This window comes from Pinus tabuliformis, chromosome X (assembly GCF_031772625.1).
Source record: "Pinus tabuliformis cultivar Carrire ecotype Pingquan chromosome X, CPIR1, whole genome shotgun sequence".
In the NCBI taxonomy this organism is placed as follows: domain Eukaryota; kingdom Viridiplantae; phylum Streptophyta; class Pinopsida; order Pinales; family Pinaceae; genus Pinus; species Pinus tabuliformis.
In genome coordinates this window covers 994,422,088-994,494,176 of record NC_142308.1, presented here as the reverse complement: position 1 = coordinate 994,494,176, position 72,089 = coordinate 994,422,088, and the positions used below count along the sequence as shown (strand labels likewise).

Genomic DNA, 72,089 nt, shown 5'->3' with positions numbered 1-72,089 from the left:
TGGGCATGCAGGTATATAGGTTAAGGATTGTTATATGCATTAGGGTTATATACATTAGGTTTATTTACATTTCTATTGATGTTATGGTTACATACATGATAGATGCTAGTTGATTAGTATAGTCATATTCACATGTGTTGGATAGTCATGAATGATAATAACCTGTGGTTGTATGCATTGCTATTGTTGTTTTAGGTTAGATAATTTGATGATTATGTTATATGTTGTTGATGAGTATGTTATAGGTTAACTTGTTATGATTATGTTATATGTTATATGTTATATGTTGTTGATGAGTATGTTACAGGTTAACTTGTTATGATTATGTTATATGTTATATGTTATAGATTAACTTCTTGTTGTTTTTATATGGTAGTTGGCTTGATTATTAGGTTATATGTTGTTGTTGTTATATGCTAGTAACTTGATGATTAGGGTTGTTACATTAAGATCTTGATGTTATACGTATCATACTAATTTGGATTGATCTATGCAAGTGGTTAGGGTTATGACATTCAGGTATGAGTTAGTATGTTGTGATATTATGTCATACTAATATAGACTGATCATACATACCTTATTGTTATGCATGAACGCCGAATGTTTACGAGCTTATGATGTGAACATGTTAGTTAGTTATTGTTATGGATATCATGACATTATTTATTTTTGAGTTGATATGTTGTTGTAACAACCCTCGTGAAAAGTTCATGTAATAAAAGTTCATAAAGGCAAAATAAGACCATGGATAGGGGACACATATTCCAAGCTGAATGTTGGGCAAAGATATCCTAGTGGGAATCACTGGATATGTGTTTTGCCAAAGGCTAAGGCAAAGGCATTAAAAGGAAAAAGGCATTTTTGGCACATTTATTTCTGAAAATAAAGGAAATTAGGAGAAAAGTAAGGTGAAAGGTCACAGTGAGGAGGAAATTGAATGAAAATAATGGAAAATGAAGAAAACAAAGGCCTCATTAATGAAAAGGCTTTTGAGGATTAGTTGGTAACCTTTTGTCATTTCAAGTTTGGAGCTCTCTCATTATTCTCTCTCTCTTTCTCACTCTTGGTCACTTAGAGTTTTCTTGGAGCACTCTAGCTTTGGATCAAGGAAGGAAAAGAAAGCAAAGGGAAAGGAAGGAAAGCAAGGATCAAGGAAAAGAAAGCAGGATCAAGCAGCTTCAACAAGAATACTTGCAGGTAACCTTTTGCATGTGTGATTTCCTAGCTAGTTTGGACATGCATGGATTTTCATGTTGATGTATGGTTCTCTTGTTGTCAGTGACATGGTTTTTCTGGGTTATGATAGTGTTTTTAAGCCTAACATTGCATTTTTTCGAATGCCATGGTGTTGGCATGTTTATTTTGGTTTTTGAGCTTTGGTTTGTCAGATGGATTTCAGAATCCGGGGCGAAGGTGGTCTCAAGTTTCATTCCCAAAGGCTTAGTAATCCCTTGACCAGTTATGGCGGGATACACGGTAAATCCTGAGGGAGGAATCTCGGTTTAGGGCCTAGTGATCCAGGTTTGGATTATAGTAAAGCCTAAGAGATTGGTCTCGATTTAGGGCCTAGTGATCTAGGTTTGGATTGCGGTAAAGCTTGAGAGACAAGGAGATGGAAAAATTCCTCAAGGATAATGATTGATTTCAGATGGCATTCTAAGTTCAGTTCGATTGTGATCAGAGTACCGGATTCGGTGTGATCACGATTTGATGAGGGTGGAGGTGGTTTAACCTCTAGATTCTCTTGGTTGTTCATGGATTGTTTTTTTATGAGATCCCACATTCATGCTTGGAATATGGCACGGGGGTGACTGGCTAAAAGAGAGATTTGGTTCGGCCATGCCTATAGTCGGGTGGTAGGTGGAAGTCCTAAACCTGGTCAGATTTGCCTGTGATTAATGAAAGCTAAGTTCTCTTACTTTTTCACTGGTTTATATTTAGATTTAATGGCTATCATATCCATGATATTTATAGCCAATGCATCCGCAACACCATTTTGAATCTGGGGCACACATGTCAAAGCATGTTCTGAAAACCGCTTTAAGATATCTAGGACAACATTCCGATATGCTCGCATATGAGGATGTTTGGCCTGAAATTCACCTTTCACTTGCTTGATAACCAACTCGAAGTCGCCATATACCGCTATCTTCTTTGCCTTCAACTTCCGAAGGATTTTCAGACCGGCAATAAGAGCTTCGTATTCCGCCTCATTATTTGAACAATCAAATGCCAATTTATAAGAACATACCCGTGCCTTGCTTGGAACTTGGTTTTGGACTGAAAATGGGCTTCGAATCCACACACCTATACCAGCACCATCGTTGCCCACTGCGCCATCAAAATACATGGTCCAAAGACCATCCTCATCATCTTCTAAATGCTGAAAATCCGATGTTGTTGCATGCTCTGTTTGCTGCCCACTTATTTCAGCAATTGGCCTTATGACAACAGACCTTTCTTCACTTTCCTTTGTCAAAGATTCTCTGAAATTTTCTGAAATGCCTGGTATATCTTCTACTTGCACTAACTGACTATCTACCTCATTGAAATTATCCGCAAACAAAACAAAAGATTCTAAATCTGTCTGTACATAATTTACAGGATGATTGACGGGATTTTCCTTACTAGTGATCATGTATTTCATATTTTGTTCCCGATATAACTTCCTCATTTGACCGAAAACTGGAATTGTAGCATAAGAAAAATCAAGCTGAAGTGTACCTTTGAGCTTGGCTCCCCATGATCTCGACAGCAACATGCCAAACCGCGGAGGAATATCCGCCACCACCACATCCATCAAAACATTCTTCGCTGGAATTTGATCTAGACTCACCACCAAGTCTTTAATCAAACCAATACATCTTACCCGGCTGGAATCAAACGAATACAAATCATGATACTTCCTTGTTATGTCAAGTCCCAGCTTCTCCATGATCGTTTTCGGCATCAAATTATGCGAAGCTCCCGAGTCAAACATGGCATTGTGCAACACAAACTCATGCAATCGCAAACTGATATAAAATGGAGGAACATCACTTTCAGGAGACTCACCATTTAAAGCTGGCCCAAAAATCAACTCTGGCTGATCATCTTGTACATTCACCGTGTCTAGCATTGGATCAAAATTCAACATCTTGGAGAGCTGGCCTCGGTATGTGCTATTCTTCATAATTTCTGTCAAAGGAATGGGCACTTTCAACTTTGCAATCTCATTCTCCAAACTGAAAACTGAAACCTTCTCACCTTCTTTAGCCGGATTATCTCTCTTATCAGCTTTATCTTTTGGTGCATTTGATGGCTGATCCATCTTAGCAGCTGGTGATGATTGACTTGTTGAAGGACCGACTATATCTTTTCCTTTTGCGTGTGAGGAAGCTGAATCATTCTTTGCTGATGTATCTTTCCTTTTCTGAATGGGATTTATGGGAATAGCTCGGTTTCTCAATTGCCTTTGTTGGCCTTGTTGGGCTGATAACGCATGCAAATACCCTCTTTGATACTCTTCGGATTCTTCTTCAAGTATTGCATCGTTTGACAACATATAATGCTCATCTTGGGGAATGACGGAATTACTCACCAACTCATCTTCTTCTATAATATAAGTGGGCATGTCATCAAGGGTGAAGAAGTGGTTTTCCTCTCCAACATTATCACCTTCATCATCAGATTCTTGACTAACAAAATTCTGCTGAAAAGGAGGTTTCATTTGTTGCTGAACTGCTGCCTCTTGTGCCTTTGTTTCACGCTGCTTGATCCTATATTGTTGCTGCTGCTGACCTCTGAAATTTGGATTACGAATCTGAGGCTCCGGCTTGTCAATAGTAACCTTTTCAAATGCCCTTTTAAGTTGTTCAATTTCACGGAGAACCTGATTTGATGTGGATGCTTCCTCCTTGATTGTGACTCGCTTTTCAGCCTTCATTCTTGCTCTTTTGTCATTCAAGTTTGCCTCAACGCTGACAGCAATCTTTTGCATATCCTCCAAGGTAGGTGGATCTCTGTCTCTCAATGAGTAGGCCATCTCCGGATCAAAACCATCCAGGAACTTAAGAAGTGTTGATTTTCTTGACGGTCTCAAGTCATCGGGAATAGCATTGTAAACTGTATTGAATCTGATTATATAATCTTGAACTGACTCACCCGGATTGCGTTTGAGGTTGTTGTATTCAGCATTAATCTGAAGTGGATCCTTTCTGATTTACCATCGATCTAAGAATTGATTCTGAAGTGCTTCCAAAGTGGCAATGCTATTAGCTGTCAACCCTCTGAACCATTTTCTAACTTCTCCAGCAAATGTTTGCACAAACAACCGCATGGTAACATCTTCTTCATCTAACTCATATAGATCAAAGAAAGTGGTAATTTTGTCGATATGTTGCTGAGCAGTAATACTTTGCGGAGTACCATCAAACATGGGAATTTTGCTTTGATAATCAGCTGGCATATCATGAAGATTTGCAGGCAAAGCAAGTGGGGCAAACCGAGCAGCCATTGTTCTAGGAAGGGGAGTAGGACGAGTATGAAGAGGAGGAGCTGTGATAGCAGGGACTATAATAATAGGAGGTTGTGGAGTCGGGGTAGTCGGAGGGGTAGGAGAAGTAGGAGGAGTATGGGATGTAGAAGGAGAACCGACTGTGGATTCGGGATAGGTGATTATAGGCGAAACTGATACATAAGGAGGATAAGATTCTTCGTGAGCCGTGATAGTGGATCCAATATGATCAGAGATATTCTCAACAAAATCAGCAAGGGTAGTAGCTTGAATATGTGTCTGGAGATGTCTCAAGATGAAATTTTCGACCAATTTGTTATGTTTCTCAAATTCAATAGCAGCTGCAAAATCAGGGTCAAGGACTAGAGAATCGAGCGTACTTTCAGACTTGGATTTAAACAGTGACAACTCAAAGCTTTCGTCAAAATCTAAATCTTCAAGATAATCAAAAATAGCTGGGCATCAATGAGATCTGAAAATGGGTCTAGGATCTGTAGCCAGCTTGTTTTTCTCAAAAGACTAGGAAAGAAAAACCATTCAGCCTGTGAAAACTCTCAACCTATCATCCACGGCTCAGAGTCAACAATTATACTGGGGTAAAGTGTCAATGAAGCGCTACGTTCACAAGCTCACGGAGATTGACTGAAGCAGCGTTTATCTACTAACACTGATGTAAAACAAGAGTGTTTTCGAAGGCTACCTGGCGTAACTTCAGGCTCCCTCTAAGACTTATGAAATAACACGTCAATGAGCAAACGATTAGTGTGTTCTTCCCCAGTATGGTCGCCAGTATGTTAGCGCTTGAAATTTCACCTCAGGCTGAGAAAGGTAAACCTCAAGGCAACATCAAACCATTTAGCCTCGTAGCTAGCCCTACGGGGCAGGACAAGGCTCTCTCCGGTCTATCTCGTAAAATCTTCAATAGATGAGATGACCAATAAGGTAACACTGATATTAGGCTAGTAAACTTATCAAAGAGTTTGATTTGGGGTTTTTTGGGTTTTTGGTGGCAAATTGAGGAGAGGGCAATTTTGGGTGCGGGGATTGGACAGAGTTTCTGCAGGGGGTTCTTTGGGGCGAGGTAGGAGACAGTATTGATGCTTTTGATTGAGGTGGATGGTCAGGAATGAAAGGTGAGGAGCTAAAGAGAGAAAACAATCACTTTGAATTCTCTTTAGACAGTAGAAAACATTGAAATTAAACAAACTTAAAAGCAGAGCATGGCAGGCATGAATTCTTACTTTAACACTTCATTTGTTTAATGTGCATAAGTAAAAGAAAGGAAATGAATCACATAACAAGCTTACAAGTACATTGAGAAACACACCATCAACACATGACTCCACAAGAATCCCAAAGAGGACTGCAAAACCCTGGTCTTCCTTAACCAAAAAATTGCAGAGATACAGTGAATAATACAATGATAGCTTCTCCCTCAAGAGTCCAACCATGAAAATGAGCAAAAAAATACATAATATAGATGATCTAACCTCTTTCCCTGCCTCCATGGGTCGAGCTCACTATCCTAGGAGCTGTTTCAACCACTTCTAAACTAAGCACTACAAATTAGGCAGTCAAAACAACTTGCCTCTATAAGCTAGGAAACCAATTCATTCATTTAATATTTACCCTTTTCATGAATGAATCTTCTAGAAATGTTACATAAGAGTAAAAGTGTCTCAAAAGTACAATAATTACATCAAAGATAATCATAATTCACCCCAAAAAGTCAAACAGGGTCAAACTGCGTTTTTCTGAGCTGTACAGTGCATTTTGGAAAAGTTTGCCTGACGGGTCACACGCCCCTGCCTGACGGGTCGCACGCCTTTGGAGCCACTTTTGGGGCACTTTCAGGTGTCCAAATTGGGCAAGAGTAGGCTTGTTGGAAAGGTCTGTGAGTCTACTTTCCAACCCAACTGGAATTTTTGAATTTGGAGTTAATTTTCCCTGTCAAAAATCAAATCTTCCAAGACTGCTTTCTGCAGTTCAAAAAAGTGGTAGAAAGTCATTTTTTGCTTGTTTTTTGACTTTCTGGAAGCCCAAAACTTCACCAAATCTCAATTCCATCCATGAGCATATGTAACTTTGCATGAAAAATCTGGAAATGCTGAGTTTTGGTCAAAAGGAGTTGCCCTGATGAAGGGTCGCGCGGGGGGTGAGACCCGTTAATGGGAAAAACCTGCAAATTGCCAAAAAATGCCAAAATTCACCCAAAATTCTCAAAATTTCTTGGGATTTGTGCTGTGGCTAGGCTATTTAGTGCCTTGATCCTTGAGTGAAGCCTCAGCCAAGATACGGAGGGGATTTGGCCTCTTTCTCCGTTTTAGAGCCTCGGTCAACCGCCTTTGAAACATCTTCATTTTTGCCTTGCACACATGCATCCTTGCCCAGTAGTGGTTCTTCATGTTCCTCAGCAATTTCTTCTCTTGGTTGGCCTTAGCCAACAGCCTCTCCAAGTGTGCATTTACCTGGATGAGCATGGACTCTCGGTCAGCGGGCAATGGGTCACCGGGTCTTCTTCGGTTCAAGATTCGGTCACTACGAATCCTCCATAACTCATCAAGTGCCTTCTCCTCCTCCAACTGTTTGTTGCGCTGCTCCAGGTATGTAATGGTCCATTGTGCACCCTCTAATCTCCTCTCTAAGGCATCATTTTCAGCTTTGAGATGCTGAATGACCTCCTTTGCCTCTTTGCTCGGAGAAATGGCCTCAAGATCAACAAGCTCAATATCTGGAACTCCTGATGGCCCCTCATCAATCTTGGGCTGCTCGCCCCTCTGGGCTGCCTGTGTTGCTAAAGAGAGCGAGGCCCCTTCCACCTGATGTGGAGATAACACTCACTGAGCTGATGATGAAGGCGAGACCCCTTCCACCTGCTGTGGAGATAACACTCGCCTAGCTGCTACAAATAAGGCCCTCGGGTCTTTCTGATAGGTGACCAGAGGTGAGGAGCTGACATGTCTAGTGACAGGGATGTCATGCTGCTGTGATGGTCCTCCCTCCTCATGAATAATCTCAGGATGTGGCGAGGGCGGTGCTGTGAAAAACTCACGAGAGATGAACTCCTCCCATGAGATGCCCTGCTGAGTCAACTGATGCAATACTACTAGCTGAATAAAACCATAATGATAAAGGCTCCTGTACTGTTGTGCCGGGCTCTTCCTCTGTAACATGGGCACCATCCTCTGAATGTTCTGATAGAAGAAAACAGGGATGCTCATCATCCTCACTCGGGTGAAGTGCATCAAGAGGCGAATATGATATGAATATACCTGTGAAAATCTGCCCTCACAAGTAAAATAATGCATGATGAGCCTCATCATGGGAGCATACTCGCTCTTGAGAAACCTGAATGGAAACACACCTGCCAAATGTCTCATGAATGGTGGCCAGACAAAAGGCTCAAAGTGAACATTATGCAGCACCTTGCGTTTATTCCACACCTCCCCAACATCAGGTATCCCAGTGGCATGTGAGATCACCTCGGGTGTCAATGTAAAATCCACCCCTGCAAGGTTGACATGTCCGTCATGCAAGTGTAAAACAAAAAGGCGAGCCAACTCTCTATGGTGTTGAATCCGAGAGATCCTCTCACAAAACTCATAGCAAGACATATATTGAAAACATGTGACTGCCATAGGACAGGCCTGTAACTCTGCTAAAGAGGTGGGCTCCTCTCGCTTACGATGTCCACCCTTTCCACCTTTATGAGGCCTCCTCTGTACCTCAATCTCTGAAGTTGATGACTGGTCATCACTTTGCTCATAAGTTTCGGTTTCTGACATTGTTTAAGGAGCAAAGTGGACAAAATGTATTGCTGCTTCTGCTTTATAAAATGTTGATTTGTATGCTATTTCAAGGGGACAAGGAACATGAGGGAAATGTTAGGGGAGGGGTATTTTTACAAGGAAAATGGGAAAACAATGTATACAGCAGGGAATTTAGGGAAATACACTGTAAACATCATTGCATATACATCATCAAATTTCATATGTTTACATGGGCATAAGGAGAAGTAGGGTTAGGATTTCATTTTTATTTTTAAAGGGAAAAGGGGATAGGATTCATTTGCTTTACAAATTTAAAAGGGAAATGGACATAGAAATATAGGGAAAATGAAATGGGAGTGAGGAAAATAATTACAAGGGAAAAACCATGAAACAGCACTAAACCCTAGCATTCTTTTGCAATGTAACATACAGCCATATGGAGGTCTTGCTCTTGAACATTTTGGTCATTAAAAACACATTCATAATATCCATCAACCATAACCAGCAATCATTCCAAGCTTAGAGAACCTACCTCAAGCGATTTGATGGCTTGGAGGGCGTTTGAGCAAATTTGAAATAGGTTTGAAGGGAGACAGTTTGACGGGTCGTGCACCTCGCCCAATGGGTCGCGCGGGCCTGACGGGTCGCGCCCGTTGAAAATTTACACTGCAGGGAACCCTCTGACGAGTCGCGCGCCTGTCACTTGCCCGAACTTGCTCTGCTTTCGCTCCTTTCACTCTATCACTCACTCAAACTTCTCTTGCAAGTATTTTGGATGCACAATGAGAGTGAAAGGAGGTAGATTGAGCTTTTATAAGTTTCATTTGAAAAAAATTCATGCTCAAACCCACTTTCTAATGTTTTCTCTTTGACACTTTATAAAATTGTCTTTTTGGTTTCCTTTGTCCTGAAATTGACTCATTTAGTGTTTTGACTTGATTCTTTTTGCAGGTAGATCATCTGAGGGATCTTGGCAAGGGGACCAGGGTTGCATACTGTCCACTGAAGTCTTTTGAAATTTCATCACTTTTTACAAACATTTGAAAAATGACTTTGGCTTTAAAAACAGAGTTTTTAAATCCAAGGTGAAAATTAATTGTACAAGACTAAAAATATCGAATAAACATCTTTACAATCATCTCTCTGGTTTGCTGAGCACTTATTGACCTTCAAAACATGACCTTGTAGACATTTTTGACCAAAACCCTAGACCTAGGAAATTGACCTCAAGACAAGACAAGACAAGCTTAAAAGAGCTTAATGACTGAAATGACCTGAGCCAGCAATGCCAAGAGGGGTATAAACACACCAGCTCCTCCATCAGGTTTTTGGCATGCCTAATGGGATGCAAAAAATTGACACTGATGAGACACCTAAATATGCAAATGCAAAGAGTTTTGATCGCTGATGGAGGGCTCAAGACCGACTCTAACATTGGCTCCAATTGGGATGGTAGCTCCTTGGAGGTGCCAAAAACCTTAGACCTCTGGGAGAGCAGAGTAGTGCCTTATTTAACATTGGGCAATGGAGTCAACTCTTACACATGTGACCAAATTTGAACAACTTTATTTGACTTGGACAATTGACTGAAATCCTAGACTAAATTTGACACTAACTAACTCACTTTATGCAGAAAATAAACTGACTGAAACAACTTCAGAAACTCACACCAACTAATCACCATTTTCAGAATTATAGCCTTCACCGCGGGCCCCAAACTGAAGATGGGAGATCAGTTCACACTTGCTGCAGAATGAAAGTAAAATGGTAATTACAATGAGAGTGATTAGAGCAGAAAATGCTCAAGCATGATACCTTTTGAGCAACCGGCCATTCACCGACCCATCAAGACATTCATCACCGTTCATTTCTTTGAGAAGAAAAGCATTTTGACCACGATATGCTGCAATTTTTTAGGGACCTTTCCACAAGTTGTCAAATTTTCCATGTTTCCCTTTGTCTTCATTTCGGGCATCCCATCTCAACACAACATCATCGATCTGAAAATCCTCTAATTTAGCCTTTTTGTCATAGATTTTCTTTATGCGCTCCTGCAACTTAAGGGAATTTTGATGAACCTCCTCTCGCGTCTGCTGTAAATGAATCATTTGACTGATCCATCGTTGCATAGGATCCTCCTCGCCACCAGCTTCTTGAAACAACTTGGCTACTGGAACACTAAGCGAAGTAGGAAACACTACATCAACTCCATAAACCAGCTCAAAAGGTGACATACCAATTGACTTCTTTTGACTTACCTGATCAGCCCATAATGCATTTACTAACTTTTTGTGCCAGCTCTTCTTATTTATTTCCAGAAATTTCTTTATGATGTTCACTAGAGATTTGTTCGAAGATTCAGCCAGCCCATTACCTTGCGGATGGTAGGCGGTCGAATGCTCCAAGCTGATGTTATATTTATAGCAAAAATCAACATTTTCTTTGATTTGAATGCTGCAGCATTATCTGTAATCAACTTATGTGGACAGCCGAAACGTGACAATATATTATTTTCAAGAAAAGAGATAATTACCGAATCCGTGGCCTGCCGGGTGGGAATGGCTTCAATCCACTTCGTGAAGTAATCTGTGGCGGTCAAGATCCATCGATGCTGCCCGGAAGATGCTGGGTGAATTTCGCCAATAAAATCCAATCCCCATTGCTGAAATGGTGCGCTGATTTCAATGGGCTTGAGAGGCAACGACTGTAACTTTTGCTTTCCTTGAAAAATTTGACATTCATGACAGCTCTTTACCGCTTTATACACATCAGAAAATAAAGAAGGCCAATAGAAACCAGCTCTCAAGATCTTATTAGCCGTGGTCTTCCAAACCAAGTGACCCCCACAGTCACCTTTATGAAAATCTTCTACTGTTGTCTTAGCTTCTTCTTCGACCAAATAGTTCAGCAATATGCCACCGGGATCTTTCCAATAAAGTGTTGATTTGATAATGCAAAATTTGGCAGCCTTTAGCTTCAATGTTCTAGCTTTGTTTCTAGGCATCCCAGGAGGTGAAGACAAATTTTGAAGCACATAAACTATATCAGCATACCAAGGAGAAGACACAAAGATATCGGATACCTGTAGAACTGAATTTTCTTCATCTTCATCGAACAAGGCAGCAATCAAATTAATATCAAGGACGTGAAGATTTGTTTCAGCCATCAACTTAGCAAGACCTTGACCTTTAATCAACTTGGTAGGCTTAATTTCTACATCATACTCTAATAGTGCAGCGATCCACTTACCCCTTCTTCCTTCCGGTTCCGTTTGTACTAAAACATCGTTAACAACTGCATTGGGAACATATGCTAAAATATGAGAATTCAATATGTATACCCGGAAATCTTTCAAGGCCTTGATCAGCGCCAATGCTTGCTTCTCAATAATATTATAATTCAGCGCTCCATCCCTGATGATACGGCTGAAAAAAGCGATGGGCCTCTCAACCCCATCTCTCTTTTGCATCAATACGGCTGCCAACGTATGCTCAGAAGCAAATGAAAATAAAATAAAATCCTGTGTATAATCTGGGCTGATCAAAGTTGGGGCTGAAGATAAAATTACCTTTATCAAATTAAAAGACTTTACCGCCTCTTCGGTCCATTTGAGCTCGTTGTCCTTCTTGAGCATGTTGGTTATCTCTCTAAGATGTTCGGCAAGATTGGGGATGAAGCGACGCAGAAAATTCAATTTACCATTGAAGGACTGAATTTCTTTCTTGCTACGGGGCTGCTCTAATTGCTGAATTGCTTCCACCCGTGCAGGATCTATATGAATGCCATCTTTAGAAATGATATGGCCCAGCAGCTTGCCTTCGCTCATAGCAAAAAGACTCTTCTTCGGATTCAATGAGATGCCATACTTTCTGCACTTTTAAAACACCTTAGTCAAATGAAACAAATGCTCTTCATCTGATTTAGAAAACACGGTCAGATCATAAAGATAAACAACTAAAAAGACATCCTTCTCATTTGCAAAGGCCATGTCCATTGCCCGCTGAAATGTGGCACCCGCGTTCTTCAATCCAAATGGCATCTTGGCATAATGAAATGTACCCCATGGAGTAGTAAATGCTGTCTTATCACGGTCATCTTCATGTACCAAAATCTGATTATACCCGAAATAACCTTCAAGCAATGACATCCTTGATTCCCCCACTACCCGCTGCAATATATGGTCCATTTTGGGCAGCGGATAATTGTCCTTTAATGACACCTTGTTCAGATTTCTGAAGTCTATGCACAATCGAATCTCGTCGGTCTTCTTTCTCACGGGCACCAAGTTGGAAATCCAATCAGAAAACCAGTTGGGCACTATGATTCCAGACTTATACAACCTGTTGACTTCCTTCTCAATCAATGGCAGCAATTTAGGATTAATCCTTCTCAGCTTTTGTCGAAAAGGCTTTTGATTTGGCTTTATGGGAATGGTATGCTGAATGATACTTGTGTCATAAGTTTTCAAGTCTGAATAGTCCCATGCAAAAACATTAGAGAAAGAAGACAATAATCTGATATACTCTTTCTTTACCTTTGGCGGCAATGCTTTTGAGAGCTTCACCATCTTTGGATTTTCGACTGTCCCAAGATTGACATCTTCAACACCTTCGTCCGTTGGCCTCAAAGTTGGCTTGCGGGCCACATCATCTTGATTGAACAATTCTTCCAAAGGAATTAATCCTTTAGGAATGTAATTGTCCTTGAGCTGCAATATATCCATCTGATTTACTCCTTCAGCTTCCGTGTCTATTGAAATGTCTTCGAATTTACCCTCAATTTGCAGAAAATCTTTGATTTCTTCGTCATCTTGAAAAACTTGCCAACACCTTTGATTATCTGGAACTGTAGGACGATGCTTCACATATATCTCAAACTTATTGTTGGAATTCATGGGTATTTTCAAATTACTTGCTGCCTTTGCCAATGCATCCGCAACACCATTTTGAATCTGGGGCACACATGTCAAAGTATGTTCTGAAAACCGCTTTAAGATATCTAGGACAGCGTTCCGATATGCTCGCATACGAGGATGTTTGGCCTGAAATTCACCTTTCACTTGCTTGATAACCAACTCGAAGTCGCCATATACCGCTATCTTCTTTGCCTTCAACTTCCGAAGGATTTTCAGACCAGCAATAAGAGCTTCGTATTCCGCCTCATTATTTGAACAATCAAATGCCAATTTATAAGAACATACCCGTACCTTGATTGGAACTTGGTTTTGGACTGAAAATGGGCTTCGAATCCACACACTTATACCAGCACCATCGCTGCCCACTACGCCATCAAAATCCATGATCCAAAGACCATCCTCATCATCTTCTAAATGCTGAAAATCTGATGTTGTTGCATGCTCTATTCGCTGCCCACTTGTTTCAGCAATTGGCCTTATGACAGCAGACCTTTCTTCACTTTCCTTTGTCAAAGCTTCTCTGAAATTTTCTGAAATGCCTGGTATATCTTCTACTTGCACTAACTGAATATCTACCTCATTGAAATTATCTGCAAACAAAACAAAAGATTCTAAATCTGTCTGTACATAATTTACAGGATGATTGACGGGCTTTTCCTTACTAGTGATCATGTATTTCATCTTTTGTTCCCGATATAACTTCCTCATTTGACCGAAAACTGGAATTGTAGCATAAGAAAAATCAAGCTGAAGTGTACCTTTGAGCTTGGCTCCCCATGATCTCGATAGCAACATGCCAAACCGCGGAGGAATATCCGCCACCACCACATCCATCAAAACTTTCTTCGCTGGAATTTGATCTAGACTCACCACCAAGTCTTTAATCAAACCAATACATCTTACCCGGCTGGAATCAAACGAATACAAATCATGATACTTCCTTGTTATGTCAAGTCCCAGCTTCTCCATGATCGTTTTCGGCATCAAATTATGCGAAGCTCCCGAGTCAAACATGGCATTGTGCAACACAAGCTCATGCAATCGCAAATTGATATAAAATGGAGGAACATCACTTTCAGGAGACTCACCATTTAAAGCTGGCCCTAAAATCAACTCTGGCTGATCATCTTGTACATTCACCGTGTCTAGCATTGGATCAAAATTCAACATCTTGGAGAGTTGGCCTCGGTATGTGCTATTCTTCATAATTTCTGTCAAAGGAATGGGCACTTTCAACTTTGCAATCTCATTCTCCAAACTGAAAACTGAAACCTTCTCACCTTCTTTAACCGGATTATCTCTCTTATCAGCTTTATCTTTTGGTGCATTTGATGGCTGATCCATCTTAGCAGCTGGTGATGATTGACTTGTTGAAGGACCGACTATATCTTTTCCTTTTGCGTGTGAGGAAGCTGAATCATTCTTTGTTGATGTATCTTTCCTTTTTTGAATGGGATTTATGGGAATAGCTCGGTTTCTTAATTGCCTTTGCTGGCCTTGCTGGGCTGATAACGCATGCAAATACCCTCTTTGATACTCTTCGGATTCTTCTTCAAGTATTGCATCGTTTGACAAAATATAATGCTCATCTTGGGGAATGACGGAATTACTCACCAACTCATCTTCTTCTGTAATATAAGTGGGCATGTCATCAGGAGTGAAGAAGTGGTTTTCCTCTCCAACTTTATCACCTTCATCATCAGATTCTTGACTAAAAAAATTCTGCTGAAAAGGAGGTTTCATTTGCTGCTGAACTGCTGCCTCTTGTGCCTTTGTTTCACGCTGCTTGATCCTATATTGTTGCTGCTGCTGACCTCTGAAATTTGGATTACGAATCTGAGGCTCCGGCTTGTCAATAGTAACCTTTTCAAATGCCCTTTTAAGCTGTTCAATTTCACGGAGAACCTGATTTGATGTGGATGCTTCCTCCTTGATTGTGACTCGCTTTTCAGCCTTCATTCTTGCTCTTTTGTCATTCAAGTTTGCCTCAACGCTGACAGCAATCTTCTACATATCCTCCAAGGTAGGTGGATCTTTGTCTCTCAATGAGTAGGCCATCTCCGGATCAAAACCATCCGGGAACTTAAGAAGTGCTAATTTTCTTGACGGTCTCAAGTCATCGGGAATAGCATTGTAAACTATATTGAATCTGATTATGTAATCTTGAACTGACTCACCCGGATTGCGTTTGAGGTTGTTGTATTCGGCATTAATCTGAAGCGGATCCTTTCTGATTTCCCATCGATCTAAGAATTGATTCTGAAGTGCTTCCAAAGTGGCAATGCTATTAGCTGTCAACCCTCTAAACCATTTTCTAACTTCTCTGGCAAATGTTTGCACAAACAACCGCATGGTAACATCTTCTTCATCTAACTCATATAGATCAAAGAAAATGGTAATTTTGTCGATATGTTGCTGAGCAGTAATACTTTGCGGAGTACCATCAAACATGGGAATTTTGCTTTGATAATCAGCTGGCATATCATGAAGATTTGCAGGCAAAGCAAGTGGGGCAAACCGAGCAGCCATTGTTCTAGGAAGGGGAGTAGGATGAGTATGAAGAGGAGGAGCCGTGATAGCAGGGACTATAATAAGAGGAGGTTGTGGAGTCGGGGGAGTCGGAGGGGTAGGAGAAGTAGGAGGAGTATGGGATGTAGAAGGAGAACCGACTGTGGATTCGGGATAGGTGATTATAGGCGAAACTGATACATAAGGAGGATAAGATTCTTCGTGAGCCGTGATAGTGGATCCAATATGATTAGAGATATTCTCAACAAAATCAGCAAGGGTAGTAGCTTGAATATGTGTCTGGAGATGTCTCAAGATGAAATTTTCGACCAATTTGTTATGTTTCTCAAATTCAATAGCAGCTGCAAAATCAGGGTCAAGGACTAGAGAATCGAGCGTACTTTCAGACTTGGCTTTAAACAGTGACAACTCAAAGCTTTCGTCAAAATATAAATCTTCAAGATAATCAAAAGTAGTTGGGCATGAATGAGATCTGAAAATGGGTCTAGGATCTGTAGCCAGCTTGTTTTTCTCAAAAGACTAGGAAAGAAAAACCATTCAGCTTGTGAAAACTCTCAACCTATCATCCACGGCTCAGAGTCAACAATTATACTGGGGTAAAGTGTCAATGAAGCGCTACGTTCACAAGCTCACGGAGATTGACTGAAGCAGCGTTTATCTACTAACGCTGATGTAAAACAAGAGTGTTTTCGAAGGCTACCTGGCGTAACTTCAGGCTCCGTCTAAGACTTATGAAATAACACGTCAATGAGCAAACGATTAGTGTGTTCTTCCCCAGTATGGTCGCCAGTATGTTAGCGCTTGAAATTTCACCTCAGGCTGAGAAAGGTAAACCTCAAGGCAACATCAAACCATTTAGCCTCGTAGCTAGCCCTACAGGGCAGGAGAAGGCTCTCTCCGGTCTACCTCGTAAAATCTTCAATAGATGAGATGACCAATAAGGTAACACTGATATTAGGCTAGTAAACTGATCAAAGAGTTTGATTTGGGGTTTTTTGGGTTTTTGGTGGCAAATTGAGGAGAGGGCAATTTTGGGTGCGGGGATTGGACACAGTTTCTGCAGGGGGTTCTTTGGGGCGAGGTAGGAGACAGTATTGATGCTTTTGATTGAGGTGGATGGTCAGGAATGAAAGGTGAGGAGCTAAAGAGAGCAAACAATCACTTTGAATTCTCTTTAGACAATAGAAAACATTGAAATTAAACAAACTTAAAAGCAGAGCATGGCAGGCATGAATTCTTACTTTAACACTTCATTTGTTTAATGTGCAGAAGTAAAAGAAAGGAAATGAATCACATAAAAAGCTTACAAGTACATTGAGAAACACACCATCAACACATGAGTCCACAAGAATCCCAAAAAGGACTGCAAAACCCTGGTCTTCCTTAGCCAAAAAATTGCAGAGATACAGTGAATAATACAATGATAGCTTCTCCCTCAAGAGTCCAACCATGAAAATGAGCAAAAAAGTACATAATATAGATGATCTAACCTCTTTCCCTGCCTCCATGGGTCGAGCTCACTAACCTAGGAGCTATTTCAACCACTTCTAAACTAAGCACTACAAATTAGGCAGTCAAAACAACTTGCCTCTATAAGCTAGGAAACCAATTCATTCATTTAATATTTACCCTTTTCATGAATGAATCTTCTAGAAATGTTACATAAGAGTAAAAGTGTCTAAAAATTACAATAATTACATCAAAGATAATCATAATTCACCCCAAAAAGTCAAACTGGGTCAAACTGCGTTTTTCTGAGCTGTACAGTGCATTTTGGAAAAGTTTGCCTGACGGGTCGCGCGCCTTTGGAGCCACTTTTGGGGCACTTTCAGGTGTCCAAATTGGGCAAGATTAGGGTTGTTGGAAGGTCTGTGAGTCTACTTTCCAACCCAACTGGAATTTTTGAATTTGGAGTTCATTTTCCCTGTCAAAAATCAAATCTCCCAAGACTGCTTTCTGTAGTTCAAAAAAGTGGCAGAAAGTCATTTTTTGCTTGTTTTTTTGACTTTCTGGAGGCCCAAAACTTCACCAAATCTCAAGTCCATCCATGAGCATATGTAACTTTGCACGACAAATCTGGAAATGCTGAGTTTTGGTCAAAAGGAGTTGCCCTGATGAAGGGTCGCGCGGGGGGTGAGACCCGTTAATGGGAAAAACCTCCAAATTGCCAAAAAATGCCAAAATTCTCAAAATTTCTTGGGATTTGTGTTGTGGCTAGGCTATTTAGTGCCTTGATCCTTGGGTGAAGCCTCAGCTAAGATACGGATGGGATTTGGCCTCTTTCTCCGTTTTAGAGCCTCGGTCAACCGCCTTTGAAACATCTTCATTTTTGCCTTGCACACATGCATCCTTGCCCAGTAGTGGTTCTTCATGTTCCTCAGCAATTTCTTCTCTTGGTTGGCCTTAGCCAACAGCCTCTCCAAGTGTGCATTTACCTGGATGAGCATGGACTCTCGGTCAGCGGGCAATGGGTCACCGGGTCTTCTGCTGTTCAAGATTCGGTCACTACGAATCCTCCATAACTCATCAAGCGCCTTCTCCTCCTCCAACTGTTTGTTGCGCTGCTCCAAGTATGTAATGGTCCATTGTGCACCCTCTAATCTCCTCTGTAAGGCATCATTTTCAGCTTTGAGATGCTGAATGACCTCCTTTTCCTCTTGCCTCGGAGAAATGGCCTCAAGATCAACAAGCTCAATATCTGGAACTCCTGATAGCCCCTCATCAATCTTGGGCTGCTCGCCCCTCTAGGCTGCCTGTGCTGCTAAAGAGAGCGAGGCCCCTTCCACCTGATGTGGAGATAACACTCGTTGAGCTGATGATGAAGGCGAGACCCCTTCCACCTGCTGTGGAGATAACACTCGCCTAGCTGCTGCAAATAAGGCCCTCGGGCCTTTCTGATAGGTGACCAGAGGTGAGGAGCTGACATGTCTAGTGACAGGGATGTCATGCTGCTGTGATGGTCCTCCCTCCTCATGAATAATCTCAGGATGTGGCGAGGGTGGTGCTGTGAAAAACTCACGAGAGATGAACTCCTCCCATGAGATGCCCTGCTGAGTCAACTGATGCAATACTACTAGCTGAATCAAACCATAATGATAAAGGCTCTTGTACTGCTGTGCCGGGCTCTTCCTCTGTAACATGGGCACCATCCTCTGAATGTTCTGATAGAAGAAAACAGGGATGTTCATCATCCTCACTCGGGTGAAGTGCATCAAGAGGCGAATATGATATGAATATACCTGTGAAAATCTGCCCTCACAAGTAAAATAATGCATGATGAGCCTCATCATGGGAGCATACTCGCTCCTGAGAAACCTGAATGGAAACACACCTGCCAAATGTCTCATGAATGGTGGCCGGACAAAAGGCTCAAAGTGAACATTATCCAGCACCTTGCGTTTATTCCACACCTCCCCAACATTAGGTATCCCAGTGGCATGTGAGATCACCTCGGGTGTCAATGTAAAATCCACCCCTGCAAGGTTGACATGTCCGTCATGCAAGTGTAAAACAAAAAGGCGAGCCAACTCTCTGTGGTGCTGAATCCGAGAGATCCTCTCACAAAACTCATAGCAAGACATATACTGAAAACATGTGACTGCCATAGGACAGGCCTGTAACTCTGCTAAAGAGGTGGGCTCCTCTCGCTTATGATGTCCACCCTTTCCACCTTTATGAGGCCTCCTCTGTACCTCAATCTCTGAAGCTGATGACTGGTCATCACTTTGCTCATAAGTTTCGGTTTCTGACATTGTTTAAGGAGCAAAGTGGACAAAATGTACTGCTGCTTCTGCTTTATAAAATGTTGATTTGTATGTTGTTTCAAGGGGACAAGGAACATGAGGGAAATGTTAGGGGAGGGGTATTTTTACAAGGAAAATGGGAAAACAATGTATACAGCACGGAATTTAGGGAAATACACTGTAAACATCATTGCATATACATCATCAAATTTCATATGTTTACATGGGCATAAGGAGAAGTAGGGTTAGGATTTCATTTTTATTTTTAAAGGGAAAAGGGGATAGGATTCATTTGCTTTACAAATTTAAAAGGGAAATGGACATAGAAATATAGGGAAAATGAAATGGGAATGAGGAAAATAATTACAAGGGAAAAACCATGAAACAGCACTAAACCCTAGCATTCTTTTGCAATGTAACATACAGCCATATGGAGGTCTTGCTCTTGAACATTTTGGTCATTAAAAACACATTCATAATATCCATCAACCATAACCAGCAATCATTCCAAGCTTAGAGAACCTACCTCAAGCGATTTGATGGCTTGGAGGGCGTTTGAGCAAATTTGAAATAGGTTTGAAGGGAGACAGCTTGACGGGTCGCGCACCTCGCCCAACGGGTCGCGCGGGCCTGACGGGTCGCACGCCTGTCACTTGCCCGAACTTGCTCTGCTTTCGCTCCTTTCACTCTATCACTCACTCAAACTTCTCTTGCAAGTATTTTGGATGCACAATGAGAGTGAAAGGAGGGAGATTGAGCTTTTATAAGTTTCATTTGAAAAAATTTCATGCTCAAACCCACTTTCTAATGTTTTCTCTTTGACACTTTATAAAATTGTCTTTTTGGTTTCCTTTGTCCTGAAATTGACTCATTTAGTGTTTTGACTTGATTCTTTTTGCAGGTAGATCATCTGAGGGATCTTGGCAAGGGGACCAGGGTTGCATACTGTCCACTGAAGTCTTTTGAAATTTCATCACTTTTTACAAACATTTGAAAAATGACTTTGGCTTTAAAAACAGAGTTTTTAAATCCAAGGTGAAAATTAACTGTACAAGACTAAAAATCTCGAATAAACATCTTTACAATCATCCCTCTGGTTTGCTGAGCACTTATTGACCTTCAAAACATGACCTTGTAGACATTTTTGACCAAAACCCTAGACCTAGGAAATTGACCTCAAGACAAGACAAGACAAGCTTAAAAGAGCTTAATGATTGAAATGACCTGAGCCAGCAATGCCAAGAGGGGTATAAACACACCAACTCCTCCATCAGGTTTTTGGCATGCCTAATGGGATGCAAAAAATTGACACTGATGAGACACCTACATATGAAAATGAAAAGAGTTTTGATCGCTGATGGAGGGCTCAAGACCGACTCTAACACTACAGACAAGGTATCATCCTCGAATTATGCTAAGGTACGTTGGTTTATTGTGATTTGGTTTAGCTGACATAGTAAGCCTTGCAGGAAAGATATCATATGGCTAGCAAGGTGGTAGACTAAAAATAATCTCCCTATGTATCAAATGGGTAGCATGGTGAAGGGCACTCTTCTAACTTGGTAGACACATTGAGAAGCCTGAAGGAAGAAATAAGGAGTTGCAAAGAAGACAATGACAAAATCATGCAGGCACAAGAGAAGCAAGTAGAGGTGAATGTGATACTACTTCAGAGTTTGTCAGATTTGCAGCAACATGGACCACTTTGGATCAGCCATAGACATGAGGACATAACTAATGGGGCATATGGAAATAGGTCTCCTAGTAGACATAGGTCGGATAGATCTGACACGATCAGAGATGGCAGGTTGTTGGACACTCCGGATAAGAGAGGTGATAGACACAGGTACTATTCCAGCTCTGGTTCTGACAGGCATCATTATTATCATCATCATCATCCTTATAGGAGGAGTGATAGGGGATACTTGCCGGATGAGTTTAAGAAGGAAAAGACACCTACCTTTGATGGAAAGATGAAGACATCACAGGATGCAGAAGCATGGTTTCTTGGTATGAAGAAATTCTTCTATTTGTATGATTATTCAAAAAACATGAAAGCAAAGATAGCCACTTTCAGTCTCAAAGGTAAAGCGAATATTTGGTGGGAAGATATGAAGAATTTCAAAGGTATACATGAGGAGGATTTGACTTGGCATGCATATGAAAGGCTCTTCAAGAAGTACTTGTCTGAGAAGTATTATGATGACAAAGCTAAGGAGTTTTATGAGTTGTGGATGGGTTTTATGACAAATGATGAGTATACTAGCAGGTTTTTGGAGTTGTTGAGATATGTTCCTTACCTCAGGGAGGAGAAGGGAAAGGTTCATAGATTCATCAGTGGACTGCCATTTGCATACAGAGACCACATTGAGTTCGATGAGCCTAGAACGTTGGAGGAGGCCATACGAAAGTTGAAGCATTGTTATGAGTAGTCAAAGTGCAAAGTTGAGCCTAAGCATGACTTAAAAAGAAATGAGAAAGCTAAAGCAAAAAGGACACCAAAGAAAGGAAGACCTCAAGATGCAAGCGAGAAAGAAAATGTAGTTCCTTACAAGCGGTTCAATACAATTGAGAAAGGACGTGGAGAGCAGCAAGCTAGAGGCGATGGTAGGGAACCATTGCAGTGTTGGATATGCAATAAGGATCATCGTAAGAGGGATTGTCCGCAGTATCAGAGTGGTGGTAGACCCCATATCTACAGTGCCCAGGAGGCACATACAGTTGGTGATGTTGGTCATAACATTCCTCGGATCTATGTAGTTGTGGACAATAGGCACGCAGACCATCAAGCATCGATCATCGAGATGGATGGTAATATTTGTGATCAAGTTGTTTTTGTTTTGATTGATCTTGGATCTAGCTATGGCTATATTAATCCTAACCTAGTGGGTAAGTGTGGTTTGAGAAAAGAAGTGCAAATAGAATCTTGGTTGGTACGGTTGGCCACAGGTATGAAGAAGAGAGTTCACCATTGGGTAAGAGCTTGTGCATTTGAGTTAAATGGTATGCATACATCAACACATTTGAATGTATTGCCATTGGGATCATATAATATGCTTTTGGGTATGGATTGGCTATACCTTCACAAAACCAAAGTGGATTGCTTTGACAAGGCCATTGAGTGTGTGGATGATAGTGGGGAAAAGAGGACTTTGCAAGGAAAGAAGAAGCCTACATCAGTGAGGATGGTTACCGCTATGTAGGCTAAGCATAGTTGCAGAAAAGGTTGTGTGATGTTTGTAGTACACATTTCTACTGACAAGGGTAAGGAGGTTGAGGATGTTAATGTGTTAAGCAGGTATCTAGTTTTGCAGTAGTTTCAGGATGCATTTCTTGAGGACATTATAGAGTTGCCACCTCACAAGAAGGTAGACTTTTCTATTGAGTTGGTGACAGGGGCAGCCCCAACATCAAAAGCACCTTACATGATGAGCACACCTGAGTTGGTTGAGTTAAAGTTGCAGCTGAAGGAAATGTTGGACAAGGGATACATTAGGCCAAGTGTATCGCCTTGGGGCGCACCAGTGTTGTTCGTGAAGAAGAAAGATGGTACTCTCAAATTGTGCATTGACTACATGCAACTGAACAAGGTAACAATCAAGAACAGGTACCCTTTGCTGAGGATTGATGATTTATTTGATCAGTTGAAGGGAGTAACAATGTTCTCTAAGATCAACTTGATATCGGATACCATCAGGTACATATTAAGGAAGAGGATATCTTCAAGATTGCGTTTAGGACTAGGTATGGGCATTATGAGTTTGTTGTTGTTCCATTTGGTTTGACCAATGCTCCAACTACTTTCATGTGTTTGATGAATAGTGTGTTGCATCCTTATCTGGACAAGTTTTTTATTATATTCATTGATGACATACTGGTATATTCTAAGAATGAGGAAGAACATGCCAAGCATTTAGCAACAATGTTGAGATTGTTAATAGAGAATCAGTTGTATCTTAAACTTAGCAAGTGCAACTTCTTTAGGATTGAGGTACATTATTTGGGGCACGTTGCCTCCAAGGATGGCATAGCAGTAGATCCAAAAAGATAAGGACCATCATGGAGTGGGAAACTCCTAAGAATATGGATGAGGTGAGAGCATTCATGGGATTGGTAGGCTACTATAGGAGGTTCATTAGGAACTTCTCACACATTGCATATCCTATCACATCATTGCAGTGGAAAGGTAAGAATTTCAAATGGACAAAATAATGTGAGGATACTTTTGAGCAACTTATGCAGTTGTTGACACATGCACCAGTGTTAAAGATTGTTGATCCGGACAAGGAGTTTATAGCGTGTATAGTTGCTTGCAAGAGAGGACTTGGTGAGTTCTCATGTAAGAAGGACAAGTAGTGTGATATGAGTCATGGAAACTGAATGAGCATGAGAAAAATTATCTGACTCATGATCTTCAACTAGCAGCAATTATACATGCATTAAAGATGTGGAGACACTATCTTCTGGGAAGGAGGTTTACATTGATGAGCAATCACAGTGGGTTGAGGTATTTGTTTGATTATCCGAATCTAAATTCCAGGTAAGCTAGATGGTTGGGTACCCTTAGTGAGTTTGACTTTGAGATCAGATACATCGAAGGGAAGGAGAACCAAGTTGTAGATGCTCTTAGTAGGAAGATAAAGGTAATCATATAGCAATTATGAGCTCTTATGGGACAGAGTTAAATGATAGGATCTTGCAGGAAGGACAATGAGATGACAAATACATGGAGATAATGCACGGCTTACAACAGAGCACAGGTATAGGTACATGTGTAGGTACAAGTGAAGGTACAGGCACAGGTGATCGGGATGCAGACTATCGTCTCACGGCAGATGGTTTGGTGAGGTTTAGAGATAGGATCTATGTGTCGAATTGCAGTGAGCTCAAGAAGCTTATCTTGAGGGAGTTTCACACCAAGCCATACTCGGATCATCCAGGATATCATAAGACATTGACGACGGTGAAGAAGTTCTATTATTGGTTGAATTTGAAGAAGGAAGTGGCAGAGTTCGTGGCTAGATGTTTAGATTGTCAGTCGATCAAGGCAGAATGTAAGCATCCAAGTGGTTTACTACAGCCTATAGCAATTGTAGAATGGAAATGAGAGGTCATTTCCATGGATTTCATTATAGTTCTTCCAAGGACAGTAAAGCAACATGATTCTATTATGGTCGTGGTTGATAGGTTGAGCAAGGTAACTCACTTCATTCCAGTAAAGACTACATATTCAGCCAGTGAGGTAGCACAGGTGTTCATCAGAGAGATAGTGAGATTGCATGGTGTTCCAAAGAAGATTGTGTCGGACATGGATGCAAAGTTCATTTCCAAGTTCTGGAAGGAGCTATTTGTAGCCTTGGGTACAGAGTTGGCCTTTAGTACAGCTTATCATCCATAGACAGATGAATAGACAGAGAGGGTCAACAGGATCTTGGAGGATATGTTGAGGATGTAGGTCATGCACCAACAGAGGAAATGGGAGTATCTTCCATTGGTTGAGTTCACATACAACAATGGTTATCAAGAGTCATTGAGGATGAGTCCTTTTGAGGCATTATATGGGCGAAGTTTTAACACTTCCATCAGTTGGAGTGATCCAGTGAACACGGTACTTATTGGACCGAACATGTTGGCAAACATGGAGTATGAAATGCAGGTTATAAAGAAGAATATAAAGGTAGCACATGATAGACAAAAGAGTTATGCGGATTAACATAGGGTGTTCAAGGAGTTTCAGGTTGGCGAACATGTGTATTTGTGCATCAAGCCCAAAAAAAGCTCTTTGAGGATTAGTTCATGTGCCAAGTTGGCACCATGGTATTGCAAGCCTTTCGAGATCCTTGAGAGGATTGGACCAGTGGCATATCGACTTGCATTGCCTCCAACAGTGAAAGTCCGTGATGTTTTCCATATTTCCTTGCTTAAGACGTATATAAAGGATGTTGATCATGTTATTGATTGGTCTATATTGCAGGTGGAGCAAGAAGGAGAGTTCCAGCCAGAGCCTCAGTGCACATTGCAACGGAAACATTTCATGCCGAGGAACAAATCCATAGAGCAAGTTAAAGTGCAATAGAAGCACTTTGGGCCTGAAGAAGCTACATGGGAGATGGCGGATCAAATGCAGGCCTTGTATCCTTCATTGTTTGCTAGTTGAGGCAAAGCAGTTTTGGTTTGATGTTGGTATATGTTTGGCATAAGTTTTGTTGATGTTTTGGTGTATGTATATGGATGTAAATATCGCTATGAACTAAGTTATAAAACTCCAATAAGCAGTATGGGTGTCATGTTATTATGGTTGTTATCTTGCCATGTTGTCATTATGTTTTTCTTTTGAGAGAGTCTTTCATTGTAAATACTACATCGAGCTAAACTATAAAGCTCCATGGGCAATATGTTTGCTTTTCAGCGATTTTGTTGAGGTCATGTTGTGGTTTAACACCGAGGACGGTGTTCCCCAAGGGGGAGGGTTCTGTAACAGCCCTGGTGAAAAGTTTATGTAATAAAAGTCAATAAAGGCAAAATAAGACCATGGGCAAGGGACATGTATTGCAAGCTGAATGTTGGGAAAAGATATCCTATTGGGCATCACTGGATGTATGTTTTGGCCAATGAAAATTGGCAACGGCTAAGGCTAAGGCATTAAAAGGAAAAAAAGCATTTTTGGCACATTTATTTATGAAAATAAAGGAAATTAGGAGAAAAGTAATGTGAAATGTCACATGTTGCATGTAAGGAGGAAATTAAAGGAAAATAATGGAAAATGAAGAAAATAGAGGCCTCATTAATAAAAAGGCTTCTAAAGATCAGTTGGTAACCTTTTATCAGTTCAAGTTTGGAGCTCTCTCATTATTCTCTCTCTCTCTCTCTCTCTCTCTCTTGATCACTTAGAGTTTTCTTGGAGCACTCTAGCTTTGGATCAAGGACGGAAACGCAAGCAAAGGGAAAGGAAGGAAAGCAAGGATCAAGGAAAGGAAAACATGATCAAGAAGCTTCAACATACTTGCAGGTAACCTTTTGCATGTGTGATTTCCTAGCTGGTTTGGACATGCATGGCTTTGCATGTTGGTGTATGGTTCTCTTGTTGTCGGTGGCATGGTTTTGCTGGGTTATGATAATGGTTTTTAGCCTAGCCTTGCTTTTTTCCAGATGCCATGGTGTTGGGATGTTTATTTTGGTTTTTGAGCTTTGGTTTGTCGGATGGATTTTAGAATTCGAAGCGGAGGTGGTCTCAAGTTTCATTCCCAAAGGCCTAGGAATCCCTTGACCGATTTTGGCAGAATACATGGTAAACCCAGAGGGAGGAGTCTCTGTTTAGGGCCTAGTGATCCGAGATTGGATTGCGGTAGATCCTAAGAGACAAGGAGATAAAAATATTCCTCAAGGATAGTGATGGTTCCGGATGGCATTCCAAGTTTGGTTTGGTTGTGATCGGAGTAATGGTTTTGGGGTGATCACTGTTTGATGAGGGTGGAGGTGGTTTAACCTCTGGATTCCCTTGATTGTTCACCGATTGGTTGTTCTATGAGATCCCACATTCATGCTTGGAATATGGCATGGGGGTGACTGGCTGAAAGAGAAATTTGGTTCAGCCATGTCTATGGTCGGGTGGTACGTGGAAGTCCCAAACCTGGTCGAATTTGCCTATGATTAAAGAAAGCTAAGTTATCTTACTTTTGCATGGTTTATATGTGGATTTGATGGTTGTAATATCTTTGATATTTATATGGTTTTATGTTGGTTATAAGCATGGTTAAATGACTAGTTCATGTCATGGTTATTTCATGTAATTACTTGTAATTGTTGAATGCATGGATGCAAGGCCTAATTGATGATATAGTAGTTCAATGGAGAAGGAGGTGATCCTTTTGGTTATGTTTCATAAGTTTTTTCAGTCATTTATGCTCTGTCTTGTATCCTAGACCTGTAGGTTTCATTGATGCCAAGTGTTTGACAAAATGTTAGTCCCGGTTGGGGATGCTCAGGCCTAGTCTTGAGGTTGATTTTTGATTTGTTTATATTGTCATCATGTCTTTGATGGATTATGAAGCTTATAACAAGTTATGGCAGAGGTGGGGATTCTAGGCTAGAAAAGTGGCTCAAATATCGGGGACGTTGGCACAGGTCTGCTGGAAAAAGTCCAGGGACGCTGGCACACAAGCTTGTGAGAGTGACTTTGGCTTCTGGTCATTGTCTTGCTGATAGCATGAGAGTGACCAGGGGTTTAAAAGGCTTAAATCATTAGTGGGACTCAGGGACAGGATGTCTTAGTGGTTGACATGTCCCTTGAGGGTGTTTTTGCTGATGTGGATGGGTTTATTTGATATGTTCCATCGGTTCCATTTCCTTAAGGTCACCAAGGAAGTTGAATCCTTTATAGTAGCCTCTCTTGTCACATGTTTACCCTGGCTGGCTGGTTACTTGGGTGGACCTGGGGGGGGGGTGTTACAATTGTGAAATTATATCGCACTAACTAGATTGATTGTGTAGACAAGATAGCCTTCCCTGGTATACATTAAGGTATGCACTTGCTTATGTCGTCTACTTTGTGCTTGAATGTTTGATTATGAAGTCTATTTGGTGTTTGAGTGTTTGGTGTCTATTATGTCGTCTAATTGATTTATTTAACATGATATGTTTGCAAGTTGGTTGAATGTGTGATGAATTGCATAATATGAGTATGTGTTCCAATGATCTTGTTTTAAGATGATTGTACTAACACATATGTGTTGAAATAGTTGACATGTACTTGAGTGTAATAGGTGACAATTGTAGTATTATGTCTAGTGACTATGAGTTGACTATGAATTATGACACGATTGTTAGTCTTGGTAAAGTTTGATTTCAAATTGATAGATATGATTGTCTTGATATTTGAAACATGTGTAAATAGTGCTAGAAACATGCTTGGTATTAGCATGACAAGGTAATAGTTGATGTGTTTATATAACTAACAGTTGGGTGATGTGACAACACATAGTAAGCCTCGATTCCAACAAACTAAAAGGTGGAAGAAAGGAATTGGGCAATAATTCCTTTGTTTGTTTTGAAAACCTAATTCCAAACGAATGAATGCTTTTCATACTAGAAGTCTTCTTAACCTTGATTTTGTCTGACATTATGTGGATATGTGTTAGATTCATGAACATGTACTTTATGTAGGAATTTACAGGGTAAGTTCCTCAGAAAGAACACCAAAAGGACACCGCTCACAACCAGATCTCAAATCAATACACCAGTATTTTTGACGTGGTTAAAACCCTCAAAGAGGGAAACAGTCGACGGCCTGAGCCAACGTGGCCACTTCAGGCAATTTATTAATCAAAGAATGAAAATTTACATAAGCTTTCTCTCATCGACGGATTACCCGAACAATGACCCTCCATGCGCTTTAAATAGAACACATGGACCAATCAGGTGTCAAGCCACGGATCAAGTGTCGGTAATACCGAGGAGAGAGTGAACCGTCGGATCACTACATATCGTGACCGTCGGATTGTAAGTTACAAAATGTACAACAGTAAAGAAACACACTTTACCTAACTCTATACCTAACTCTATACTAGACCAAGTTGAGCTTAACTATTTCCTATGTGTCGGAATATCCTAACATCCCCCCTTAAGAACAACTTGGGATAGGATTGAAGGATTTACAAATATGAAACAATAGGAGAAGGAAGGAGGCACTAGAGCCTATCCCCCCTTAGTGACAACTTCCTGAACTCCAAGCATATATCGAAGTTTAGTGAACTTCGCCTCTGTGAGAGCCTTTGTGAAGATGTCTGCAACCTAATCATCTGTTGAACAATATTGCACTTCAAGAACATGGTCATGAATGAGCTTTCTGATGAAGTGCATGTGTAGTTCAATGTGTTTGTTGTGCTGATGCTGGACTGGATCTTTGCATAGCTGAATGGCACTTTGATTATCACACCAAAGTGTGGTTGGATGCTGCTGCTCAAAGCCAAACTCTGATAGGATCTGACGAAGCCACAAGGCTTCCTTACTAGCTTCCACGGCACCACGATACTCTGCTTCTGCTGACGAAAGAGAAATGGCAGCCTGTTTCTTACAAGCCCATGTAATAGGTCCTGAACCAAGAGTGAAGACATAACCGGCAGTAGACTTCCGATCACCAAGGGTCACCAGCCCAATCAGAATCAGTGAAACCAACTAATAGAGGAGCTGTTTTGGCACTGTAATGAATCCCAAACTGTACTATACCTCGAACATAACGAAGTATTCTTTTAGCTGCTTTCCAATGACTTTCACGGGGGTTTTGCATAAAACGAGCAACAAGGCCAACAGCAAAGGAAAGGTCAGGACGAGTATGGGTTAAATACAAGAGTTTTCCTACAAGTTGACGGTATAAGGTAGCATCAACTTCAGGAGAAGTACAAGAGACTGAAAGTTTGACTCCAGACTGAAAGGGAGAAGGGGCTGGCTTACAGTCTTCCATGTGAAAATGACGAAGAATATCACAAGCATACTTGGACTGGGAAAGGGAAATACCCTCCTTGGATTGCAAGACTTGAAGACCGAGAAAATAGTGTAAGTGTCCTAAGTCTGTCATTTCAAATTTATTTTTAAGGCTGGACTTCACATGGTTTATAAGGTTGGGATCACTACCAGTAAGAATAAGATCATCAACATAAAGAACAAGGATGATAAGAGAGTTGCCCACTTTCTTGGTGTAGACAGTATTGTCAGAATAACACCTAGAAAAGCCAGATTCTAAAAGAAAGCTATCCATTTTGGCATACCAAGCCCGAGGAGCTTGCTTGAGAACATAAAGAGATTTCTTAAGTCGACATACAAGGCTGGAGTCTGTTTGGATGAAGCCAATGGGTTGTTCCATATAGATTTCTTCATGCAAGTCCCCATGCAAGAAGGCAGATTTAACATCCATCTGATGGACTTCCCATTTTAAAGAGGCAGCAAGGGAAAGAACAAGGCGGATAGAGTTCATTTTGGCAACAGGGGAGAAGGTTTCAGTGTAGTCAATGCCTTCAACCTGTGAAAAGCCCTTAGCAACAAGATGAGATTTATGTTTATCAACTATCCCATCTAGCCCATACTTGGTTCTGTAAACCCATTTACATCTAACAAGTTTGCGTCCCTTTGGTAGAGGAACAAGATCCCATGTATCATTTGCCAACAATGAATGATATTCTTCATTCATAGCTGCTTCCCAATGTGGATGGCCTGAAGCTTCTGCAAAAGTGTCAGGATCATGATTTACTGGAGCTTGAGCCAGTAAAGAAGAGGCTCTTTCAAACTGAGAACGTGTACGTCGCTGATCTGTAGGATCACCGACAAGATCACCTGCTGCATCCCGAGTAGCACGGACCCATCTTGGAAGTTGAGGATCCTGAGAAGGTGGGGGAGGATTGTCATCCTCACTTTCATCATCTGAAGAAGAAATGTTTTCAAAAGTAGAAGAGATAGGAAGAGGTGGCACATCCGCCGGACTAGGCTCGCAGGCCGATTTATTTTCATCAAATTTTACATCTCTTCTAATGATAACATTTTTGGACTTAAATGGAATAAGTCTATAACCTTTTACATCTTCAAAATATCCAACAAAAGTACATTTCTCACTCTGAGGTTCTAAAGCTTTATGCTTTTCATCTGGAATATGGGCCCATGCTTCACTTCCAAAAACACGAAAGTGACTTACATCTAGTTTAATGGAACTCAAAGCTTCTTCTGGAGTGATATTCTTTAGAACCTTAGTAGGAGTGCGATTTATTATATAATTTGCACAATTAATTGCTTCGGCCCAAAAACTAAGACTGAGTCCTTTAGATTGCAGCATACAATTAGCCATTTCCTTTAAGGTGCGATTTTTCCTTTCAGCTACACCATTTTGTTGTGGAGTGTATGGAACAGTATGTTGCATTTGAATTCCATTTTCGATGCAAAAGTTGATGAATGTGTTTTTAACATATTCTCCACCATTATCAATTCTTAGCTTAAGAATTTGATGTCCAGATTGTTTTTCAACAAAGGCTTTGAAGGCCAAAAATGTGTTAAATACTTCGCTCTTGAGTTTTAAGAAGTATACCCAAGTGCGTCTGGAGAAATCATCAATAAAAGTTAAGAAATACTTGTAGCCAGAGAACGAAGCAACATGAAGTGGACCACATAAATCACTGTGCACAAGCTGTAAAGGGGCTGAGGCGTGCCAAGAGGCACGTTTTTCAAAACTGTCCCGATGATGTTTTCCGAGTACACATCCGGAACAAACACCATCTCTGCAAGATACCATAGGAAGACCTGTCACCATATTTTCTTTACATAGATGCTGAAGGGAGCGATAGTTTAAGTGACCAAATCGCTCATGCCAAAGTTTGCTCACTTCATCATTATGAGCAACAAATACTGAGGGAAGATTTGATGACCCAAAGTTGTGAAACTTATACAACCTTGTGGAATCATCAGCAATACCAGTAGCTAGAATCTGTTTAGGATCTCTTAGATCCTTGATTACAACATCATGAGGTGAAAATTCAACAATTTTACCTTCACCTGAATGAGTTATCTGATATACAGATAGAAGGTTGCAGGATAAGGTTGGAACACATAATACATCATTAAACTGACCATTGTCTAGATGAACAGTTCCAGTCCCTACAACATTAAGAGATCTATCATCACCAACATATATATTTTTGGTGTTACAATCATTTAAAGAAGAAAACATGGCTTTGTTTTTGGCCATGTGATAAGAGGCTCCAGAATCAATGAGCCACTCATGAGAATGAGAAGAAGAAGATACATTTAATGCATAACCAGACTGAGATGATTGAAAACGACATGCAGAAAGTGCCATTCCTGAAGATGAAGTTGAAGTTGAAGTTGAATGCTCCACATGGATGTTATGTTTCTTCATTGCGGCTTCCAAGGCTTCCATCTTCTTAAAGCATTTAGATTCTAAGTGGCCATCTCAATTACAAAAGTTACAATGTCTATCAGTCTTCTTCCATTTGTTTTTATTGGTCTTATCATTTTGCTGAAATGATCTTTCATTTTGAGGGTGAGTTTGCTTAGGACCCTTGTTTGGTTTAGGACCATTCTTTTTAGGATGACTTCTTAGGATTCTTTGAATTTGGTTGCTGCTGGGTGGCTAACGCTTTCTTGGAAGAGTTTCCAAGATTAAGAAGACCAAGGTGTAAGAGTTTTTCTTGTTCTCTTATTAAAGAATCACAAAAAGAGTCAAAGGAAGGGGCCTTGTAGTCTTTTCCTTGACAAATGAAAGCTTCCCTTGTAGAATGGAAGGTGGAAACAAATACAGAGTAGGCTGGTCCCAACTTAGTAAGGATGGAATAAATAAGGTTACCATCTTCTTTCTTAACCTTAACACCTTCCAAGAGATATCTAAGGGTCTTGAATTTGGACAAGAAATCTTCAATGCAAGAAAAATTATTAGGATCGAATGTAAGCAACTCATTTTCAAGTTGATGGGCTCTAATTTCATTTTTAATCCCAAAAACTTTAGTGATTTGTTCCAATGCTTCATGAGGAGTATCAAGTTCTGTAATATGGAATCTAAGATCAGGAAAAATAGACATCCCTATCAAACCACGTGCTTGATCTTGTCTATTTTCCCATTTTGCAGCCTTGTCTTCATCTTTTGGTTTCTTCTCTTGGCCTATGGCTATTCTGTAGAGACCTTTACTTCTAAGTAAATCTTCCATGTAGGATATCCATTGGAAGTAGTTAGTGCTGTCAAGAATGACTTGGCATGGAATTTCCATTTTAAAAAAAACTGAAGCTGAAGATGCTGAAAGTAAGTATTCCAATGGATAGATCTCGAAAAATTAGGCTGTTTTAAAAAAAACGGCTCTGAAAAAGGCTTCCGGATGAAGAAGTTATGACTTTTTGAAAAAAAAATTGTTGAAGTTGTCGGCAAAGTGCGCGAATGTGTGGGAATGAAAAAAAACGCCCCCACAAAATGGAGATTTGAACCCAAGACCTCTACTCTCTTAAAATAGCTTTGAACCAATTGAGCTATACAAAAAATTTGAGAGAGAGAGAGAGAGAGAGAGAGGGGGGGGGGCCTTGGGTTGGGTGCTTGCCTTGAGAAAGCTCTTTTTTCTTACAAAACAAAAACACAAAACCCAACACGAATATGCAAAGAAAAACGAACCTTACGGCTTGAAGTTAGCTTTAGCTGGAAACTAAATATTTTTCTCAATGTTTCTGATTTTCCAAGATCACACTAAGGTGCATGGAAAAGAGCATACGCATGAGAAAAAAAACTTCCTTTCTGTTTCTGATTTGCCCAGATCGCACAGAGTCGCAGGGCAAAGAGCATACGCAGAAATGAAAGGTATAGATCCGGTAAAAAAAAATCTAAATAAACAGAAACCGAAATAACCAGAGAGAAAATAACAGTAAACTGCAGATAAACACTGTATACCTCTAGATCTTAAAAATGACGCAGATAGGGCTACCGGAAACCTTTTCGTGTGAAACGAAAGGGGTTCCTCACTGGAACAGATGCTCCGAACACAACAGAGTAGTCCTCTCGGCCCGAAAGCAGTCAGAAACAGTAGATCTAGGAAATGACAGCCGCATGCAGTTCTACCAGCTTCAGATTTGGATCACCAACGGACGCGGCCCTCAAATAGCTCCGATACCATGTAGGAATTTACAGGGTAAGTTCCTCAGAAAGAACACCAAAAGGACACCGCTCACAACCAGATCTCAAATCAATACACCAGTATTTTTGACGTGGTTAAAACCCTCAAAGAGGGAAACAGTCCACGACCTGAGACAACGTGGCCACTTCAGGCAATTTATTAATCAAAGAATAAAAATTTACATAAGCTTTCTCTCATCGACTGATTACCCGAACAATGACCCTCCATGCGCTTTAAATAGAACTCATGGACCAATCGGGTGTCAAGCCACGGATCAAGTGTCGGTAATACCGAAGAGAGAGTGAACCGTTGGATCACTACATATCGTGACCGTCGGATTGTAAGTTACAAAATGTACAACGGTAAAGAAACACACTTTACCTAACTCTATACCTAACTCTATACTAGACCAAGTTGAACTTAACTATTTCCTATGTGTCGGAATATCCTAACACTTTACATGTATATTAGCTAGTCTCTAGTTACATGTGGATCTGTCAAGTGAATTGGAGTCCCTTAAGAGATGGAATGGATGTGCTCAGTTGCAAGCAACGTGCTTGGCACATCAAGGTAAGGTAACTAGTGTATTGTTATGTTTATTTATGCACTGACAAATATGTGTTGATGGCAGTATGATGCAAGGGATTGAATGGAAAAGAGGTTTCCATGAAATTCTGAAGAAGGATTAGGTGAGATTTCCTTTGGAAGCACTGGGAACCAAGGGGATTGAGTCATGGCGTATGTTGTCAGTCTAGTGCTTTTGGTCTTTTGGTGATTTATTGTGCTTGATTTGCATTTTTTTTGTCTGGTAAGGCATTGCCACTTTGTTGTGGTGTCGTATTGTTACTGGTTTTTCATGGTCTTCTTCTTGTTTGTTTCTTATGCTTTCCTTTTATGAGTCTTGGGAATTGGTTGGGAAAGAGGAAAGTTGATGGAGTTTGGGGAGAGTTGTGTGGAACCTATCAAGTAATGTAAGACCGAATAAAGCTCGGTGCATGAATAAGGGCTGATGAAGGTAAGAATATGACAATTGGTTGGATTGGTTTCGTCCATTGATGTAAATGGACATTGGCAGTACAATCATGAGCAAAGTAATAAGGAAAGGTAAAGTAAATGGATTTGAGACATCATATGGCTTGGCTACGTTGGGAACTGTTGTTCTCGATGTTGCGCATGCATTGCATACATAAAGGGAGTTCTCTTAATCGTGATCTTATGATATCAGGGTTTATGCTGATGTCTATATATGTATACATGTATGTATGTATCTATGTATGTATGTCATGTTTGACAGGGTCATCATGGATCATGATTGTTTTGTGCTAATGTTTATATGTATATATGTATGTATGTATGTCATTGTTTGACTATATCATTATTGTTTTATGTTGATGTTTATATGTATATATGTGTATGCATATCATTGTTTGATAGAATCATGATTGTTTATGCTAATGTTTATATATATGTATGTATCTATGTATCTATGTCACTGTCCGACAAGGTCATCAGGGATCATTCTTGTGGGAGAATGATTGCCTATGTAGGTGAATGGCATGACAAGGTACCTAGTCTTATCGGGAATCAAGTGGGGAGAGTAGTCATGACAAACATATGAGCTCAATATCACATGGATATGAATTGATATTGTATGCTTGTATTATGCCTATGTTTATGTTTTTATAGGTAACATTGAAGGATACATCAGTGGAATGAAAACAATGTGATTTGTGGCATGCTAAGATAAGCATGGATGGTGGAGAGACACTGGAAGCAAGGTTTCCTCGTAGAAACAATGTGGTATCTGGATGTGTGGTATTATTGTTGTGCATATGTTGTACATGTTGCAGCTGTGATGTTGTGCGCATGCGGTGTTGTGCGCATATAGTGTGTATACATGTTGTTTATGCAATGTTATGTACAAGGTGGTACAAGTAGTGTTGTGCGAATCTTGCATATGCAGTGTTGGGTATAGATGGTGCTAGGTACGTGTTGGATATGCGGTGTTATATACATATTGTTCTGTGTGCATGATGGATATGCAGTGTTGTTTGCACATGGTGTTGTGCACATGTTGGATATGCAGTGCTGTGTACGTAGGGTGCTATGTACATGTTGTATATGCAGTGCTATGTACATATGGTGTTGTGTGCATGTTGTACATTTGGTACTATGTACATATGGTGTTGTGTGCATGATTGTACATGTGGTGTTGTGTACATGTTGTACATATGGCGTTGTGTGCAAGTGGTGTTGTGTACATGTCATGCATGTGGTGTTATGTACATGTTGTGCATGTGGTGATGTATACATCTGGCGTTGTGTACACGTTGTACAGGTGGTACGATGTACATGTGGTGTTGTGTACACATTGTGCAGGTGGTGCCATGTACATGTGATGTTATGCACACGTTGTGCAGGTGGTGCTTTGTATAGGTGGTACTGTGTATGTGTTGTACATATGGTACTAGTGTACATGTGGTATTGTGTGCATGTCGTACATGCTGTGTTGCGGGCATGCGGTACTATGTATGTGCATTGTGTAGTCATGGTATCATGACATGTGTATTCGTTATGTTGTACTTTGTGTACGTATATGTATTGTGTAGGGTTGTACATTGAGTGCAGTTGTATGTATTGTGTTGTACATCGAGTGCAGGTGTATGTATTCTATGGTGGTTGACACCTGGTGTAGGCGCATCTATTGTGTTGTGTTGTACACTAAGTGTATGTGTATGTATTGTGTGGTGGTGTACACCAGGTGTAGGCACATGTATTGTGTTGTGTTGTACACTAAGTGTAGGTGTATGTGTTGTGTGTCAGGTGTAGATGAATGTGCATGGTGTTGTATGTCATGTGTGGCTGTATGCGTGTGATGCACACTATGTGTATGTGCACATGGTTGAGGAGAAGGCACTAGTGTTTGTCGGGTGTGGCAACCAATCCGGTGTGCATATATAATAAGGATAAATGTAGAAGCTAAGGATTAATTAAAGGACAAGTATCATTATTTATTTCAGTTTTATTATGCATGAGAGTTATGATTATGGTCTGTGATGATTACATGTGATCTATGATTTTGGTTTATGATGGTTACATGTGATTTATGATTTTGATCTATGATAGTTATGTTTTGAGCTAACCTGATGTAATATGTTTATACATGATGATTTGGTCAAAGATGCTAGTTTGACTTATTGTAACAGGAAGTGAACAGAATTGCAAGTGTACCTTATTGATGAGCCACCAATGAGGTATGATTTGAAATTATTTCGATTTATTTTGAATCTAATGGAAATTATGTGCTTGGTACAAGAAAACATGAAATGCCCAATTGGGTGGTTGAAACTGACTGCAAGAATTTGCAACTGCAAAGGGAATTGGAAAATGCAACAGTATGCAGGTAAAGTATTCAAGAGCAAGGCCATTGTGGGACATTGGTACCCAATGGTATCCATTGATTTCCATGAGCATGCTATGACCAGTATGATACTCTTAAGGTAGGGATATGCCTTGGTTTTTGTATCTTCCGATGAGAGGAAGCCTTGACAAGGGATGGATTGCTCGGGATGGGGGTGCCAGCAGAACTTAGAAGGTGAGTGAGTGTACGGAAGGGGGTGACCGAATTGCCCGAGGGACTGTGTAGCAGAGAAGGGAAGGCCAATGATATATTTGTTTTGGTCATTAGCATTGCCCGATGGAATAAAATGCACATTGGGCGTGTGCCCTGGAATAATGAGCCAGTAACTGTTAACTGAGAGGACAAGTGGTGCAAGATTATAGCACTGGACATTGGATGCAGATTTGACTTTGACAATGGATTCTAGACTTCTTGGGAAGGAGGTGAATCCTGGTATTACTTTGAGGGTGGAGGTGTGAGCCTTTGGACTCCCTTGTTGCATATGCGTGTATCATATCATTTTATTTGGTGGTCGAGCAAATGTATATATGTGTATATTATTGTAAATACTATATCGAGCTAGTTTATAAAGCTCCATAGAGAGTATGGTTATTTGTTGGTTGAAGCAAATGTGTATAACCATATGTGGATTGTAAATACCGTAATGAGATGTGTTATAAAGCTCCAGTAAACGGTATGTTTGTCATGTTTTAGTAGATGGTCATTGTAAATACTGCAACGAGCTGCGTTAGAAAGCTCCATGGGCAATATGTTTTGCTTTCAGCAATCTTGTGGTTATAGGCGTTGTTGAACACCGAGGACGGTGTTCCCCTAAGGGGGAGGGTTCTATAATAAAATTGGTTAAAAATCCATGTAAAAATATATAAGACCATGGTCATAGAACACATATTCCAAGCTAAATGGTGGCAAAAACATCTTAGTGGGTGTTCATTCAGTTTATTATGGCTAAGGAAATTAGAAAAGACAATGGAAAATGATTTGGAAAGGCATGAGGCATTTATTGGCATTTTATTTATGAAAATAATAGAAATTAGGAGAAAAGGAAGGTGAAAGGTCATGGTTTGCATGTGAGGGGGAAAATGAAGGAAAATAATGGAAATGAAGAAAATAGAGGGCTCATTAATAAAAAGGCTTTTGAGGATCAATTGGTAAGCTTTTGACAGGCTTGGTCAGTTCAATTTTAGTGGCACTCACTTCTATTCTCTCTCTCACTCATGGACACTTAGAGTTTTCTTGGACCACTCTTGGAAAGAGTGGCATACTTGGAGTTTTGGAGCAAGAAAGAAAAGAAAGAGCAGGAAAGCGCAAGAGGACATCAGGATCAACAACTACAACGAGTTTTTCTTGCAGGTACTGAGTTGCATGTATGTTTTCCTCACTAGTTATAACATGTATGGCACATGCATGTGGTTTATTGCTCATGATCTGTCATTGGCATGGAGGATTGCCTAGATTGATAGTGGATTTACCTAGCCTTGCCATTTCCTAGATAACCATGGTGTTGTGCGTTTATTTATTCGTTTCTGGTTGGTTCTCATGTTTCCTTTAGCTTGGGTTGAGTTACTAATCTTGGAAGCCCTGGTTGGAAAAATGCTCTGGAAGCCCGGAATAAGCCATGGGTTGAGTTACTAGTCCTGAAAGCCTTGGTTGGAACAAACACTCTAGGGCTTTGGAAGGCTTGGGTAGAGACCAATCTAATGATGGTTTTGTGATGTCCAACCGTGACGTGGAATCACTGTTTGATGGGTTGAGGTGGATGGCCTCTGGAAGCCCTGGATGGTTCTGGATTGATGTGTTCTATGAGATCCCACATTCATACTTGGAATATGGCACAGGGGTGAATGACTGAAGAGAGATTTTGCTCAGCCATTCTATGGTTGGGTGGAACGTGGTAGTCCCATACCGGGTTGGCTTTTGCATCATTAATATGAGGTTATTTCTCTTTGTTATCTCATGAGCATTATACTAGTGTATATGTGGATTCTATGGCTATTGTATCCTTGGTATTTCTGTTACTATTATGCTGGTTATGAATATGTATTATGACAGTGGCTATGTATGGCTCTCATTATGTTTTTACTTGTATATGACTAAACAATGTATCTATGGCTTAATGGATGAAACTGTAGCTAAAGTGATAAGGAAACAATGCCTCATAGAGAATCTCAGATAAGTATGAGACCCCTATGCTTAGATCTGTCATTTACACCTGTAGATTGCATTAATGCCAAGTGTTTAACAGAATGTTAGTCCCAGTTGGGGATGGTCAGGCCTAGTCCTGGAGTTAGTTTTTGGTTTATTAGTCTTGTCATCATGTGTTTAATGGATTTCGGAAGTTATAGCAAGTTCCGGGTAGTGGTCGGAATTCTAGGCTTGAAAAGTGCCTTAAATTCCTCAGACTATAGCACATGTCTACTGGAAATAGTCCCTAGATGCAGGCATCCAGGCTTGTGGGAGCGTCCAAATCTCTCTGGATGCTAGCATGCCCATAACATGGGAGCGTCCAGAGGTTTAATAGCTTAAAGACTCAGTGGGACTCAGGGGCTGGTTAGCAGAAAGGTTGGGATGGTTCCTAGGAGTCCTATTGCTGATGTTGAAGGTCTGTATGGTGTGTTTCCATCAGTTCCACTTCCTTAATGTGACTTAGGAGTTTGAATCATATCATAGTAACTTCTCGTCACATGTTTAACCCGGTTGGCCGGTTACTTGGGTAGATGTGGGAGGAGGAAGTTACATCTTTGAATTTGGTCTATTATATTTTTGTTTCTCCATGGCTATTTGGTAGATACCACACGTACAACTTATTATGGGTTTCCCAGGCTCTTGGATGACTGTCACCAATCGAAGAAATATACTGTTCACATCTAAGTGTGGGCTGAAGACAGAGGGTCAGGCTCTACCCTTGAGGAGAGCTAGCAACATGAAGACAAGAAAGGACATGGTACACTCCAACAATAGAACCGGTTTGCGTGTTGATAGAGGGAGAGGGTGAGGCATGGCCCACTCTGATTCCAATAGACGTCAGGGTCGTAGACGAACTTTTAGTATGAGCCACGATGAGACCAACGCTTAGCGAAATGGCTTTGACACTTGGGCCAGAGAGACTATTAATGACTAGGAATCTGATATTCAAATAGAGTTGGACCCCAGTGAGTGGGACCTATTAGCATATTGGGGTGACCTTATTCCAAACCTGGGTCAAACTTGGGGTTGCTACACTTATTTTTGCAAACCTTACATGTTTACTGGTTGATGAAAACATTACTAGCGAAGGCTTTGATGCTACAATTGATAGGAAGCCCAGGTATTACAATGGATCTTCAGGTAATCCACAGAGAATTATAGTTGATCTAATGCCAAATTCAGCAACAAAATGCCTGGTTGGCCCGCATAGAGAAACACATTCCATGTTTGCCACAAACAAAACAACCGGGAACCAACGCTAGGGACCCTGCCTTGATAGATTCCTTTGATGAATATACTCTCATAGATGCATTATATAGTTTTTTTTGTTCTCAGGAGTAGGATGGTAGACAACATAGGTTATCAAGATAGTTTTGTTTATGTAGATTTGAAGGATAAACTCAAACAATTTAATTTTTGGACTGGTTATAACTCTACAAGATGGTTAATAAACTTAGTTTCCCACTAGGCAGGTTGAAACCATCTGGGTATGGATGCTCATGATGTATTTACCTGCTGAAATTTGAAGGAATATAAAGGCACCACCTCCACTTACAAAAAAAACATCATCATTTTGACTCGGTCAAATTGCATAAAACTAAAAATAAAAAATAACTAAAATATAAAATTAATAATTAGAATTAGAATTAGAATTAATAATAAAACTAGCCTAGATCCATCTTTACTTTGAATTTACTAAGTGCCGAGAGGGATCAAATTTGTTGAGATGCAAACCACTTTTAAATTGAAAAGAGATTGATCCCTCTAGACACTTAGTAGATCGAAATAAAAATAGATCTTTTATAGTCCAGATATTTTATAATGCTTTAGGATTTATACTTACTTGAAAAATCTGACATTTGTGGGTTTCTCAAAAAGTTATTTTTGTGTTATCCTTTTGACAAACTAACATACTTGGTTTGTGAAATTGCTCCCAATTATGCATGTGGATATAAGGTGCTGCTCACATAAAGTTTTTAATTTGTTAGTGTTTTTCATGCTCTCATTGTATAAACCCAAAAGTTTTTTTAGGATTGCTTTAAGTTTTTATTTTTCTTTCATGCTCTCCCTATCAACAATTTATATAAACCCAAAAGTTTTTTGGGAAAGTGCTTTAAATTTTTATTTTTATTTTATTTTTGGCTAAAATTCAATGGTATTTTAAAGTCCACTAGACTAGAAAAAATAGTTTATAACTCTCCTACCATGCATATTTTTCTTTCAAGTGAATATAATTTTTGATTTTTAATTTATCAAAAAGGGTACCATTGATTATTTGTCAGCCCTTGTTCATGTGACCAAGGCGTACTTCATAAATTTCGCAGTGGGAACAAGGGTTTCATTTCGCCGGAGAGCTCTTCGCAGAGCGCTCTTTCAAAGCATTTGACCAGTGGATCTGCTTAACAAGCGCGAGAGAAATATAGTCTACTGGAAGTACTCCGGGGTTCATAAAATTTTAGCTATGGCAACCAAAACCGTCGGTGCAGCTTCCCGTTGTATGAGAAGCATCCTTACTTGCGTGCGCTCATATTCATCCTCTGTCCAATCAACCAGCAATAGCGTGCCCTCTCCCCTTCTCTGCTGTCCCATCAAATTAAAAATTCTTCCCATGTTGGAAGAGCCAGGAGAACCTGTCAAAGATTTGCTCAGTCCCCATGGCTGGCCTTCTCTCCCGTTTCTCTTGCAAGGCGGTAAGAGCTAAACGGATTTTTTCGTCATTTTCACTTATATGGGCGCAGTTTTTGATTCTTCCCGTGTCTATGTTATTTGAATTGTAACGTGCCCAGTGAATTTATTCAAACTTATCTTAATTTTATTTACCACTGTTCAGAAGTTGTCTGCATTCTTGCTTTGTTGGAAAGCTTTTCTGACATTTCCTTTTTCAAAATAGAGGAATGCTAAATTTGATTTAAAGCATGCAAATTTAAAGTTTTTCTTTGGATTTTCTTTTCGGTTTGGGTTATTTAGATTTTGTAATGAGCGAAATCTGTGAGAACGTTTAATGGAAATCGAAAGAATGTCTTGCTATGATGTGTTTCGTCAGCACGAAGGAAACCTAAAAACTGAAATTCCTTGGGGTTTCATATGGGCTTGTTAATGATGTTTGCGAGGTCTGACATGAGGCTGGTGTTGTGGTTGCAGCATCCCTACCTGGAGCGCCAGACTCATTAACGTAATTATAATTTTTTTGTTTTCCCTGCATTTCCATTTAACTGTTGTGTCACGAGACATAAGTTGTTCCTTTTGACAGGCCAATGCTCCTGAATACTAAGAGGACGTACCAGCCCAGCAACATCAAACGGAAGCGGAAACATGGGTATTTTGCAAGGTATTAGTGCTTCTACCAATTTCTACCTTGATTAATTTAAAACGAAATGGCAGATTAGGACTACTTATTCACGTGTAAACAGGGAAGAGACCATTTAGGGCCAGTCGGACAAATTGATAAATTAGGTGAATTCTAATGGACGTAACTGAGTTTTGCACAAGATGCAGTTGTTGATTGTGGCCGACGTTAATTTGGATAAAAAGAAGAGATTTTGGTCGTTTTGTAAAGTAGCTCTTGATCCTTATCCGGATCCTGTCCATTCCGATTCCCAACCAGCGGTGCAAAGCGGCCTTATAAAGGCAAATATAAAATAAAAATTATAGAAGAGTTCAGAAATAGTTTGAGCCGCGCGAATACATTGAAAATGCAACAGATGATCTTTGAAAGTACCTAAAATAGCGATCTAACTGGCATGAATTGGTTAAGAAACGACCTGAAAATTCGTAAGATTAGCCTTAGACTGACAAATTTGATATCCCAGGCCATTAAGAGTAACTCATTTCCAATTTGTGGAATTCCTTATATATTTACCTCCAGTACTGTGCTTTTTTCCATTTACATTATGTCCTTTAGAAGCCTGCAACCATTTTCTTGTAACTTTATGACATAACTACAATAGTCCTAGATCATCTTGCAGAAATATACTACTACTTGGCCATATAAACTGAGTGTCCTTAAAAGGCCTGTTGGTCTTTTAACATTTAAACTGAATGTGCCTAAAATACCGCTTGGCCATATAACATTTAAGATGAGTGTCCCCAAGAAGCCTCTTCGCCATACAACATAAACTTGGATGTCCCTAGAAAGATTACTGTCAAGGCACATAAAAGAATGACAACAAATGTTAAGAAAAATCATTTAAGTTGCCATTGGGATCACGCCTACCTTAGGAGGATCATCCATACAATTCACAGAGGCCTCCCTCTTGCCATTGTTCGAAAGAGGCCAACCCCTTATGTTTTGCATCCATTAATGGTGAGGCATGTGAATGCTTCAACAAGTAAAGTTTAATTACACCCATAAAGAAGGGATTGAAGCCAAAAGCTTTAAGCATGGTCAAAATGATAGGCCATTTGATCCTGGAGATGATAGGCCAATCTACTGGAATGTCTACTTCATTAGTTACAAATGGGCCATGGTATTAGATAGATGGTATTAATAAGAACCATGGTATTGACCCATGGTATTGCATGTATGAATCCTATATAAAGGATAGAGACTCCCCTCGAGGAGCATCGTGTCTTATTTTGTAATTGAGCCCAACTCTATTGGAGGTTGCCCCCTCGAAGAGGCAAGTGAACATTGCTTTCCTTTCTGAATAATAAAATACTTGCTGTTATTTCTTATTGTTCTGTGTTCTGGGTATATTTCTTCGCATATTTGGTATTCTGGTATCTTCTTGCAGGTCAAGAGCATAACAAGTGGTATCAGAGCACTTTCTAGGGCCGGTGGGATCTCCATTTTTAGCAATTTTTTTTTTTTTGGCTAGAGACGTGTTTCGGCGTCTTTAAACCATGGGATCTGTCGTTGAGCGCATAAACTTGCGGATTTGGGGAGGCATGCACGCAAGAAATACAAGAGGTGGTCACGCTTGTTGGACTCCCTTGTAACCCTGTGGGTACTCCTTCGAGTAGTAGCACATTAGACAGAACCGCGTACGGACTGTCTTCCAAGTACCCTCTAGGTATATCGGAAGCCCCCTAGGCTCTCTTGAAACCTCGCCATAGATAAACTGTCGGCCGTCTTGCTGTTATAGTACACTGAGAACAGCACTCGGGGAGATTACTCGCGCGTACGATAAGGTAGTCGGGTTGTATGACTAAGGGTACGGTTGATACTCCTTGGTTAGTGCCCTGAAAGATTGGGCCGAGTACTACTGTCAGACCCTTATGTATATTGCGATCTGTAGCACCTGACACTCCTTGAGACCATAGTTCTTGGGTCTCTCTCTAGATCACACATCATCTTTGCCAGATCAGATCTAGCAGGTGGGGTTCTGTCGCAGCTGCAACAATCAGTTCTGCCATTCAGATCTATCAGATCCGCCAATCAGATTTATCAGATCCGCCATTCAGATCTAGTCGTTGGGTTCAGTAGCAGTCGCCACAATCAGATCCGCCATTCAGATCTAGCAGCAGGGGTTCAATCATTGCCACATTCCTACTCATACTTTGTAGTTGAGGGTTAGCCGACAGATCAGACTATTTGTGTGGGCCCCTATACCTGGGCGTGATTCTTGTAGGACATTAGGCATAATTGACTTTTCTGGGATTCGGCTACTGCAGTATTCCTAAGTGAGGAGTAAAACTCCTTTTGGAGTAAAAAAGAAAGAAAGTCTGAGACCCTCCCGGGATGCTTATAGGAGACTTAGCCCATAAGAATCAGGTCGACGAGCTGAGCAAGGTGGTACCATTCACTTGTTAGCGTCAAAAATTTCGGGCGGTCCCAAATTTTAAGTGCACCGGATCGGTGCATGGTACAAACTAGAGCTCAAGCTATGGCCAATGAGAAGATCGACACCCTTGAAACAAAGTTGGACGCAGTACTGACGTTGCTCAAGACCTTAGCTGACACTCACAAAGGGCAAGTCGGAGGAACACTCGGAGGCATATGCTTTCAATGAAAACATTAAGGGCGAGTCTAGCCATTCTCTTCACCTCTTTGGCAACCACCAACAGTCCGAGACGCAACCACCCAAGTTGGACATGTATAAATTTGATGGCTCTCATTCGGCCACATGGCTAGCACAAATGGAGCAATATTTCACACTGAATCACATCAGAGATGATGCGACTCAGCTAAGTGTGGGTAGCATGTAATTGGACAATGAAAGATGGCAATGGTGGCAGTGGCTTCAACGTTGCTATGGAAGGCCCGTGACTTGGCAGACATTCGCAAAAGCTCTTACGGATCGCTTTTACCATGAATCTAACTTTTTGGGTTGCCTCACTAAGCTCCGACAGATAGGAACAATGAATGAATACATTACAGCCTTTGAAGCCTTAGCCTTCCGCACAGGAGGTCTACACGATCAATTCTACTTGGAATGTTTTGTCATTGGTCTCAAAGAAGCCATACAAGCCCACGTCAGACTGTAACACCCAACCTCATGCCTGGATGCTTGCAAGATAGCTCATGAAGTAGAACGTGCGTTAGCGGTCCAGTCCAATCGCCCAAATTTCATAGCCAAGGGTCGCCCCACCCAAGGCTCAAAGCACTACCCAAACACTCAAGGTTCAAAAGGTGTCACCAGCGGAAATGGCGGAAAGAAGAAAGCAAGGATTGTGTTACTACTGCGATGAGAAATACTCCTCCGGGCATAAATGCAAGGAGCACAAATTCTTTCAAATTGATGCTACTGATCACAGTTCATCGGAGGAAGCCCCACCACTTGAGGAACCAGAGGAGGAAGATGAGGACAACTAGCTGGACAATGTACCTGAAGAACCAATTATCTCGCTTCATGCTTTGGCAGGGATTTCTTCTCCCCAAACTCTCAAAATCAGAGGTTTTATTAAGCATCGCCCTGTAGTAGTCTTGATTGATAGTGGCAGTACGCATAACTTTATCCATCAAAGAGTCGTGGAAGCAGTGCATTGTTTTGTTAGAGCAGTCTCTAACTTCCAGGTCCAAATTGCTGATGGGGGGACAATGAAATGTGAAGGCCGCTGTGAAAATGTCAAACTTCAAATGGGGGATTATCAGTTAAAGACCCACATGTTTGCCATACACATGGGAGGGTGTGACATTGTCTTGGGTGCTGAATGGCTCCGCACACTCGGCCCAATCACAATGGATTTCCAGGAGTTATATATGAGCTTTAAGCAGAACAACCACACATACCCTCCGCGGACTCCAGGTGGGTGATCCCTCTATCATCAGCGCACATAGGATGGAAAAATTGTTAAAAAAGGGCCACCATGGAGTTATAGCCCAATTTAATGCCATCCAGGCCTTCGAACCCACTTCTCTTCATATTCATCTTGAGATGCAACAGATCTTAAACAACCATCTGCCAATCTTTGACAAGCCTCATGAGCTTCCACCCTCGAGAGGGGAACATGATCATAGCATTACTTTGGTCCCAGGGCCCCAACCACCAAATGTGTGCCCATATAGATATCTGTTCGCCCAAAAGAATGAAATTGAAAAATCATCAAGGAACTCTTGGAAGCAGGCGTCATTCGTCCTAGCATTAGTCCTTATTCATCGCCTGTGGTCATGGTGCTCAAGAAAGATGGGGAATGGTGTATGTGTCCAGACTTCAGGGCCCTCAACAAGTTGACGGTCAAAGATAAATTTCCCATCCCGGTTGTCGATGATTTGCTGGATGAACTAAATGGGGCTCAATTCTTTATTAAGCTCGACCTTCGCTCGGGCTATCACCAAATTCGCATGAAAGAAGTAGACATTCCAGTAGATTGGCCTGTCATCTCCTTCTCATAGGTAGATTGTCCCAAATTTGTCCCACTTAGTTGTTGGCTTGTGAAGGCCAAGGGTCGACCTTCCTGAATTAAGATCGCCCTAATACCCGTACCTGAAGCATCACATTCAATCACACAAGATTTGGTGAGGTCGGGTAGTGCTAATATGGGAGTGGAACACATGGCATGTTTGAGAGCTATAAATGCCTGTTGTGCTTCATCATTCCAGAGAAATGAATTTTTCTTGAGGAGGTGAGTGAGGGGTCTAGCAATGTGACCATAATTGCGGACAAATTTGCGATAGTAGCCTGTGAGACCCAAAAATCCTCTCAAGCTCTTCAAGGTCTTTGGTTGAGGCCAATCCTGCATTGCCTGGATCTTTTTGGGGTCCACCTTGACACCTTCATGCCCCACAATGTGGCCCAAATACTCAACTTCTTCCATGCCAAAAGAGCACTTGGACATCTTGACAAATAATTTATGCTTCCGGAGCAGTTGCAAGAGCAGATCTACATGCTGAAGATGTGTGGCCCAGGTGCGGCTGTAGATGAGGATGTCATCAAAGAAAACAAGGACAAATTTTCTGAGATATGGTTTGAGCAGGTGGTTCATGAGGCTTTGAAAAGTGGATGGGGCATTACAAAGACCAAATGGCATGACCAGGAACTCATAATGGCCTTCATGAGTTCGGAAAGCAGTCTTTGGAATGTCTACTTCTTTCATGCGAATTTGGTGATAGCCCGAGCGAAGGTCGAGCTTAGTAAAGAATTGAGCCCCATTTAGTTCATCCAGCAAATCATCGACAACCGGGATGGGAAATTTATCTTTGACCGTCAACTTGTTGAGGGCCTTGAAGTCTGGACACATACGCCATTCCCCATCTTTCTTGAGCACCATGACCACAGGCGATGAATAAGGACTAATGCTAGGATGAATGACGCCTGCTTCCAAGAGTTCCTTGATGATTTTTTCAATTTCATTCTTTTGGGCGAACGGATATCTATATGGGCGCACATTTGGTGGTTGGGCCCCTGGGACCAAAGTAATTCTATGATCATGTTCCCCTCTCGAGGGTGGAAGCTCATGAGGCTTGTCAAAGACTGGCAGATGGTTGTTTAAGATCTGTTGCATCTCAGGATGAATATGAAGAGAAGTGGGTTTGAAGGCCTGGATGGCATTAAATTGGGCTATAACTCCATGGTGGCCCTTTTTTAACAATTTTTCCATCCTATGTGAGCTGATGATAGAGGGATCACCTGCCTGGAGTCCGTGGAGGGTATGTGTGTGGTTGTTCTGCTTAAAGCTCATATATAACTCTTGGAAATCCATTGTGATTGGGCCGAGTGTGTGGAGCCATTCAGCACCCAAGACAATGTCACACCCTCCCATGTGTATGGCAAACATGTGGGTCTTTAACTGATAATCCCCCATTTGAAGTTTGACATTTTCATAGTGGCCTTCACATTTCATTGTCCCCCCATTAGCAATTTGGACCTGGAAGTTAGAGACTGTTCTGACAAAACAATGCACTGCTTCCACGACTCTTTGATGGATAAAGTTATGCGTACTGCCACTATCAATGTAGACTACTATAGGGCGATGCTTAATAAAACCTCTGATTTTGAGAGTTTGGGGAGAAGAAATCCTTGCCAAAGCATGAAGCGAGATAACTGGTTCTTCAGGTACATTGTCCGGCTAGTTGTCCTCATCTTCCTCCTCTGGTTCCTCAAGTGGTGGGGCTTCCTCCGATGAACTGTGATCAGTAGCATCAATTTGAAAGAATTTGGGCTCCTTGCATTTATGCTCGGGGGAGTATTTCTCATCACAGTAGTAACACAATCCTTGCTTTCTTCTTTCTGCCATTTCCGCTAGTGACACCTTTTGAACCTTGAGTGTTTGGGTAGTGCTTTGAGCTTGGGTGGGGCGACCCTTGGCTATGAAATTTGGGCGATTGGACTGGGCCGCTAATGCACATTCTACTTCACGAGCTATCTTGCAAGCATCCAGCCATGAGGTTGGGTGTTGCAGTCGGACATGGGCTTGTATGGCTTCTTTGATATCATTGATAAAACATCCCAAGTAGAACTGATCGTGTAGACCTCCTGTGCGGAAGGCTAAGGCTTCAAAGGATGTAATATATTCGTTCACTGTTCCTGTATGTCGGAGCTTAGTGAGACAACCCAAAAAGTTAGATTCATGGTCAAAGCGATCCATAAGAGCTTTTGCGAATGTCTGCGAAGTGCGAAGTCACAGGCCTTCCATAGCAACGTTGAAGCCACTACCACCATTGCCATCTTTCATTGTCCAAGTACATGCTACCCACGCTAAGCTGAGTCGCATCATCTCTGATGTGATTCAGTGTGAAATATTGCTCCATTTGTGCTAGCCATGTGGCCGGATGAGAGCCATCAAATTTATACATGTCTAGCTTGGGTGGTCGCGTCTGGGACTGTTGGTGGTTGCCAAAGAGGTGAAGAGAATGGCTAGACTCGCCCTTAATGTTTTCATTGAAAGCATATGCCTCCGAGTGTTCCTCCGACTTGCCCTTTGTGAGTGTGTCAGCTAAGGTCTTGAGCGACGTCAGTACTGCATCCAACTTTGTTTCAAGGGTGTTGATCTTCTCATTGGCCATAGCTTGAGCTCTAGTTTGTACCATGCACCGATCCGGTGCACTTAAAATTTGGGACCGCCCGAAAGTTTTGACGCCAACAAGTGAATGGTACCACCTTGCTAAGCTCATTGACCTGATTCTTATGGGCTAAGTCTCCTATAAGCATCCCGGGAGGGTCTCAGACTTTTTTTTTTTTAACTCTGAAAGGAGTTTTACTCCTCACTTAAGAATACTGCAGTAGCCGAATCCCAGAAAAGTCAATTCTGCCCAATGTCTTACAAGAATCACACCCAAGTATAGGGGCCCACACAAATAGTCTGATTTGTCGGCTAACCCTCAACTGCAGAGTATGAGTAGGAATGTGGCAGTGATCGAACCCCTACTGCTAGATTTGAATGGCGGATTTGATAAATCTGATTGGCGGATCTGATAGATTTGAATGGCAAAACTGATTGTTGCGGCTGCGACAGAACCCCACCTGCTAGATCTAATTTGGCAAAGATGATGCGTGATCTAGAGAGAGACCCAGGAACTATGGTCTCAAGGAGCGTCAGGTGCTACAGATTGCAATATACATAAGGGTTTGACAGTAGTACTCGGCCCAATCTTTCAGGGCACTAACCAAGGAGGATCAACCGTACCCTTAGCCGTACAACCTGACTACCCTATCGTATGTGCGAGTAATCTCCCCGAGTGCTGTTCTCGGTGTACTGTAGCAGCAAGACGGCTGACGGTTTATCTATGCCAAGGTTTCAAGAGAGCCTAGGGGGCTTCCGATATACCTAGAGGGTACTTGGAAGATAGTCCGTGCACGATTCTGTCTAATGCGCTACTCCTCAAAGGGGTACCCACAGGTGTTACAAGGGAGTCCAACAAGCGTGACCACCTCTTGTATTTCTTGCATGCATGCCTCCCCAAATCCACAGGTTTATGCGCTCAACGACAGATTCCGTGGTTTAAAGATGTCGGAACACGTCTCTAGCCAATTTTTTTTTTTTTTTGTTGTCCTAAAAATGGAGATCCCACCGGCCCTAGAAAGTGCTCTGATACCATTTGTTATGCTCTTGACCTGCAAGAAGATACCCGAATACCAAATATGCGAAGAAATATACCCAGAACACAGAACAATAAGAAAAAACATCAAGTATTTTATTATTCAGAAAGGAAAGCAATGTTCACTTGCCTCTTCGAGGGGGCAAGCTTCAATAGAGCTGGGCTTAATTACAAAATAAGACACGATGCTCCTCGAGGGGAGTCTCTATCCTTTATATAGGATTCATACATGCAATACCATGGGTCAATACCATGGTTCTTATTAATACCATCTATCTAATACCATGGCCCATTTGCAACTAACTGTGGTCCCTTCTTTAAATACGGGTCAACCACTTACAATTATTAATATGGGCTTTATTGACTCTTTACTTAACTATAACTATGACTCGATCCTATTACATAAATAAGGGGGTTAGGGTTGGACCCTAACAAAAATGCTCTCCTCAAGTTAATATTAGTAAAAGGAGTATTAAGGCCTTGAGATCTAGTCCACTTTGTAATGTCCCTCTCGGGAAAATTATCCTAAGGGCACAATTCTGAACTAGGGTTTTAACAAACTATGAAAGGATTATATTTCATAACAACAATGCAACATTCATCAAACCATATGACAGTAAGGATCCTTCCATTTACTGTATTGATGGAATTAAAGATATTTAAACAACCATATGTCCTTCAACAATCTATTACAAGTTAGGGCTAATTGTCCAATAAATAGCAAACCTATACAACATAATAATCCAACAACGGGGCTACAATTCCAATTAGTTTATGTTTAGCACTATCTAGTTCTGTTAAATAGTGGTTGGGTTCCACAACTAATCTAACTTCAGTTTAACCCAGGTTGACTAGATTGGCTGTTGTTTGTTCCCTTCATTGCCTTAGTTGCATTTGTGGTTCTGGTTACAGTCTTGCTAGCCTTGGTTGCCCTAGCGAGGTCAACCTCAACCCTCATATCACCCTTGACAATTCGTTGCCTATTTTGTCTTTCTTTTCAACACTTGCTATCTCTGCGTGAGCAGTCACAGTCTTTCGGTTTCCTCGGGGATATGATCCGCTACATCAGATTGTGATCTGTTGTTGCTACAAGCTCAAGAAATGATATACTGTTGCCATAGGTTAAGACGCTACCATAGAAACCCTTGTTGCCACAAAAGATGGGCTTCCACTCCCCTTGCTCCTCAAAATAGTAATTCGTTGTTTCCTCGTTGCCACTGTCAACTCAAAACCAAACCTCGCTTGCCTTAGAGCCACAGACCATACCTCAAAGATGTTTCACCGCAACATACAAACCTCAGGGATGATTTGCTGTCACAGATTAGATCTTAGAGATGATTCGCTACCTAAGATAATACCTTAGAGATGTTCCACTATCACAGATTGGACCTTAGAGATGATCCATTACCACAATTAATGTCTCAAAAGTAGTTCGTTGCCATAAAATGATCTACTCAATCCCTCACTACTTCAGAAAAGGATATTTCGACCTTGGATTTCCCTCAGAAAGATGATTCTCCACTTAAAAATCTGCCATGTAATCACAAAGGTAAAGGGATTGGCTAGGGTGGAATCTTTCACCATCGGAACCAATAAGAAAGAAAGGGGTATTAAAACCCTCCAAGAGCCTCAACCCAAAAAAATTAGAAAGATCCACAATCCATGATGCTCACAATGAATCTCCTCTCTCCTTTTTATAGATTCCGTTTGGGGCTTTCCCTCAAATTTTAATTTTGAGTGGCTGACAAGTTTCCCTCTATTTGCCCCTAATTATCTAATGTTACTTAAGTAACATCAAATAATGGGTTTTCTTCTTTACAAATGATTATAGCTTACAGGGTTAAATAGGCTACTGCATACTCCCTTAGGCAATTTAATAAGAAGAGGACATTACAGCCCCCCCTTCCCAACATTACTTTCCCTTAAGCAATTGCAAATTCAGGTGCTACAAGATCTGTTCTCCTTCCCATGTTGTGTCCTCTTAAGGCAAGTCCTTCCACCTAATGAGATATTCTGAGATCATTTTGCCTTTCAATCTCCTCTCTTAGACAACCGTTACAGCTTTTGGAATTAATACTAACTTCCCTTCCTCGTCCAAAGGGGGTAGCTCAACAGAAGTAGTAACCTGTTGATCGACTGCCTTCTTAAGGCATGATACATGGAAGACATTGTGGATTTTGCTTCCCTCTGACAACTCCAACTCATATGCTACTTCACCAATTCGTCTGATTATTTTGTAAGGCCCATAAAATCTTGGTTTTAGTTTCTCTGCATCGCTCTCCTTGGGTGAATATTGTCTATATGGCTGCAATCTTAGGAAAACTAAGTCTCCTACCTCAAAGCTATGCTCTACGATGCGCCTACCCACATACATCTTTTGATGGTTTTGGGTGGTCTGCAAATTCTCCTTAAGGACCTTAAGGATGCCCTATATTCAACCTTTGGCCTTTGGAGCCCTTCTATCCCCAAATGCCAAATCGATAGATGATGGAGCATTGTACCCATATAGTGTGCCCTGAATGGGGTCATCCCAATGGATCAATGATAAGTGGTGTTGTAGTAGTGCCCCTCGAGATGTAACTGTTACCCACCAAAAGTGGGTGACCCCATAGGAGAAAAAATTTCTCCCACACTTTGCATTCATTCGGCTAGCCAATAGCCCTTGATTGCCACCAATAGCTGATGACAATGTGCAATTCATCTTTGCCACCTGCATCGGTCATATGCTTCTCACCCATCTCGCAGGAGCACGTGAACGAAGGTGGGCTTTCGATCAAAAGGTATTTTATTAATTTTGCAGTCAGGTGCTTTTGCTTGTTTGTATTTGGGTTTTTAGCATGGATTATGGGGTGATCTGGAAGGAGGAGGGGTTTTGATCGTGATCTTGTTCCCTCAACTTAAATGGAGGGTTAATCTTCGATCCTAGTCTAGTGGGACCTCCCCTAATGGCCCAATGAGTATAGGAGGGGCACTACTTGAGAAGTCCTGATTGAGATAGCATGTTCCATCTGTCTCCATTCCATACTTACCACTTTCAATCTTACATTACAAGCCCTATATGCCACCTCCATTCTTCGGGTTCAACTGACCATTAGTTCTTCGGGATTTGCCACCCATATGTCCTCATACCTGGGTAGGGCTTGGAACTTGGCTCGAGAAGGTTGATGCATCTAAAAGAAAAGGAAAAAGCATATGTTCACCACAAGAAAAACAAAGAAAGAATGTTAAAATGCAAAAGATGGCTTTAGCACATGGGCAAAAGCTTAGCATGAACTACACTTCACCCCTTAGGGCCATCACCCGACTTCTAAGCACATGTTGCTCCCTTACATAAAGAAAGGAACCCTTGCATGATCCAACCTCGATGGGCAATGAATTGCCTCATCATCAAGGGGTAATACAATTGCTATACATCGTACAAAACAAGTTCTAACCCTTTGAGCTAATAACAACGATACAAAGAAAAATCAAGAAAAAGTAAAAGGCACACAAGAGGGGTGGAAAAACAAAGGTCGGGTTGGTATCTCAAGCATCCATGATTGCTCCCCCCTCACATTTATACACTCAAGATGTTGATCTCCACCATGTTGGTCCCTTTGACCGTGGAACTTGGCCATGATGTCTTCTCCCCTCCGTTACCATCATTGTTCACATAACAGTGAACACCCACTGATTGAAGGGTGGACTGAAGAAATGTCACTTCTCCTTGGGGGTTGGAAATACCTAATAAGGTTGTCCTTTAGCCACTCCTACCTAGGTAGGTAACACTATTGCAAGTTCAAAGCCCCAAATTTGGAAGGGAAGCTTTGTTTGATGTGTGAAATAGCCCTTTACTTTCAAGCTTGGTCCACTTAGATGCAAAAATGATTATTGTACCTGATGATTTGTTGCTTTCACTAGACTTTGTGATGTGATTGTTAGATGTTTCTACAACTATGACTTGGGCAGCTTAATTGGGGCCCAAGCCTCTAGAGGAGCATATTGACACTCACAGGTGGATGACCGATAATGTTGACAGCCTTGGGTCTCTGAGCAGTAGCAACATGGCATTTGCACCCCTGGACACCACCTGCATGGTGCACCCAGTGTGTTCAGCCACTTTGTACACTATTTGATGATTCTTCAGGGTGACATATATTGGACCTAGTATGCCCATGGCCGTCCTTAGCACTTAGAGATATGGCAGTTGATCCAGAGCCTAGATGAGGATGGTCTCACCTTCTTAGACATGGGAGGGCTTGTAGCACTTGAAAATCCCTCAACATTGGAGCAACGGTGGGCACTTTGTCTTGTTGGAGACCTAGGAGACCACATTATGACCCCCAAGAAAAAATTTGGGGTCCACAAAGAGATTTGACAGAAATGTGAAAGCCAACCTCTTCACCAATCATGGCACCTTTAGCCCTCAACGCAAAGCTTGGAGAGCTCCATGCATGCATGCCATTAAGTATCAAATTCCTGGGCTCTCATTGAAACTATATGTTCATAGCTGCCCGATTGTCCAACTGATTTAAAACATCAAATGGAAGCTGTTGTTGAAGCCATTCACCAAGAGAAAGCAAACTTCAGACTCGTGGACTCAACTGAGTCAGTCTAATAAGTCTGATTTCATATGACCAATGTATTCATTTGATTGAAGTATCATGATTTTTAGACTCTAGAGGCCAATTAGAGCCTCAGTGTTTATGCATTTTCTCTCAGAACTTCAATTATACAATTCATTAAGGTTTTTGTAGTTGTAAAAGCTGTCTATGAATGTTTTGAAGTTTACACTGTTACAGTTATGGTTCGAATTTGTTATGTAGCTTTAGACTGTGATAAGTTGTCCATCAGCTTTTTGAGAATTTTCTCTCAAAGCTTATGTCTTGATGAAATTTCGCAATTCTCATCCTTACGTGCAGTATAAATGAGCAAAATTTCATATTTGATGGACCTAATGGTTTGGTCCTTGGATATGTATATATATATATATATATATATATAGAAATTTAAATTTGAATATCTTATGTATTTTTTATTCGGCTGTTGTTTTACCGGTTCTTGGCCAATTCCAGTCTAGTGTCGGTCCAGTTCTTAGTTTTGGGATAAACAGGTTTAGATTTGGTTCTGATAACTTCGCATATAAATGAGGTCCTGAAAACTTTATAATTTTCTTGGAGCAAATATACTTTACTCAACGGACAAGCATTTGGCTACTGAGTCAGTTTCTAAGATAAGACGTTGATTTCATGCACTGATCATTGAAGTAGCTTGTTGATTATTATTATTATTATTTTTAATTTTTAATTTTGTTTTCGTAAATTTTGATGTCAAGAACACAGAAATATTGAGATTTGCATTTCTTTCTTTTGCAGAAAGGAAACTCCAGGTGGACGGAGAGTCATTGCACGGAGGATAGCAAAGGGAAGAGCAAGAATCACAGCTTGACTGCAGATTCAAAGTTTTTGTAAAATGACTTTCCTTTTACCTGTCTCGATCTTTGCAACTTCCTTCAGCAACGGTGTTAGTATTTTCGAAATGTTTTGTTCACTAAGCACAGCTTGACAGCAGATTCGAAGTTTTAAAGATTGTAAAATGACTTTCTTTTCACCTGTCGTGATCTTTGCAACTTCCTTCAGCAAGGGTGTTAAATTGTTGATATTTTCTAAATGTTTTGTTCACTATATTTGTGGTTCTGCCTATTCGTTCAGACCACTCTTTTACCTTGTTATGACATTCAGAGATTTCCAAGCTACATTCTTATGTTGCTTCATGTTTTAGTTTGCTGTGGAATGTCTTCCTTCAGCAAGGGTGTTAAATTGTTGATATTTTCTAAATGTTTTGTTCACTATATTTGTGGTTCTGCCTATTTGTTCAGACCACTTTTACCTTGTTATGACATTCAGAGATTTCCAAGCTACATTCTTATGTTGCTTCATGTTTTAGTTTGCTGTGGAATTGTTTGTTTTGCCAAGGAGAATTTGGATATTGTTCTTCGTTAATATGAAATTATAAAACGTTGCCCATTTTAGCAATTTAAGTATTGTTGTGTCTGTAATATCCTAGGTAATTTTGCCCTTAGGGTTTCTAAGAAATCAGATTGTTCACAGCATTGCACATTCTTCTGTTCATCAAACAATAGGTATACGCTGATATAATGCATGAATATAAAGATCTTCACAGCAAGATAATGTTCAACAAATCACAGTGAATTTAGGGCTGACTGCCCAATGAACCAACAATCCACCAGTGAAATTCAGTTTGTACTGACAGTATTAATAGATCAACAGTTTACTGCATCCCACATATTCATCTCTGTGTTACTAACTAACAGACCACTGATTTTTCCATTAAACAATTGTACATACTATCAATTTGCTTCCATGTGAACTAACCAAACTGCCTTGCTGTTGCAAGTTCTTTGACAGTCTTGACCAGGATACCCTGTTATGCCCTACTCGGCTCGCAATTACCCTCTTGTAACTGGCCGCAGGGAGACCTTAATGAGGGCTTAACACTGCCGCAGGAACCTTGGTTCAGAGGTCACTGTCTTACTCGCTTCAACATTGATCGCTGTTCAGATAACCCTCATTTGCACAATGTCAGATTGGATTCGATCACAGCACTGCGGAAAGTCTATAAACGGGCTTCAGCCTGTTACAGAACCTTGCTCTGATCTGACAGACCTTCGCTGCTCCAAACACTGACTTCAACACCAACAGCGAGTAGTCGTCTAGACTGGGTTAAGTCCTTGCTTGCCTCACAAGGGCCTTGCGGCCTTGTCTAGCACTTGGGCAACCATCAACTTCACAAGGGTAGCCCTTGCTGTACTATGATAGTGGTTCGGTGGCTATTAGACCCCAACCAATATATACTGTGTTATTGATCCATTAATGCGTGGGGGCTGTACATGCCCACCGCTGGATAATATACTTGTTTAAATCCAACGATGGGCATATACAGCCCCCGTGCATTAATGGATCAATAGCACAGTATATATTGGTAGTCCTGCATGATGTCACAGAAAGACCTCATTTCTTGAGACATACTTTCGGTGGTAATAGGATTCCCTCAAGGTGATCTTCATTCCACAAAAAGGCGATCTTCTGCCTTCTTGCTTATCAGACCAGACCCGAGCTGCTCCAATGAATATGCTGTGTCAGAACAAGAAAAAGAGGTGTCTAGGTAAGGTGGGATCAGCTCCACCAAAACTAGACAAGTGATTAACTAGGGTGGGATCACGTCCACTGAAACTAATCAAGAAGAAGGGTCTTAAAATCCTCAGAGTCTCAGCTCAAGAAAATCAGAGATATTCCAATCCAAATCGATGATCCAAAATGATTCCAACTCTCTTTTATTTATTGATTTTCTCATGGGGTTCTCTCTAATGTGAGGGGTTGCAGGTGCAACTCTCAATTTGAGCTTTTTGCCCCAGCTAACCCAAAATTTACCCAATGTTGCCCCAAACATTGGATAATTGGGTTTTACCCCTTTATCAGGACTATAGCCTATGGGGTTGGATAGACTACTTCATCCTCCTGTGGGCACTTAATCCATTGGGGACATTATGTGGAATTATCTGCAATAGAATGATATGATTCATCTAAAAGTTAGGATTTTGAAATTCATAAGACCGACCTTTATATTTGTAGTTCCTGCAAAATGATTTGGAGCTTTTTTCATCTGTCTGTTGTCAGGATGTGGTGTGCTGGTGGAGGTGCCTGGGCTCTTTGATACAATGATTAACATGGAATTGATTAACGAGGAAGGAGGGATGCTCTTTTCTGTGTTTACATGTCTCGCATCTGGTGATTTGCGTATGCAATATAGTTAAATTAGAGAAACAAATGCAGACTCACATCCAAACTCACGCAAATTATTACTACATATCTATATGTATGAGAACTATTAGAATTGATTCATAGGGTTTAACATGCCTGAAAATAACCGACCTGTGTGGGGCCTGTTCATCATTCAGGAGCTTCGAGTCTTAGTTGAAGACATGGACATAAGAGATCCTATGAATGTCAAATTTATCCAAAACATCATCAGAATTCTATATTATTTCGAGTTCATGATATTAATATTATAGGAATTAATTGGTCTCAAATAACCCATGACATCTCCATCTTTGAGGAGTTTTCAGTCATATAATTGTTGGTTTATCCATAAGATGAAGATGAACGATTGTGAATACTTTATGAGTCTTCAAGTTATCAGACTGCATTCAGAACTGAACCTAATAGCAATCCACAATGTTAGTGTGCTAGTTAGATGAGGAACACATTAGCTTTATGTTTCTATGCATGTTCATGATATGGATGTTATAGGATTTAATTGGTCTCAAATAACTCATGACATATATCCATCTTCGAGTAGTTTTCAGTCATAGAAATTTGGGATCTTCCCTAAGATGAACAAAATACCAATCTGCAGTGCTAATGTGCTAGTTAGATTCCGAGGAACATATTAGCTTATGTTTCTGTGCATGTGTAGAAAGATTTTAAACTTTGATATTGATTTATACAAATTCATTTGTAAAAGTTTCTCAGGTCTGTCATGGTTACCAGTGAACGTAGTTGTATTCCTTGTTTTGAACATCCATGCATATCCATATCCATTCATTATGAGACTGGACTTACAACCCAACTCTTCTTGCTTGATGCCAGTTATACTTATTTTGGTTTTTGAAACCCAACCCGAGAAGTCCTTACTGCGTAGTTTTCTTTATTATGTTAATTAGTAAGTGACCCCATTTATATGCGGAGCAAAACGAGAGCCTTCTTGGCAATGGGCTTTAGCAAGACTAACATGCAGCTGTTCACTCCAATGTTATATTTACACCAAGAATAACGAGGTGTTTTTAGTCTTGCGGTGGAAGAGATCTCTGTGTATGTCGTGTATGGGTGGGTAATGGTAACATCAATAATTTGAAAAAAATTGCTTAATAAATCTGAGGTTAATATCTATTTGTTTATAATTAATTATTAGTCCAAATCTTTTTGGTGAATAGTGATTTTAATCTAGGAATTTTGATTGCTTCTGGTGTTTAATAAATCTGAGTTAAGATGGATATATGCTGCTAGGTTAGAGATTGCATCTCTGAAATGATATGGGCTTAATAGCAATTGTTCCTTAAAAAATAAAGAATTACAATGTAGGTTTTTTACATCGAACACTCTATATATAATTTTATACTGAACTTTATATTTGTATTGCATGGTTACGCAAATCTAAATGGCAAAATAAGGATATTCTAAGCAACGAAGTCATCACTTAAAATGTAGAGCAATAAAAGTTTGTAATGTTCCATATTTGGATCTCAAATATACAAAAAGGAAAGTAGTATAATGATCAATATTTGGACCTCAAAATGACTAAAAAGTAAAGTTTGAGCAAAATCACGAGGATATATGGTTAGAAAAGTAAAGTTTGAGTAAAATCACGAGGATATATGGTTAGTAAAGAGGAGCTAAGTTAGTGGGTAAATTTAGAATGGAGTTGATACCAGGCCTTGCATCTTGTCCATTTTCTATCTGTGTTTGTGTTTTTAGTGAATGTGCCATTCATACATTGAATTCATTTTACATAGATTGGTGTCATGTCAAATTCCGCTGTTTTTCCTCTATAGGTTTGAGTGATGTATATTGTTCTCCATAGCTATAAGTGATGTAAGTGCGTCTACTCTAAAGTGATTATAGAGTTGGAGTCACAAGTGCTTTTTAAAATCTTGTTGGGATAGAAGAACAGTCTATAGATTTACCTGATAAGTTTGTCAAGTTGTATGATGTGATTACAAGGCTGGGGACATAGGCACTAGCCAATAACTAGTTAAAAAAAATTATTTTAATAAAAGAGGCATTTCTTATGTTCGTTTTTAGGATGTCTCCAATCAATGACTTCTTTATTCAAGTTTGCAGGATACTTCAATCAATGACTTCTTTATTCAAGTTTGCAGGATACTTTTCTCTTACTTTCATGCATAGGATATTTTTGATCAATCACTTTTCTTTGGTCAAGTTTTCCAGATGCTTTTCCCTTCATCTAAGATGATGTTTTATTAACTTGAGGATTACTTGATTAAAGTGTTTAGTCATTTGGACAATTATAATTCCCTCTAGCTTAAATTTGGTATATTTTGAATTGTTCAACATGTCTTCCTCTCTTGGCATTGTGGGTTGTAACAAGCTTTGGTGTTGTTTCTCTTCTTCATATAGTGGGATTCTCAATATTGGGACAACTTACAAAGTTAAAATCCATGAGATTAATACTGATGGTTTTGGTGGAATTTTTGTTCTTTGTTGCAAGTCAAAATCAAATATCCTTAAAATAAAATCAGATGGTTAATGTGAATAGTTGTCAGTTAATTATAGAGGATATACAAAACTTCAATGCACAAACATCAAAATTCATTAAAACAAAAACCATGATCTATAACTAAGTAGAGTAATCATTATTTAAGAGTGCTTAAAATCCATAAGGTCAATATCAATGATTATGGTGGAATGCTTGTTTTTGTTGCAAGTCAAAATTAAGTATTCTTAAAATACAAACAAAAAGTTAATGGTAACGTTGATTAGAAAATTTTACAGAGTATATCAATAACTTCTATATTCAAACATCGAAATCCATTAAAACAAAAGTAGCTATAACTAACTAGAGTGCTCATCATTATTTGAGAGTGCTTGTGATGTACATATTCGACATGCTAACCTTGATTCTCCATCCTCCTTTGCATCAAGGGTTGAATCTTCGAACCATTAACTCATGGGCATCATCAATTAGTGATCATGCAATGCTAGGCATATGTAAAGATTAATGGAAGTGACACTTACATTTTCATCATTACATTGAACCTCTGGCAAAATTAAATGGTCAAATCTAGTGAACAACCCCCAAGAAAGGTTGATGCAACTTCCAATAAAGCTTGTGTGATCAAGGAAATGTGAAAATTTCCGAATCTAACAAATCAGAAATCCTACTGCAGTAAACTGATTTGCATTACCTACTTGTGTTCTTCATTCTAACAATTTATTTTTATAATTATTCAGAAAATATTAATGCAAATACATTGTAGCCTACACCAATATACAGATCAAGTACTAAAAAATAAATTAGACAACCACACAAGACACTTATTTTTGGACTAAACTTCCCCAGAAAAACCCAATGCGGGAAAATTGGTGCAACAAAAATGAGGGTTTTATTATTACGCAGATTTTTGAATACAACAAGGGTGCCAAATCTGGCTCACCCAACTGAGAATAAACTTTTCTTAAGTACCTCCATTCGGAGACAGATTTTGGTAGATCCAACAACTGGATGACAAACCCCACAGGTCACTGCGCTGTCCCTAGTGCTGTGCAGCGATGGCTACTCCCAGCGCTGTGCTGGAACTGTGTCACCTCCTCTAGGAGTTGCGTTACCCTCCTAGTGAGCCGCCTTCTCGGCTCAATAATCGATTTGCTGAATTGATACCCAATCTGCCTCACAAAAACCCTTGCACTGCCTCTGTGTGATTGTGTCAACCCTTCAACCTCTGCATCACCCTCTTGGAGCTGTGTTGTCTCTCCCTGGTTCTGCGCTGCCTCTCTGCTATGTATTATCGGCCTTGGACAAAAGTCTCGCTACCGAACTGCCCCTCTCTACACTAGAAGCTTACTACGAAATTTTCAGCAAACCACGCCCCAACATTTCAATTTAGCTCAAGCGCTGCTCTCCCTGTGTGTTCTCCAATTGACCCCAAGCCTTCCTTTATACTTTTCCTGTTGAGAAATCAACGACCATGATCTATTTTTTAATCAATGGATAAGATTAAATTAGACTTGATTCTCGTCATTTAGAGGCTTCTCACCTATATTTACATTAATTTAGTTTAATTATTTTAATTTCCTAAGTTTTAACTTAGGCACCATTAAAAATTATTAATTTTTTGAATAACATGCACTCTGGGTGGAATTTCTCCAAATGATTTCTTGGTTTTGGAGATCTCATGTGTTCTAGCCCCTTCACAAAATTTCGGAGCTAGAGCACATCCGATGCTACCCAAAAATCAACACTCCCTCTTAGCAAGGAATGTGCTCTAGCAATACTTCCCAGCAGAAGTATCACACTGATCCACGACATCGGTCCTCTGCGCCGCTAATGCTTGCCCTGTTGCCCTTCATCCACTGCGCTGTTGCAATCTGTACCATTGCCCATGACACTGCCACTGTCATTGTTGCATCTGTACTACAACTCCCTCTCAATACGCTGCATCATGCTGCCCATAGCACTGTGACTGCTAACTGCTGCACTGCTGCACTGCAACTCAGTGGTTAAGAAGTAAGCAACTGAAAAAAAAAAACCACCCAAAAGCCGACGTGTTGGTCAGTCTGGATGCCCCTTGACGCTGAAGCTGCCTCTGCTACTAATCTGTGTTGACCCTCTGATGCTACTGTGCTGTTGTTGTATCTTCTCTATGCCTTTCACACTGCTACAACACTCCACTACGCTGCTTCAGAGTTTGGTGCTCTAGCTCTGCTGTTGTTGCTCCATCATCCCTCGCACCAACTGACTCCTGGCATTTTGCTATTGTCATTAAGGGCTCTCATAGCCGTATGTGATCCAAGAGTTTGGGCACCTCAAGGACCCTACCCTTGTATGTAGTCCTTCCGACTATAGCTCAATATCGCCCCACCTCTTCTCTAGAGGTGCATGAGCACTCATGGCACAATCATCATCGTCCTCTTTGTTAGCTTGCGCTGGAGCAACCTTTAAGTCAGACTTCTCTTCTTTTCCCTTCTTCTACTGAGGGCACTACATGGCAAAATGAACCATTTCTCCACATCTGAAACATCTGACTTTGGATATGTCCTTTCGTTTCTGCTACCCTTGCTATCCCGTTGATGCGAGAGGGCATCCTCCTTTTCCTCCTTGATTCTGACCCTTTTGCTGTTGCTTCCTGCTTTGGTCCATCGTCTGATCTCTTCCTGTCGAAGAGTTGCCTACATCTCCTCCCCATTGGGAAGAGAAGCCCTACCCAAGATGCTTTGGACAAAGGTTTCCTAGTCTTCGGTGACTGAATTCAGGGCAGTCTTGACCATAAATTCAACATCTGGTGTAGCCCCTACGGAAGTTAGCTGGTCACGGATCCTTTGCAACTTGAGAAGGAAGGGATTGATTTCTTCTCTTTTCTGCATCTGAAACTATCTGAGCTGCTTTGTCTTTCATGCACTTTGGCTTTGCCTGAGCCTCCTCGTACTTCTTGAGAGGATCAACATCAACTGGATCAACAACCATCCTCAAGGCATAATCATTGATGCGATTTTTATCCAACTCTGCTAGGATCCTGGTCTTCCAGATGATGAAGTTGGATGCTCCATCCAACTTGTCCTGATCCCTCAGTTTGTTAACGACCATCTCTGCTCAAATGAATGTTGAACTAGTTCTCTTCTCCCTCTTTCGCTGCTGCCCTAACAAAACTCAAATCTCGATTTCTTTGGTGCTAGAAATCCTCCAAGGAACAAGCTCCCTTTGAATTTTGATTTCCTTCACGAAAATCCTTCTACCAACCACTGTTGAACCACTCCTCTTTGATCTCTCTTTAGTGTTGCTCAACACTGGATCTAGATTTCTTGGCAAGAAGTTTTCAGAGGAACTGATTCCCTCTACTTTGCTTCTGCCCCACTAGGTATTGTTCTACACCAATAGAATCAACACCCCACCAGCAACTCCAGATAAAATCTGCGTTGCACCCCCAGCCATTGGAAAACCAAGACTTAACAGTCCCTGCGCTGGCCCAGTAACCACTGCGCTGCTCTCTACAACAACATCGTTACCCAATCAGGGTGACGCAGGATTTGCGTGAGCCTCCCTTAGTGATTGTGTCACCCCTCCTCTGCTCTCTTCGCCCGAAACTGCGCTGTCTCTTAGGACAACTGTCTTCACGCACAGATTTTCCTCTATCTTTTCACTGATGGCTTCAGTCCTCCTTGATTTGCAATCACTTTGATACCATGTGAAAATTTCTGAATCTAACAAATCAGAAATCCTATTGTAGTAAACTGATTTGCATTACCTACTTGTGTTCTTCATTCTAACAAATTATTTTCAGAATTATTCAGAAAATATTAATGCAAATAAACCACAAGCTACACCAATATACAGATTAAGTTCTGAAAAATAAATGACACAACCACACAAAAGACACACTTACTTTTGGACTAAACATCCCCGGAAAAACCTAATGCGGGAAAATTGGTGCAACAAATATGAGGGTTTTATTATTAAGAATATTTCTGAATACAAGTAGGGTGCCAAATCCGGCTCACCCAACAGAGAATAAACTCGACAAAAGTACCTCTATCTGGAGACAGATATTTTGGCAGATCCAACAACTGGATGAACAAACCCCACAGGTCACTGCGCTGTCCCCAGTGCTGTGCAGCGATGGCTGCTCCCAGCTCTGCGCTGGAACTGTCACCTCCTCTAGTCGCTGCGTCACCCTCCGAGTGAGCCTTCCCAACTAAGAAATTGATCTGTTGAATTGATGCCCAATCTGCCTCATAGAAACCCCAACGCTGCCTCTGCGTGACTGTGTCAACCCTTCAGCCTCCGTGTCACCCTCCTGGCGCTGCACTGTCTCTCCCTGGTGTTGCACCACCTCTTTGCTATGTATTCTTGGCCTTGGACAAAGGTCCTGCTATCGAACTGCCCCTCTCTGCACTAGAAGCTTACTCCGAAATTCTTAACAAACCACGCCTCAAAATTTCGATCTAGCTCAAGTGCTGCTCTCCCTGCGCGTGTTCTCCCACTGACCCCAAGCTTTCCTTTATATTTTTCCTGTTGAGAAATCAATGGCCGCGATATAATCTTTAATCAATGACTAAGATTAAATTATACTTGATCCTTGTCATTTAGAAGCTTTTCACCCATATTTACATTAATTCACTTTAATTATTTTAATTTCCTAAGTTTTACTTTAGGTACCATTAAAAATAATTAATTATTTGAATAACATGCACTCCGGGTGGAATTTCTGGATCTTGGAGATCTTATGTGTTCTAGCCCCTCCACAAAATTTCGGAGCTAGAGGACATCCAATGCTACCCAAAAATCAAAAGGAAACACCCCACCTCAATGCATTTGAGAATATTCCTCCTAGCTTTGTACAATGGGAATATGGGTTGAGGTGGTTTACAAAGTTGGTTACCAATATGTTCATTAATGATAAACTTATTATGTGGCCAAACTAGATGAACATATTATCTCTTTTCCATTTTCTCATCAAATTTTGTGTGTATTTTATTGTTGGAATTTTAAACACTTTTATGTTAATAAGTTGCTTTATCTATACAACATAGAATCTATAAGGAGATTTAAATCTCTTTCATTGTTTGGTCCTTAAGTGTTTTTTTCTTAAGCTTATTGAGCAATGATGAATTTCCAAAGTGAAAGTGGGTGAGTAAACATACACCCATTTATATAACATAAATTGTATAATAAATGACATTTGTGTGCCATTTCAAATGACATTTTTGTGGTTAGTTGCTAGTCATATAAACTCACTCCAAACTTTGGTTGAAAAGAGCTATTACTTGTTGAACCTCAAGCCCTTAAAATTAGGAGGCACCACATTTAATGAGACTAAGATGTGTATGATTAAAGTTACATCCATTTATGTCACATAAATTGTGTAATTAATGACAATCATATGAACCCATCCCAAATTATGTTAAAAGGAGTTATTACTCGTTCAACCTCAAGTCCCTGAAGTTGAGAAGCACTACATATAATGAAAGCTAAGATGGAAGTATTTTGATGATAAGTTTTATATTAATCTTTGAATATTCTTAGGTGTATTGCTACCATAATTTATCATCTTGCAAAAAAACCCCTTTAGTTAACTTTTAATAGCTAGTCAGACTTTTTTTTTCCCTAACAATTTTAATAGCTAGTCAGACATTTTTTTTCCCTAACAATTAGTTTATGTTCAAAAAAATATTTACTCAATAAAATTCTAAAAACTATTGAAAATAAATACGTTGGTATTTGTAACTTTAAGAAATAAATTGTAGTGGAAATAAATAAATAAAATCAACCACAAGAACATCAAAAAATTCTATCCAAATAGATCTCCCCTCACTTTATCAAATTTTGAAAATTAGGGCTTTGACCCACAGAGAAATACATAGAAAATACACCACAATTTGAACTTGGATTTTGGCTCATTGGATTTTTGGCCTCTAGATAAATTTGACTTTTGGAAATTTGACCTGCTTGGAAAATGCTTGGCCCTAGAAAATCTGGGCTTCCACTTGTAAGACTTAGCCTCCACTTGTAAGGCCCTTGTGTATAATGAAAAACTTGGCCTCCCTTCCTCCACATGGACTTGGCTACAAACTTGGCCTCTTCTCACAGTTTCGACTTGCACATAAAATTCAACATCTCTCTCCCAAGTTTGCCTCTCTATCCAAAGCCTAAACCTTGCAAAATTTGTATCCCAGAAAAACCTGGATGCACACCTTTTCCTTCTTTAGTTGTTAAGGATCTCAATCCTTGAGAAAATCGTTGTCAATCATAGTGTCTTTCACCTCTCTCTTAGGGTCATTTTATGATTTCATTAATCCAAATCCCTAACCCTAATCTCCTAGGTGGTCAATGGCTAAGATTAGATCCAAAGCCTCACTTGAGATCAACGCTAGAGATTAGATCTAAATCAGTTAATTAAATTATTTATTGTTAGAAACTTGGCTCAATAGTCAACATCAAACAATTAACTAATTAGTGTACTTTTCCTAAGTTGAACTTAGGAAATAAATTATAATAATCACTTACTCTTAAGCAAGCACCTAAATAGGCAGTCTGACATCTTCTACATGCTACACAATGACCCTATGCATAGGCACTTGTCCGACTATAAATATGAACTTCCCCTCCTAGCGATGAAGGTATTCTGTGCCACCCCTAGCTTCTTTATGTAGAAAACAAACTTCCCCTTCATAAGGAGCTTGGTGAGAATATTTGCAACCTGCCATTCTATGGATAGTGAATCACCCTCAGATCCAACTCAAAACCAAACAAACTTGGGAGTATCTTGTAAGGCCAGATGGCCTCACAACTTGCCAAACTAGTTGCCATGTACTTGATCTATGTTGAATTGAGTGCCAATGAACTCTACATCTTGCTAAACGATGAAATTGCTCTTGATATGAAGCAACATCCTGAGGTGCCTTTCCTATCTGCAACACTCGTAGCCCAATTTGAGTTTGTACAGGCCACTAATTGCACTCCATCACTCACATATCTTAGCCCATAATCCAATGTACCTCAAAGATACTAGAGAACATGTCTATGTTCTTCATCTCAAATTATGTCACAAGATCTCGCTTGTACATCTCTACGAATTTCTCCAACATTCTAAGAAATAGGTCATCCACATACAACGCTATATTGAGTGGATCATATCCAACAAGTGTGTAATACAAGTTGGGATTTTCCTCACTCTTAGTAAAGTTCATACCTAGAAAATACCCATCAATACTTGAGTAGCATGCTCTAGGTGTCTGTTTGAGACAATATAATGCCTTCTTCAACCCGTGCACATAGTGACTCTCTCATGTGCACCTCAAATCCTTGTGATTGATTGATGTACATCTCATCCTCAATCACACCATTGAGGAAGGATGTCTTCAAATCCATTTGATTATTCCCCACCAATCTTTCAAGTATTAGACATAATAGTCCTGATAGAAGTATTTTTGTTGACTGGAGAAAATGTCTTCTCATAGTCCACCCTCCTCGGAGAACCATCTTACCTCAAATATAGACTTGTACTTCTCAATGCTTCCATCTACAACATGTTTGATCTTGAATATCCATCTCGAACTAACCATTGATTTCTCCTCTGGCCTTGACACGATGTCCCACACATCATTCTTCATGATGGAGGCATACTCCACCATGACATCTCTCCAAACCTACTGGTTCGTTGTCTCCTCATAATTACTAGGTCCAAAGTCAATGATGTCACTCATGAGCGCCATGTAACTAGGAAATTATCTTGGTGGTCTACTCTCCTTGAAATTGCACCTATGAACCTCTACATGCTCTTAAGCATCTCTTAGTGTGTGCTCAAGCCATCTTGGCCTCCTTAAGACAAAAGTAGAAGATGCCTCCTAGTCCTCCTCTTGAACTTGAAGGCTGGGTACCTACTGTTGGTGCTGCTAGCCTCTCCTTGACCTTCCGAGTATTTCCCTCCCGATCATTTGCAATTGGTGGTATTGAATCATGTGACTTCCTAAAGGCTTTGTTCTCCTCAAATATCATATCCATGCTCACCACAATATTTCCTTGAAATGGGATGTACACCTTGTATGCATTGGAAGTCTCACTACAACCAACGAAAATTCTCTTCAATCCTGAGGGCTCCAACTTTATCCTCTTCTCTAATGGTACATGGATATCCATTGGACACCCAAATATATGAAATTTTCCCACATCCAGTTTCACTCCTATCAAAGTATCCTCAGGAGTCTTGTCCCCCATACCTTGTGAGGACTTATGTTCTGAATGGAGACTGCTGTATTACATATATCTTCCCACAAGAACATGGGTAGATCCTGATCATGAATCACAACCTTAGGAACTCCAACAATGCCCTTGTTCTTTCCCTTTCAACAACCTCATTCCATTGTGGGTTGTAAAGAACTGTCAACTCTTTTTTTATGCCCATCTCTCTACAAAATTTCTTGAACTCATTAGAGGTATACTCACCCCCATTTTCTAATTTAAGGGATCTGATCTTCCTCCTTGTTTGGTTCTCCACGAGAGCTTTGAACTCTTGAAATTGACTAAATATCTCATCCTTAGCCTTCATAAAGTAGATCCATGTCCTCTTGGAACAATCATCTATAAAGGTCACATAATAGTTTTACCCACTCAAGGACCCCATTAACAGAGGACCACACACATCTAAATGCAATAGATCCAACAACCTTTTAGACTTGGAATCTGTCAGTTTGTGTAGCTTAGATAGGTGTTCTAGTATCAAGTGGTGTCAATGAGACTAGGAACACAAGTGTATTAATTATCTCCAAGCCCAATTTATTTTATAAAGTGAATATGTCTTAATTAGATTTATTAACCAATTCTAATTATTTTCGTAAGTCTAACTAAGGGAAATGGGTTAATTAATCAATATTAATTGAGACAAGTCGATTTCTTTCTAGGGACTTCTAGAAAAGTGATTTGATGAGGTCAGGATGATCTTATCCATCGATTGTGATTAGATCGTGGCAGTTGATTACTCAACAAGAGATTATAAAAAGTAATCGATGGGGATCTTGGAGATCACTATTCAATCTAAAAGGGCATTCAATTATGATCTATGATCCTCCTGCTTTAAGTTGTGAGATTGAATTTCTTCAACCTCTGTCTCTGTCTCTGTCTCTATATATATATCCTTCTTTCATTTCTTCAGCAACACCAAATACATCCTCAAAGGTTCTCATGTCTTTTGTTTGCAACTTTATGAACATTCATCTATAGTACTTTTGCTTGCTTCAAGGTATTCATTGTCATAATATGCCCTCCCTCTCAACTGGGGAGATATACCCTTTCTTCTATCCAGACTCCCTCTTAATTTAGGGATATCAACCTCTTCCTTCTTCTAAAACATCAAATAACCTTTCACGGCTTCATTAATTCTTACGAGGTCATCTTGATCATCATCAATCATATAACTTCCTTCATCATGCTTAGTATTATCATACATAGATCTTCATCATCCTGAAGATTATGTACCTGCAAAGCTTTAATAGCAAGTACAACCAAATACAAACATACAAAAGCATGAAGTTAACTATATCAAAATCATGTTACTATAATGGAAGCATTTAGAATTTAGACATCAAACACCTAAACCTAGTTAGGTTCATAATCAACAAGAGACACATCTTTTTACATACTAGACTTCAACCTTTTTGCTAGAGTTTTGTCATAAACCCTAGACTCCATTTTCGAGATACAAAGCCTTAGATATCAACAATTCAATCAAATAACAATTCTACTATACATATAAGGTTTCAACAATATACCTTTTAAAATTACATGTCAGACTCTACCTAGGTTTTATCATCAAAACTAAATGAAAACAATATCATCATATCCTAGAATATCAATCTCTACTAGGGCTTTGTTACAAACCCTATAATTCACAGACTAAAACATGAGTATCAAAAATTAGGTTAGCATACTCGCATATACATATCTAAGATTTCATGCACTAGCATTTCTCATCAATACAAATATCAATGCATCGAAGTTAGATATACAACAATGTTCTCCAGGCTAGGGTTTTGATCATAGCGCTGAATATATACCTAGGGTTTCATTCCTAGGATATTTTTATAAATATTAAAGGGGTTTTGTTCATAAACCCAAATTCAACGAACCCCATAGATCTACTGTTTCTATCATAAAAATACCAAAATCCTAAATATCAAAAGAATATGATTTCTAGACTTCATCAAGAACCCTAATTAGACTAGGGTTTCATAATCAATATTGACATACCCTTAGCAACAAGGGGCTAGGGATTTATAGTGAAACCTAAAAGTCAGGGTTCCACAAGAATGATCAAAATGATAGAATGAAAAGGATAGATTTAATCTAATGATTAAACACCCTAACAAGAATTTTTAAGATTCAAAACCTAGACATAGTGATGTCAATAATGTAAAGCAAATTTCAAAAGAGAATGAAGATACCTTTTCTATGAAGAGAAATTTGTAACAACTTGTAGTTTAAGACACACCTTGAATTGTTGTTTAACAAACCTTGTAGGACATCAATTCTTGAAGGGATTTCTTTGTAACAAAACTTCTTCCATGCTTCAAGTTTATTTGTTGAAGTCTCCTCCATAACATTTGAGCATTCAACAAGCTTTCCTAACTAAGGAAAATATAAAGAAAAAGGTTATTAGCATACAATACGAAAAAATATTGAT

General features: G+C 40.3%; 1 protein-coding gene across 1 annotated transcript; it reads left to right on the top strand.

Moving 5' to 3' along the window:
- Positions 1-41,977: 41,977 nt before the first annotated feature.
- On the top strand, positions 41,978-57,045 carry LOC149143076 (Ribosomal protein L34). Its single transcript, XM_089447413.1, has 4 exons — positions 41,978-42,395; positions 42,847-42,877; positions 42,956-43,033; positions 56,476-57,045. Exons 1-4 carry the CDS (start codon positions 42,167-42,169, stop codon positions 56,546-56,548), a joined length of 411 nt encoding a protein of 136 aa, XP_089303539.1. The 5' UTR covers positions 41,978-42,166; the 3' UTR covers positions 56,549-57,045.
- Positions 57,046-72,089: the final 15,044 nt, after the last annotated feature.

Bases quoted from the DNA above. Each gene is read 5' to 3' on its own strand.
- LOC149143076 (XM_089447413.1), top strand. From the start codon at position 42,167: ATGGCAACCAAAACCGTCGGTGCAGCTTCCCGTTGTATGAGAAGCATC. The intron at 42,396-42,846 runs GTAAGAGCTAAA...TTGTGGTTGCAG, and splicing joins CCCGTTTCTCTTGCAAGGCG to CATCCCTACCTGGAGCGCCA. The intron at 42,878-42,955 runs GTAATTATAATT...TCCTTTTGACAG, and splicing joins GGAGCGCCAGACTCATTAAC to GCCAATGCTCCTGAATACTA.